Source organism: Sphaeramia orbicularis, chromosome 2 (genome assembly GCF_902148855.1).
Source record: "Sphaeramia orbicularis chromosome 2, fSphaOr1.1, whole genome shotgun sequence".
In the NCBI taxonomy this organism is placed as follows: Eukaryota; Metazoa; Chordata; class Actinopteri; order Kurtiformes; family Apogonidae; genus Sphaeramia; species Sphaeramia orbicularis.
Window position 1 is genome coordinate 27,160,277 of NC_043958.1, and position 72,089 is coordinate 27,232,365.

The 72,089-nt window shown below is 37.2% G+C and overlaps 1 protein-coding gene and 2 long non-coding RNA genes across 4 annotated transcripts; 2 read left to right on the top strand and 1 right to left on the bottom strand.

The window, feature by feature from the left end:
* The first annotated feature begins 732 nt into the window (after positions 1–732).
* LOC115431370 (uncharacterized) lies at positions 733–35,240 on the top strand. 2 transcript variants are annotated; one of them, XM_030151689.1, is made up of 10 exons: positions 733–874; positions 6,834–6,967; positions 12,141–12,342; positions 12,588–12,852; positions 16,906–16,947; positions 17,677–17,753; positions 17,851–18,045; positions 18,844–18,943; positions 27,666–29,096; positions 33,190–35,240. In XM_030151689.1, the coding sequence occupies exons 2-10, from the start codon at positions 6,876–6,878 to the stop codon at positions 33,195–33,197; spliced, it is 2,412 nt and encodes an 803-aa protein (XP_030007549.1). In that variant the 5' UTR covers positions 733–874; positions 6,834–6,875; the 3' UTR covers positions 33,198–35,240. The 2 variants fall into 2 exon arrangements, with proteins under 2 accessions (XP_030007549.1, XP_030007556.1); XM_030151696.1 differs by having other exon boundaries at positions 752–874; positions 6,837–6,967.
* LOC115431385 (uncharacterized) lies at positions 17,340–27,388 on the bottom strand. The gene is made up of 2 exons (XR_003937089.1): positions 27,338–27,388; positions 17,340–17,405 (listed from the first exon to the last, which is right to left on the bottom strand). It is a non-coding gene; the product is annotated as an uncharacterized LOC115431385 (long non-coding RNA).
* Positions 35,241–61,473: 26,233 nt separating the features above from the next.
* On the top strand, positions 61,474–64,288 carry LOC115434183 (uncharacterized). Its single transcript, XR_003937486.1, has 3 exons — positions 61,474–62,172; positions 62,472–62,610; positions 63,249–64,288. It is a non-coding gene; the product is annotated as an uncharacterized LOC115434183 (long non-coding RNA).
* The last annotated feature ends 7,801 nt before the right edge of the window (positions 64,289–72,089 follow it).

A 72,089-nucleotide genomic window follows, 5' to 3' on the forward strand; every position in this document is an offset into this window, starting at 1 on the left:
ATGGGCAAAAGTTTCAGAAACGGTATGGATAATAGTGTTAGGTATGATTATGACATCAATATATGTTTGGTTTCAAAACAACTGACGTAGTGCCTGCTGAGAAAAAACAACTAAATGTTCATTGTAAATTTTGCTTCCCCACCCTGTACATACATACATACATACATAAAGTAACAAGTGTGCAGTGAATGCAGTGAAGTCTGGGTTACTTACATTGATATTTGACTCCTTGTATTTTTTCCCTGCACAGTGAAAACCATCATCCACAAGCTGTAAAAAATAACAGCTTTATTTGGTTGATTTTCCATTTGACTGTGCCCTAAACTCTTATTTCATGTGGAGTTTCACATTCCCCTTTCACCATCAAGCTATTAATATTAAGAGTGGACTGATTTTGGAATAACATTCTCAGTATTAGCGCCTCTGGTTTATTCAGCAGCATAATAACAATAAGTGAAGCATGTCTGTAGGTTCTACAGTGGGATGGACTCTGACTGATCAGCAAAAACTGCAGATCCTATAGAGGATCAGAAGATTATACGGCTTAATGGCCATTTTACCAATTAAATTCTGTTGTTGTTTGATCATTTATGTGGTTAGGGTTGGGAATGAGCATAAGTTGCCATGTGCATGCCCATGCAGATACTTCCTCCACCACCTACCAACTTCCACTCCACCTGCAGCACCACACACACTGTACACACAGACACTGGTGATGTCACAGGACTGGGACGGACCTGTAGGTGTGGTAGGCTGTCTGCTTAACAGGGATTATAGGGTAAACAACCCTCTCTTCCTCTACCACTCTCCTCCTACCTCCTAAGCACTGAAGCCAAAGCTAGTGAGACGGAATGGGAAGATTCTACAGACACGGGTAAGTGTAAAATTCCACTATCCTCGCATATTTAAACAATCTGCTGTATTTAGATGTGTATCTGGTAGCATGGTGAGAGGCAGCCATGTAAAAACACTAATCCTTCTTACTCAACAAACAGAGTAAGCTTATTTGGAACTCAGCATTAACGCTGGAGCAACATGGCTGAAGAAGGACCAAGGCTGCATGGTCTTAATCTGTTTACATCAGACAAATGGGATGATTTTATGCTCACATTGTATAGCCTCCTGAGAAGCAAAAGTGCACTTTTGTTTTGTAGGGATATGACTTTCACAGCTTTATTAGAAAAATAAAGCAAAAAGATCAAATAAATGTGTCTGAAAAGTTGTTAAGGCATACTGTTTTCATCCAAGGCACTTGGTGAATACAAAAAAAAAACCTAAAATTGTAAATTCCTGAGGCTCAGAGGGGAAAAATAAACACAAAACCAAAAACACTGAAAAATGATTTGACTTTTGCAAGAAGGTGACATTGTTAAAAAGATAATGCAGATTATTTTTGTGCAGATAAGGTGGATGTATAGGCTACATGTGAAAATATGTTAATCCTCAATAGACCAGGATGACTGACTTACCCATTGCTATAAAATACCTGCAGAACAACTATTCATACCAAACTTTTTATCTCGTTTTAATATTCAGAGGGTCCATAATTTTTGCAAACAGACATATCTTTCTTTTCTAATTCAAATTCTTTTTCGGACAGTATGGTCAGTTAATTAAATATAAATATGTACAATTTTAAATGAAGGGCCTTAACTTGCTTAGCAAAGATTAGATGTAGAGAAAAAAAATCATCTGGAAGCTGTAAACAGTGACTTTCTTTGGTGTTCAGAGTAAAAACGTGATTTTTAGTTTTGATGTCTGTAAAATGTTCAATTATCGGACGTAAAAAGAGTTAAAATCTGGACTTTAAAAGAGTCATTTGAAACTTTGGGTTCTTCTAATGATGCAGACTGTTAGGAAATAATAGTAAAACAGAATAAATATAGGATATTCAGAGGTCTCACGTGTATATCAATAGTAAAGTCTTACATGTGCACTACTGTGCAAATGTACCTATCCAAAAAGAAAATAACAAAAGTAGACTGGATGTTAGATCACGTACTTACACTAAAGTTTTGTAGAATATATGTAAACTGCGGTGGCCCAGAGGTGCAGCAACCGAAAAAATTATCCACTATAAGGAAAAAAAGCAAACAGCCCAAAAATGATCCACCATAAGAAAAAAAAGACAACAGCCCAAAAAATTATCTACTATAAGAAAAACAAAGAGAAAAGCCCAAAAATTATCCACTACAAGGTAAAAAAGCAAACAGCCCAAAAAATTATCCACTATAAGAAAAAAAAAGAGAACAGCCCAAAAAATTATCCACTATAAGAAAAAAAAAGAGAACAGCCCAAAAAATTATCCACTATAAGGAAAAAAAAGCAAACAGCCCAAAAAATTATCCACTATAAGAAAAAAAGAAAGCAGCCCAAAAAATTATCCACTCTAAGATAAAAAGAGAACAGCTCAAAAAATTATCCACTATAAGGAAAAAAAAGAAAAAAAGACATCATCCACCTTTTCAATTAAGGGGGCGCTGTTTACACAAAGGGTCTCTTGCTTTAAAATTAAGGCCACCACAAAAAATAAAAGCATAGGCTGAAAATTTTTAAGGCCTTCAGCTAATGTGGCTAATGCTAAGGAAGCAACACACCGGAAGTGGAGGTCGGTACACTAGAAATAAAGTTATTTTAAAAATAAATAGTGGATAACTTTTTTGGGCTGTTGTCTTTTTTTCTTATAGTGGATAATTTTTGGGCTGTTGTCTTTTTTTTTCTTATAGTGGATAATTTTTTGGGCTGTTATCTTTTTTTTTCTTATAGTGGATAATTTTTTGGGCTAGTGGATAATTTTTTGGGGGCTGTTGTCTTTTTTTCTTATAGTGGATAATATTTTGGGCTGTTGTCTTTTTTTCTTATAGTGGATAATCTTTTGGGTTGTTGTCTTCTTTTCTTATAGTGGATAATTTTTTGGGCTGTTGTCTTTTTTTATAGTAAATAATTTTTTGGGCAAGTGAATAATTTTTTGGGCTGTTGTCTTTTTTTCTTAAAGTGGATAATTTTTTGGCTGTTGTCTTTTTTTTTCTTATAGTGGATAATTTTTTAGGCTGTTTTTTTCTTAGAGTGGATAATTATTTGGGCTAGTGGATAATTTTTTGGGCTTTTGTCTTTTTTTTCTTATAGTGGATAATTTTTTGGGCTGTTGTCTTTTTTTCTTATAGTGGATAATTTTTTGGGCTGTTGTCTTTTTTTTTCTTATAGTGGATAATTTTTTGGGCTGTTCTCTTTTTTTCTTATTGTGGATAATTTTTTGGGCTGTTTTCTTTTTTTTCCTATAGTGGATAATTTTTTGGGCTGTTTTCTTTTTTTTCCTATAGTGGATAATTTTTTGGGCTGTTGTGTTTTTTTTTTTTTTTCTTACAGTGAATAATATTTTGGTCTGTTGTCTTTTTTCTTATAGTGGATAATTTTTCGGGCAGTTGTCTTTGTTTCTTAAAGTGGATAATTTTTTGGGCTGTTTTCTTTTTTTTTCTTACAGTGAATAATATTTTGGTCTGTTGTCTTTTTTCTTATAGTGGATAATTTTTCGGGCAGTTGTCTTTGTTTCTTAAAGTGGATAATTTTTTGGGCTGTTGTCTCTTTTTTTTTTCTTACAGTGAATAATATTTTGGGCTGTTGTCTTTTCTCTTATAGTGGATAATTTTTGGGGCTAGTGGATAATTTTTCGGGCAGTTGTCTTTTTTTCTTATAGTGGATAATTTTTTGGGCTGTTGTCTCTTTTTTTTTCTTGCAGTGAATAATATTTTGGGCTGTTGTCTTTTCTCTTATAGTGGATAATTTTTCGGGCAGTTGTCTTTGTTTCTTAAAGTGGATAATTTTTTGGGCTGTTGTCTCTTTTTTTTTCTTACAGTGAATAATATTTTGGGCTGTTGTCTTTTTTCTTATAGTGGATAATTTTTCGGGCAGTTGTCTTTGTTTCTTAAAGTGGATAATTTTTTGGGCTGTTGTCTCTTTTTTTTTCTTACAGTGAATAATATTTTGGGCTGTTGTCTTTTCTCTTATAGTGGATAATTTTTGGGGCTAGTGGATAATTTTTCGGGCAGTTGTCTTTTTTTCTTATAGTGGATAATTTTTTGGCTGTTACACCTCCGGGCCACCGTACTAAACAAGTGCATATATAGACAGGTCTTGCGCGTCTTACCGTTATCAATCCGTTCCGTGTGCGCACATGTGTGACGCGCGCCCCGCCTGTCCACGGCGCGTGTGGCCGAGCGAACAGACGCAGCTGTGTGATCGACATGCTCCGGTGAACTCCGAGCTTAAAATACACGGAGGGCGTGGACTCCAATCACACCCTTTACAGAAGCTGTTGTTAAGTAGCGGTGAGGAGACACACGGGGTCAAAGGTGAATGCGCAGAGCTGCTAAATACCTGGAAGGAGCCCACGGGTGGCCTTAATTTACCTGGATGACTGAGTCAAGTCGTGGGTTTCCGCTGTTGATACTTTTTCAGGAGGAAGTTTCTTGTGTGGGGTGGAATCTTCGCAGGTACTGAGGCTAGAATAATATTTAGAATGGGAGTGGCACCTCATGAACGTGGATGTGAGTTGACATTTAGAAGTCTGCAAACATTGGCTTTTACAGTAACTTACTCTGAATACTGCTTTGAGCTGTTAAACATCCATTTCTTTTGTGTATGTATAGTTTTAACCCTTTCATGTATAGTGGGCAGTACAGTGGACAGCTATTCTACTGCTGTACTTTTGTATATTCATGGATTTTGTTGTTTTAGTTCCATATCAGCCAACACAGTGGACACTTACGTATCATCTCATAATACACTGCAGTTCATACTATTACTGTAACTTTGCTGTTCCGGATAAACCTGATCTGCACTAACACGTTTGAGTGTAAATCAAATGCTTGTGATTGTTGTTATTAGACTGCTTTTTTTTTAAACAAAATTTATTTTTTTTTGCATATTATCTCCATGAAGTGTGTAATGACTAGTATTAGAGTATGTTAAAATGTGAGAAAACATCAGATTAGCAGCATTAAAAAATGTTCTTTATTTCATAGATTTCACACAGTATATCAGTAAATACACATTTCTTTGCTTCAAAAATTAAACTCATGATGTCCAGCTGCAACTCCATGAAAAATAGGTTCACAAAAGAATTGTTTTTTTTTTATTGCCTAAAGAGGAATAAAAACACTTGTTTACGGCTCTCATAATTCATGCATGAAAGGGTTAAATCTGTCGCTGTGGTTTGCACTGGCCAAAGTAGGGCCATCACCTCTCATTCTTGAGATTTTTTTCGTCCAGCTGGCATATTTCACACTCAAACCAAAAGTAAGACAAAACAGCGAAGTGTAACTCTACCCTCATGACACATACAGGGGTTGGACAAAATAATGGAAACACCTTCACCTCAAGATGATAATGCCCCAATCCATACAGCTAGAATTGTTAAAGAATGGCATGAGGAACATTCTAATGAAGTTGAGCATCTCGTATGGCCGGCACAGTCCCCAGACCTCAACATTATTGAGCATTTATGGTCAGTTTTAGAGATTCAAGTAAGACGTCGATTTCCACCGCCATCGTCTCTAAAAGAGTTGGAGGGTATTCTAACTGAAGAATGGCTTAAAATTCCTTTGGAAACAATTCACAAGTTGTATGAATCAATACCTCGGAGAATTGAGGCTGTAATTGCCGCAAAAGGCGGACCTACACCATATTAAATTATATTTTGTTGATTTTTTTAAGGTGTTTCCATTATTTTGTCCAACCCCTGTACTTACAAAGGGATAAAATTGAATATTTCAGCATTTCCAGCTTGTATTTCTGGGGAAAAAAATAAGAACACATAACATTTGTATGATAAACTTGGGATATGTTGAGTTAAAGCCCCGAAATTTGCCTTTAGAATTACTAAAAACTACAAAAGCACTAAGACTGTATGATATCCTGAAAAAATGATCCACTGAGTTCCTCTTGTGTGTTGTTATTTTCTTTTTTATTCAACATACAAAGGGTTTTGAGCAAGAAAAATCCCTGACATGTATCATCATTTCACTTAAAATGTATCTGAAAAGCTTCATTATAAATCCACTTTAGCCTTGCCCCTTCTCGTTGCTTAACCCTGCAGACATTATTTCAGTGAAATGGGCTGCTTGGAATTTGTGTCTGTAGAAGTGTTATAAAAGCTGCTGTGAGTATGTGCTTGTGTTCCTTTTGAAAAGTGGGTTTGCTTTACTGTGTGTTTTAGGAGTCAGAACAGGGTGGAACAACAGCAAAAGACTAAGGGAGGAATTGAAGTTTGACAGGTTTTTACAAAATAAGGCACTCAGAATGTTCATCAGTAAGAGATTTGGGATGTTGAGCTGTGAACTGGAACACACTGAACAACATGTATTTGAATTTTGGACCAGTTGTTTTGGTTTTGTGGCTCTTCATTTTTTAGATCTGTCCAGCTGCTATTTAACACCTGGTTGAACTCCAAAAAGCAGTTACATGGTCAGAACTTGTTAAAAACACAGTGAAAAAATAAAGAAAATCATGACAACAGTGAAAACAAAAAATGACAAGGAAAATTATGTTAAAAAAAAAAAAGGTTTTTTTTGTTTTTTTTTTCTAGTGAGTTGGTCTCACTTACTGCTCTGTGTTGTACCCCCCCATTACCCAGGCAGTGGGGGGTGCACTGAGCATGCTCAGATGTCTATGGATAGAATAAGGTCTATTCTTTCAGCACATTTTGAAATTGTTCTTATTGAGCAAACGGCTGAATTTTTATGAATATTTAAAATAAATCATACATTCAGAACGCTCACCACACACACATCAAGGGCTAAAGGGTTAATAAAACTGACATATTTTCTGTGTCTCAGGAGGTTTTCTTGACGTGGCGGCAGATCTAGAAGACCCCTGAGATGGATGAGGAAGTAAATCCACTGGAGAGAGACCACTCAGTCTCTGTGGTTCTGCCAGGGGGGCTGGAGAAAAATGCAACCGTGCATGGAAGGTTTGTTGTTTTGCATGTTTATATTTATTATGCATCTAAGGCTGGGCCATATATATATATATATATATATATATATATATATATATATATATATATATATATATATTTATTTACACTACCAGGCAAAAGTTTGGACTCACTTGTTTTTTCTTTATTTTTATGTGTATTTACATTGTAGATTCTCACTGTAGGCATCAAAACTATGAATGAACACATATGGAATTATGTAGTTTAAAAAGATGTGACAAAACTCAAAGCATGTTTTATATTTTAGATTCTTCAAAATAGCCACATTTTGCTTTTACTACTGCTTTGTGCATACTTGGCATTCTCTCGACGAGCTTCATGAGGTAATCACCTGAAATGTTTTCCAAAAGTCTGGAAGGAGTTCCAAATGATACTGAGCACTTGTTGGCCATCTGTGGTCCATCTCATGTCATGTAAATAAGAAGGTGAGTCCAAACTTTTGCCTGGTAGTGTGTGTGTGTAAATATATATATATATATATATATATATATATATATATATATATATATATATATTTACAGGGTGGGGAAGCAAAATTTACAATATTTTGAGGCAGGGATTGAAAGACAGTGTATGACCAATTAGTTTATTGAAAGTCATGAGAATTTATTTGCCACAAGAAAATTTACATAATAGAAAATGTTTTTATTCTATGTGTCCTCCTTCTTTCTCAATAACTGCCTTCACACGCTTCCTGAAACTTGTGCAAGTGTTCCTCAAATATTGGGGTGACAACTTCTCCCATTCTTCTTTAATAGTATCTTCCAGACTTTCTCGTAATAGTTTTGCTCATAGTCATTCTCTTCTTTCCATTATAAACAGTCTTTATGGACACTCCAACTATTTTTGAAATCTCCTTTGGTGTGACGAGTGCATTCAGCAAATCACACACTCTTTGACGTTTGCTTTCCTGATTACTCATATGGGCAAAAGTTTCTGAAAAGGTATGGATAATAGTGTTAGGTATGATTATGACGTCAGTATATGTTTGGTTTCAAAACAATTGACGTAGTGCCTTCTGAGAAAACAACTAAATGTTCATTATAAATTTTGCTTCCCCACCCTGTATATGTGTATGTATGTATGTGTCTATATATATATATTAATGGCAATACTCATTAATTCAACCTTATTTTAACCTTATTTTAATCACTCATATTTTCAGTGACATAACATAATAAATAAAAACTAGAAGCACTCGGAGAGCGCAGACCTCCGCCAAGGCTGATCAGTGGCCCCCCCCGTGGGCCCCCCCGTGGGCCCCCCCCACCCCCGATCACCACCAAAATTTAATCATTTCTTCCTTATCCCATTTCCAACAAACCCTGAAAATTTCATCCAAATCTGTCGAGAAACTTTTGAGTTATGTTGCACAGTAATGAACAGTGCCCCCCCCCCCCCCCCCCCCCCCCCCCCCCGATAACCACCAAAATTTAATCATTTCTTCCTTATCCCATTTCCAACAAACCCTGAAAATTTCATCCAAATCTGTCCATAACTTTTGAGTTATGTTGCACACTAACGATCAGTGCCCCCCCCCCCCCCCCCCGTGGGCCCCCCCACCCCCGATCACCACCAAAATTTAATCATTTCTTCCTTATCCCATTTCCAACAAACCCTGAAAATTTCATCCAAATCTGTCCTTAACTTTTTGAGTTATGTTGCACACTAACGGACAGACAAACAAACAGACAGACAAACAAACAAACAAACCCTGGCAAAAACATAACCTCCTTGGCGGAGGTAATAAAAACGGGTACATTTGATATCTTAGTCTTATACTGACATATACTGTAGGTACTGTAGAACAGTGTTATGTCTAATGTATAGAATAGAAAGAAATGGAAAAACTAAACAAAACTTTGAGCATCAGACATTCACTTGACTGTGTTAAATAGTTAATATATTACCAGTTTAACCCTCAGCAACCAAACACACCTACTGATCTAAAATATTTAATACATTTTCAACCACTAATCCTATCAATACATGTAAATAATTCAGGTATTTTGTAGTTTCTCAGCTTTTCATCGACAGGAGATGTGTGTTTTTTGAATGCTAAGAGACTTCTTGGTGAACATGGAAACTGTTATTTTCTTATATTCTCTGACAGATGACAGTGGTTGTGGAGACTTGTTTTTGCATTTGATTGATATATTTTGCTGAAAAAGCTACTTTTGCATCAGTTTTCTCTGTTCTAATGTAAAAACCTTTAAACTGTATTGATATCTACAGGGGTTGGACAAAATAATGGAAACACCTAACATTTTGGCATCATAGAAGGTGTTTCCATCATTTTGTCCAACCCCTGTACGTGTTCAGTAAATTACAAAAAAAATACTGGAAAATGGCTGCTTTTCACTGAACGATGCAGAGGAGAAAGGCGTAAATATAGTGATAGTTGGAATGGTTTGATGCTGTGAAAAATTACCACAAAAAATAGTCTAATAATAGTCTTTTTCGAGTGGATAAAGAAACGTGTTGTTGTGTAAGGCTTGATAAATTAATGGAAACAGAAATAGGCCAAAGAATTACAACCCCACATCCAAAAAAAGTTGGGAAACTGTGTAAAATGTTTATTAAAATTAAAAATAGAATGCAATGATTTACACATTTCATAAACCAGTATTATCTTGTTATATAAGCAAAGAAGTCACTTCAAATATTTATACTAAGAAAATGTACCAGTTTAACGAAAAAAGGTCATTTTTAACTTGATTGTAGCAACACGTCTCAAATAAGTTTTGAAGGAAATAAAGGCTGGAAAATAGAAGCTGAGACATAAGACAAAAACAACGTATAAGATGCAAAGAGAGAAAAATATTACAAAAGATGTAACAACACAAAAACGCAGTTAAGGATGCAAACTTATCACAAGGTGTATGTTTGTTTCCTGTCTCAAATTTTGGAGATGCATCACTGCCAAAATTACATTATAGTGTGTGTTTTCTATGTTCTATTGTGAATAAATTATGTGTTTATGAGATTTTTCATATCATTGCATTCTGTTTTTATCATTTGTATTGGGTTTTACACAATGCACTGACTGTTTTTGAAGTGGGGTAACAGGATTTTACATTGAGATAAACATCATTATTGTGACATATATTTTTCTTTTTGTTTTTAAGGCTTGTTTTAATTATGTTCACAGTAAAAAAAACTTCAGTTCAGATTGAAGTCAATGCCATTATTGCACCACTTGTGAGTGTTTGCAGCATCAAATCAAGACATTAAAAGTAGCACTAGCTCACAAGAGCAGACACTGCATGTGTGTTTTTGTCATGCGTCTTCACATCATTTTCATCTTTCATTAGCACTTTTTTATCTGACACCTTTTATGGCATTTTTTACTTAATGCCTTGTCATTTGTATGTCTCTAACAATTTCAACTCTTTAGTTTCTTTTGCTTTGTCAGGACCAAAACTCTGCATGATAATTTGACATTCGCTGTGGCAATTATCAATACTAATAAGAAGACTTTTGTTTTAGGCCATATCATTAGCCTCATACCATAACTGCCTAAGTCATACAATATATATAGACAAAAGTGTTGGGACACATTGAATTCAGGTGTTTCTTTTCTAACAGGGGTCGGGGCTCCAAAATAATAATAATAATAATAATAATAATAATAATAATAATGATGATGATGATGATGATGATGATAATAATAATAATAATAATAATAATAATAATAATAATAATAATAATAATAATAATAATAACAAATGTCATAATATAGTTTTATATTGTGATAGATATCATATTGATTGTTAATACTGATGTTTATATCTCAAATCATCATGAACAGGACATCTTACAAGCTGTAGCCATGATGTGTCCCAATATTTTTGTCCATATTATTTAGAAACAATATTTCCCAAAAGTTTAGTGGGAGATTTTTCATTAAAGTGAGATGTGAAGAAAGTAGATGGTTAGATGGATATGACTTTATTGATCCAACCATGGGGAAATTTCACAGTTAACAGCAGCAACATACAACAAGCAAGTGAAAAGAAAAAGACAGGTTGAAAAAAAAAAAAACACAAACAAGAGAGAAATGAAATATAAAAGAAAATGAGAAATTTGGTATCTATGTAAATAGAGATTTAGAATTAAAAATTAGTTGTGGTAGAAAATTATTATTTACAGTCAGAGCATGAAACATATTTTTGAAATTTGGAGGTATATGTTGTGACAACTAAGTTATAGATAAGTTGATAGGAAGATAAGTTGTGACAACTTGCTTAAGTCTCAACATAGCTACACACACCCCCCTGTAACATGCCTGGTATCTTCCGTCTACACCACAGATGCAGTAATCCACTCACCCCAGTTGCTCAGTTAGTGGCAGTTTTTAAATACCCCCACATTCCCATGCCACAGTTGGTTCAGCACTGAAAGTGTAGAGGAAGCGTTTGAGCCACCACTCAGTCTTGACAAAGTACGGCAGTAAATCCTGTTAACGATGTCCGCTCGCTCATAACGATTCCACATCACACAACATCTCCGTTCTTTCGCTGGTCCATTTCATCCACCGCTCCACTGTATCAGAAGCCATGATGTGTCCCAACATTTTTGACCATATTAGTTTATAAATATCAATATTTCCTTTGAGTTTAATGGATTTTTTTCTTCCTAAGGGAGATGTGAAGAAAGTAGATAGATAGCTGTGGTAGAAAAATTATTTAGTCATAGCACGAAAAATATTTGATGAAATTGTCAGGAAATGTTGATGCTGGCACAAGGAACAAATGATTAAATTTTTGTGGTGATTTGGGGGGGGCTGATCTGCCTTGGTGGTGGTCTGCGCTCTCAGAGTGCTTTTTCTAGTTACTATATTAGCTACACAGATGGATCCGATCAGAGTTTACAGTGTTTTGTAAAAATAAAATATTATAGAAAGTATTTATTGCATCAAAGGATGTGTAACATAGTTTTGTCAGAAAACTACAGGTGTGAAAATAAATGTCCCAATAGTTTTGTCCATGTAGTGTATCACTTAGGTAATTATGCTATTAGGCTAACGATAAATTTCACCTGTTCTAACTTGTTCTATTCCACTTTTCATCTTTTCTTCCTCTTTTTAACCTGTTTCCTCTCACCTGTGTGCTGTTAATTTGACTGCATGTTCTCCCTTGTATAGTAAACCTGTGATGGACTTGCTGGTGACACTTTGTGCCAGTTACCACCTCAATCCTTCTGACTACACCGTCGAGGTCCTGTCACCCAATAAGAATAACATAAGCTTCAAACCAAACTCTCCCATCGGTTCGCTAGAAGCAGATAAGATAGTGCTGAAGCCCAAAGGAGCGGAGGAAAAACCTAAACAGCCCTACATGCCTGAGGTGAGAGTCCATCATTCACGTAGGGTCACGGGAAGTCTCAAATAAACAACAATGCATATCTTTGTTATGATGGAATGCATGACTGTTTAACTCAACTTTATAACCACATAATTAGAATTACACACAACTATACTTTTGCACACTTCTGTATATTTCTTAGTCATATTGATAATATATTGTCTTGTACATATTGTACAAAATGCTCCCTGGAATAATAAAGTAAATAAAGATGATGTTTTTTTTAGGCCACTGTACGTCTTCTAATCAACTACAATAAGTCCCACAAAGCTGTGGTGCGAGTAAATCCCAGAATCCCCCTGGAGTTCCTGCTGCCACAGGTCTGTGACAAGTGTGAGTTTAATGTAGAAACGACCATCTTGCTGACATACTCACACTCCAAAGAGCCGCTGGATATGACCAAAACTTTAAATGACTATGGGCTGAGGGAGGTGTTCGCCAAAGACACAGCGAGGAAGGAGCCTCAGCAGCGACCGTCGGTATCTGAATCGGGTATGTCCCATTTCATCAAACCTTTAGTTCTGTCCTCAGTGTGTCCTTCAAACTGAAAAATATGCAGAGCTTAATTATCGACTCATCTTCTGTTTATGAGCTTTTCCATGTATTTAGTGAATACACTACAGCTAACATTTATATTTCTGCTAAAAAGCTCAAACTTTTCTTTGTGTTCCCAGCAGGCTAAATGCTATATATAGATTTTATTTTTAGTACACATTAAATGATTGATTTATGCCCCATCCACACAACAGTAGATATAATAGGACTTGTAGTTCATGTGTAAATATATTATTTTAAACACTTTCTTATAGTGAGGATTTATAGTAACCCTAGTCAGGGTTGTCCATGTGGAAAATGCAATAAAATTAAATAAATGCAGTTGACACATAAACATAGGTCATATACAGTCCCCTCCAAAAGTATTGGAACACCAAGGCTAATTCCTTTTCTTTTGTTGTTCACTGAAGACATTTGGGTTTAAGATCAAAAGATGAATATGAGACAAGAGTAAAGAATTTCAGCTCTTATTTCCGGGTATTAATATTTAGATGTGTTAAACAACTTAGGACAGATCACCTTCACTTCCTGATGTTTTGGGGTTTTTCTTGACAGCTTTCACAATATTTCAGTCATCAACTGCTGTTGTTTTCCTTGGCCGACCTGTTTGATGTCTGTTGCGCAGAACACCAGTACCATCTTTTTTTTTTTTTTCCCAGAACAATCCAAATTGTTGTGCTGGCTATACCCAGTGTTTGTCCAGTCGCTCTGACAGCTTGTTCTTAGTTTCTCAGCTTCAAAATGGCTTGCTTTTCCCCATAGACAGCTCTCTCATCTTCATGTTGGTTTATCCTCTTTCACAAAAAATATAATCTTTATTGGTTAAAACCAAGACTAGTCAGGCAGAGCTATTCATTGTTTGAACAATCAATCTAAAGGGAACCACCTAGGCTACAAGAAACACCCATCAGTCACATGTTCCAATTTGCTCTCTTAAAATGGGTGGGATCAAACAAGGTGACATCGGAGCCCTAAAAAGACACTCATGACAGGCTTTGATGTTGCTGCTCCGGTGCCACGTGGTTCGTGGTTCGTGGTTCAAGCCTGAAAAGGTCCAAACAAACTAAGTGCTCCCATGTTGTTAAATGGGAGAAACAGCAGTGAGCATGGTAAATCTCAAAATAAAACCACACACAACCGTTGTGTCACTATCGTATGTACTGTTGTGTGTGTTATACTTCTAAGTAGTGGGGTTGACCACTGAAAGGACTGCGTTTATTACTTTGAAAACTTACATTTTGGGGGGACATGTAGGTGTTAGCTTGGATAGGCTACGTACATGAGTGGTGCTAACTTTACAAGTTCATTCATTCTGCAATTATACTGTAATCATAAGGAGATAGACAATTTACCATTTTTAAGTTTTACTGTTATAGGACTGGGGTACAAGCAGAAAACAGTTTATCTGTGAACACTGTGTCTGCCGAGCTCTGTTCTGATAACACACACAATATGACATTAACCACAGGGTAGCATACAGGCTAACTTAGCATGTTAGGGTTAGCGCGGATGCTAAACTCATTAAAAACTCAACATTATCAAACTCAACAGTATCTTTATAGAATGAGTCGGATCTGACAAACGCCAAGTGACAGAAGTTTCTCCTCCTTTAACTCATGAATAATAACTAATGAACTTTTATTGGCAGAACTCAGCTCTACAGCAACTCTCCTCCTAATTAGAGCATGACCTCAGCTGACAAACTGAACCCAACATCACCAGTTTCAGCAAAACAACTACAATGAAACCCACCAATAACAACATTTACTAATGTTACCTTATCGTAACAACTCAATCATTTGTGGTTATAGTGGTTAAATCTCAACAGCTGTCCAAGTCAGCTAGCGAACTATAGAGCCACAGATGACAATTGAACATAACAGTTGTTTAAGATATAAATTTGTACAAACTCAAACCAAAGACAACTGAATTTACAACATGAATGTCCATACAGGAAATACACTCGATCATTTGAAAGATGACGATATCTTATTAACTTACCCTGGAGTTGCTAGATCAGCTGCAATAGAAATTAATGTGTTCCGACGGTGTTACACTCAATGTTTGGAACTATTGACCACTCCATGACCCGGAAGAAGGTGCATATTTCTTTGACAACAGGAGTCTATGGAAGTGTCACTACTCTGATATATTGAGGACTCTGGGTGACATGTCCTAAGTCAGGGGTCACCAACCCTGGTCTTTGAGATCTACTGTCCTGCATGTTTTAGATGTTTCCCTCTTCCAGCACACCTGACGTTTCTTATCAGTCTTCTGCAGAGCTTGATGATAGGCTTATCATTTGAATCAGATGTGTTGGAAGAGGGATACATCTAAAACATGTGGGATAGTAGATCTTGAGGACCAGGGTTGGTGACCCCAGTCCTAAGTTGCTCAACTAGTCTAAATATATGTCCCGGGAAATAAAAGCTTAAATTCTGAACTCTTGTCTTATATTCATATTTTGATCTTAAACCCAAATGTCTTCAGTGAACAACATCCCACATGATGCACTTTACCAACACTATGACAGATGTTACCTCATTTAAAAGCTGAAAAAAAGCATTAAACTCCAAACAGATCACAGACAGAGATAGTTACTACTGTGACTTTCTGGTGTGTAGTCTTTCTCTTTACATAGAATAGAACTGAATAGCCTTTATTGTCATTACACTAGTTGTGCAATGAAATTGCAGGTGGTCTCTATCAATGTCTGTATAATAACACAAGACACAGACACATAAATAGCACATATTTCGATTGCATACTAATTAAAGATACACTGTATGAAAGGGTAAAATTAAAAAAGATATAAAAGTAGTATAAAAATTTGCAAATTTAACAGTGTAAACCCTGGAAAAATACATGTTTTACAGTCGGATACTTCAACAGTTTTATAACAAGCTACGACTTTCTTGACTTGTAAAATTATCTTTTAAACTGACAAACATCATGCATGTAAACAATGGTCTTATTCTTTACTATACTTTACTTTTGTGTGAAATGAGGCAATATCTAGAAGGGACAGGACTTGGCCTCTGTATGTTGGTATATGACCTGCAGTAGATAATGGTCAGCATGGACACAGTCAGGAGATGGACATGTTCTAGTGTTTTGTCAATATCTAATAAATAAAATATTTTAAAAAGTACTTTGACTACCAAATCAGTGCTTAAGGTAACCTAAGTTTATCACTTAATGTTGCATCTGCTGTGTCCAATATCATCCATTTGTAAAATGTTTGTACTGATTTGTTGGCACTTTTTCATTTAATAGAGATATTTTGTAGAACAAAGGACACGTGGACAGATTTTTTTTCCCAAGCAAATGGGAGGGAAAATGCCTGTTGAGAAAAATATCAGTATAAGTGTGGACAGGGCATTATGAGCACATGTGCATCCATATGTCAACCAATAGAGACCAGACACAAGAACTCCGTTTGGTCCTAGTGTAAATGAGGGGTGGCAAACTGGCCCCCCAAATTGTCCAATCCGGCATACGGGATGAATTTGCAAAGTGCAAAAATTATGCTGAAAATATTATGTTAACAGTCAAGGGGGTTCAGGGACTGTATACAACTCGATGTGATATCAACTAAAATAATAGCATAATAACCTATTAATAATGACAACTCTAACTTTTCTCCTTGGTTTAATGTGAAAAAAAGTAAAATTACATTATGGAAATAACATGAAGTGTCTTAAGTGTGCAATTTTAACAATATAATGCCTGTTGATAAATGTTTTCAGCATTTGTAGATTCATTGTAATTTCTGATATAATAATAATAATAATAATAATAATAATATTATTATTATTATTATTATTATTATTATTATTATTATTATTATTAAGTTTTATTTATAGGCGCCTTTCAGGACACTCAAGGTCACCGTACAAAGTTGTTAAAATAAATAACAATTAAAATTACACATATACATATATAATAATAGTAATAATAATAACAATAACATTATTGTCTCTTTAACAGCTGACACTCCGACCAAAGTCATCTCACCACCTCCAGTAGAAGGTACAGCAACACACCAGACGTGCACATGCTGTTTTTTTAATTGTTAGGCAATTATGCCATGAGGCTAACTCATACACAAACGGGCAAAAGTATGTGGATACACTGAATTCAGGTGATTCTTTTCTGACAGGGGTCTGGGCTACAAAACAATAATGACAAATCGGGGTGTCATAATATAGTTGTATATTGTGATAAATATCATTGCATCGGTTAGTTTGGTTTAAATTGTTATCTTTGCTTCTAAAAGGCCTCAAAGATGGTTTTTACTTAATTTCTCTCAACACTGACTTGTTTTTATCCATTACAATGATTTTAAATGTTCTACCTTCTAAATTTCTAAAATATTTTTTGTGCTATGACTAAATAATTTTTCTACCACAACTAACCATCTACTTTCTTCACATCTCCCTTAGGAAGAAAAATTTCCTATTAAACTCAAAGGAAATATTGTTTATAAACTAATATGGACAAAAATAATGGGACACATCATGGCTACAGCTGAAAGATGTCCTGTTCATGCTGATTTCACATAGAAACAACTACATACAAACTATATTATGACATTTGTCATGATTGTTTTGTAGCCCAGATCCCTTTTAGAAAAGAAAAACTGAATTCAGTGTGCCCTAATTCTTTTGTTCATTTGTGTATGAGTTAGGCAATTATGCTATGAGGCTAATGATATGTTCCTCCTGTGTATTTACTTATCATTAATTCTATAATATACAGAGCTGCCAAAGAAGGAGAAGACGACGACTAGAGGATTCCTCAGTTTATTCCGTAGACAAAAGAAAAAGTCTGAAATGGTATGTGTGAAGTGGATTTATTTGAATGGAGATGCTAAGAAATATGATTAAGATTTAGCAGTTACTATCAAAGCTGATTAAATTCTGTCTTTTACAGGATGGGGCAGTAAGTGCTCCAACATCTCCTGATCTCAACAAACAAACATCAGGTAGTCTTAACACACTGAGTGGACCGTCTTCCAATACCCTGCCAGCGGATATGCCAAAGAAGAGGCGGGCGCCCCAGCCTCCTATAGGGGCATCACAGAGCATCCCAAACAGCCTCGGCACCTGCCATTTAAGAACACCACAGGTAGGTCGGACCATCATTTTTTTTCTTTTTTTTTTTTGTCATTTTGGATGTGCCTGTACATGCGTGTTTGTCTTGAGTGTTTTTATTTGAATCCAGTGGGAAGCAAGGTGATGGTTTTTGTTTCTTTTTGCAGGAGCAGGTTTGCTTGTTTACATTTCTGTTGTAATATGGATTATTTGCCAGTGAAATGATTCAGAAAGTCCAGAAAAGCATTATGCAATTAAAACTTGTACAAATACCATCCAATTTTAAAAAACTGGACTGACAAATAACCATCCACAAAAGAGTGCCAGAAATATGTTCTAATTGTTTACGTTTTCAACATAAAATGGGATTTTATTAAATTTTTTTGTAAAAAACCCACCTATATCTAAAACAGTCCTCCTCTAAGTGTCTCCAAATTTGAGGCTTTTTACTAGCTTTTGCTGCTGTGATGCCAGGTGTGGATGCTTGGCAATTTGGCCAAAAGATGATATGATGATAGATGTAGAATCACAATTCATGATCAGAATAATAATTTTCTAACCTCTTTAGAGGTCTCTCTTTTTTTCTTTCTTTTCTTTATTTCTTTTGCTATAACAATGCAATATATCTGTACTTACGGACATAAGAGTATCATTGAATAAGAATACATTATGAATGTGTCACTTAAATAAATCTAAATGTAGCTCATTAATTTTTGCTGATGATAACCATGAGGGAAAGTACAACTGCTTTCATTTCTGGTGAAAAAAGTTAACATATTAGTAGAACATGACTGTGTAAAACGTGGGAATTAAACACATTTCATCTCTGCAGAGGTCTGCTGATTCTACATTGAGGAGTACGAAGAGGAGGGCTCCTCTTCCTCCTTGTGCAAACTCTCACCAGGAGCTGCAGGTTGACACTGAGGTTAAAGGTAATGTAATAACCTGTGAGTCACCTTTGACCTTCGTAACAGAGATTGCACTGACAAAGGGCCAGACCACAACGTTTAGAGGTTGATATCTAAACCAGTGAACAAATCTTAGAATAAAATAGGTGTTAAGTGTTTCCATTTAAAGGTGTAAATTAGAATCAATCTGATTGTTTAAGGATCAATGCAGAGTTAATGCCGCTGATGTTGTGTACAGCAATTCATTTTGCCATCTAGTGGTATCAGTCGAGGAAGCAGCTTAGCAAAAAGGACAAAAAGAGATGAAATATGCTGCTAGTGCAATCCCAATTGACCTCTTACAGTATTTCAGTGGAAATGAAACGGGTTTAAAGCAGGGTGAGTTCTTGTATCTGCCAAATCCTTACGGCTTCAGTCAGTGTCACATTAGGTCAAGAGAGATTGAAGTTAAATCAAGATTAAAATGTCAAAGCAACGAGCATCAAATGGGAGATTTAGGAGTGAAATCCACTGAAAAATGCAGCTTTTATCAGTCAGAACAATTTAACCCTGTTCAGGGCAATTAAAGTGACCCACAGCCTTGTTCATAGACCATATTGGCTTCAGTCTGTTCTCAGATAAATCCCTCTATTGTCCAAGCTTTCATTCCCCTGTATCAGTCTGTCTGATATGCTTTCCCTCCCTGGGTTCAGCTCCTTTTTATGGCACTCCTTTTTTCACTGACTTAAAAAGAGAGCTAACAGTTTTGTTTTTAGACATGGGTTATTAGCCATCTGTAATTATGAGAGAAGCATTTCACAGAGCCCTTGGGAGGCATTCATTTTTAGAAAAACAGAGTTTAAGTTTAGACCAGACTCTTTACTTTTTCTAATTATCTGCTAAACTGCCTTCAGCGGTGTCACTTCATTTCCTCTTTGTTTTCTTTTCGCGGTGATAGTACGACACTCTGCTGAGCTGGTATCGGTGCTTGGCTGGGAAAACAACTCCCAGCTCAGAATTGATGATCATTAAAAATACTCATGGTCTTGTCCTCCTACATGCACATACTGGAAACAGGAAATGTATATTTACATTTAAGACAGAACAGGCAGTGTAAGAGTGGCTGATTATGTTTATTAGGGACGTATGATTAAATAAGAACAGGAAAATAATTCTAATCAGTGTAGGTTTGATTTACTGCAATGTTAAGTTTTTGTGCATTTTTGACAGTATGCAGTCAATAGAACAGAAGCAGCATCACTGTATTGTTCACATTGCCTACGTTTGCATTTTTAATTTGTGGACTTTATTAATCCCAAACTGGGATATTACAAAATATAACACACAAGTAAGCAACATCTCGTTACAGGTTTTTTTTTGTTTGTTTTGTGTTTTGTTTTGGTTTTTTTGTAATTGTGTGTTACACTTGGAGTTGGAAAAAATAAAATGAAATTTAAAAAATCAGAAAAATTGTAATAAATTACCTTAATTTTCTGACTATGAACATTTATATATATATCTGTACTATATCTGTAATTGATAAGACTACACACCAGGAAGACACTGTAATGACGTCATAACTTTTCCCTGAAGTTGTCTCTGCATCTTTAACATAGCCAAAATCTTACATTAATATAATATTAGTAGCACGTTGACCCGTGGGGAACCACAGGTCATATTAATACCGATATCTAGGGACTGAAGTTCGTAAATGTGTCATTCCTGTGTTTATCTTCATTAACTTTTCTGTATTATGAAAGCCAAGTGGCCTCTGTGTGCGTACATGTATGTGTGTCCGGGGATTCACACAAAATCTGGAAAGAGCTCCCTGCTCTCTCTCTCTCTCACTGGACAAATGCGGTACAGCATACACAAATGCACAACAGCATACAAACTACCACATCTAGAACCCATGGATCCCCATGGGTCAGTGTGCTGGTTTATAAATTGATTTGAAGGGGTTTCAGTGGCACATGTTTTGTGATTAACATTAAGTATAACACATTTGTATACAGTGTGTTTTAGACCTATTGTAGGAGCTGAGCTGGAAATGACAAGATCAAAGAAAATTCATGGCATGTGTATGAACACCACTAAAATTATAATTTAAAAAAATTATGGATCAAAACTGCTAAAATGCAGATAACAGTCCTTCAGGGTTGATGCTCTTCTGCTTTCAAAGAACAAGGTGAAATATGCTCAAGTATCAGTTGCTATGGTGTTGATGAAGTATATCATGTACGATTAGAGATGCAGTCCACTGAGCCATTTAATACTACATTAGATGTTACTTTACTATATTTACCACAAAGCGCAACTTCACTTAAAATAAACATCATATGTGTAAACGGTGGAGCAATTGGGGATATAAAAAAATATTTATTTACTGCCCACCATTGAGCGCCGTTAAAAGGGGTGAGACTTTGCTTCTATATAGATCACGAGTGTGAAACATATGGCCTGCGGGCCAAAACCGGCCCACCAAGGGTTCAGTTCAGCCCGTGGGATGAATTTGTGAAATGCAAAAATTGCACTGAAGATATTAACAATCATTTTAGTTCAGGTTCTACGTACAGACCAATATGATCAGTAAAATACTATCATAAGAACTACAAATTCTTCTTCGTTTTAATGAAAAAAAGTAAAATTACACAAACATTTTCACATTTACAAACTATCCTTTTCACAAAAAATGTGAATATCCTGAACAAATGTGAACAATATGAAATTAAATTAAGAGAAGTCACTACAACTGTACCAATATTATGCTGTTACTAAATGTTTTGTGTATTTGTACTGTGATCTAGAAGTTGTACTGCACATGTGTAAACAAGAAAAGCACTCGGAGAGCGCAGACCTCTGCCAAGACAGATCTGTCACACACACACACACACCCCCGATCACCACCAAAATTTAATCAGTTGTTCCTTGTGCCAGTATCAACATTTCCTGAAAATTTCATGAAAATCCGTCCATAACTTTTTGAGTTATCTTGCTGACTAACAAACACACAAAGCAAAGTGATCACAATACCGCCTGGCAGAGGTAATGATAAACTGACACATACCACTGTTAAAATTTAACTTATTTTTCTTAAAAAAAAAAAACCAACAACGTACATATATATATATATATATATATATATATATATATATATATATATATATATATATATTTTTTTTTTTTTTTTTTTTTTTTTTTTTTTTTTTCATGGTTGTTCATGTAATTCATGTGCATTTTAAAGGATAGTTTGTAAACATTTCCATAATGTATTTTTACGTTTTTCACTCTAAAACATAGAGAAAAGTTTGGAGTTGACATTGTTTATGTATTATTATGTTATTATTTTACTGGTCTGATCCACTTCAGATTATATTGTGGCCCCTGAACTAAAATGAATTTGACATCCCTGGTATAGATAAAATGTAAATGCACTGTAGTGGGAATTATGTGTTGCGTTATATGCCCCATTACAGAAAGTAGCTTTCACTGAATTTATTCTAGAATAGGGCTGGGTATCATGGCCAATTTACTTAATCGATTCGATTTTGATTCATAAGGTTCTGAATCGATTAATTTCGATTTGATTCAACTCAGTATTAATTGATTGATTCAGATTCAGTTAGTGATACCAAAGTACAATTTTGAGTTGTAACTTGATTATTTGACTACTGCAGCCATGCAACACAGAATCAATACTGATATTAGAAAGGAAATAAATATGACATTTCAGCAGTAAATAGCTGAATCTGCTCTGAAATAATGAACAGAAACATGTCCATGTTTCTCCAGTGGCTCAGAACGGATTTCTTTGTCATCTTTATTCTGTTTTAGGGCTGGTGCTTCTAGCCATAAGGCACTTTACTATCACCCTGGGGCACTGACACCAATGTGGCCCCCTCTGAAACAGAATCATGTTGGGCCCTTGGTACAAGAAACTCACTGGAGGGGGCGGAGCTTTGTGATTTCCGCTTTACTATTCCTCTAACTCCGCCCTTAGCCACAGGTGGTCCAAGTTATTAGTGATGGGACTTTTGGCTCTTTGAAGGGAGCCGTTCAATCAGGAGTCGTTCACTGAAAAGAGCCATTCAAAAGACTGGCTCTTTTATGTTTTTTTCCATTATTTTGAAACACCAATGTTTTAATGACTAAATAGGCTACATGTGATGATTGACATTACATTTTAAAGGTGTTTAATTGGCGCAGCAGTAAAAATTATCTTACCGTAAAAAAGAATAGTTAGTTAAAATATGTGGCTAAATCCATGACATGAGATGTGACATTAGGCAAATGCTGGAATTTAACAAAAAACATCACAGTACATTATGTGGACTAGTCTGTAGCCTAAAAATGAAGAAGAAAATAAAAAATTTTCTGATGAAATAACATTTTATTCTCCTCAAAACAAGAACAATAAATGTGTGTAAACATACGGAAAAAATTGCACAAAACACAACAGAGATTAATCACTGCAATTATTTAAATACCTGAACTATAGTGCAATTCTCAGAACAAGAACAGTATGTTGGTAAACATACAGAAAAAATGCACAAAACACAAAAGCGATTTATCATTGCAATTACTTAAATACCTTAACAACTTTAGTGCATTTTCCCTCAGAACAAGAACAATAAATGTGTGTAAACATACGGAAAAAATTGAACTAAACACAACAGTGATTAATCACTGTTATTAATAAAAAAAAAAAAAGAATGGCTCTTTACAAAGACTTGGTTCCCATCGTTCATTTCAAAGAGCCGTTCAAAAGATTCGATTTGTTCATGAATGTCACATCACTACAAGTTATTAGCTCTAAAATGACTGGCTTCCGTGACCCGCGTCCGCCTGCCAGCTCTTCCACACTGGGTTCGAGTTTGAGGCAGGGAGGATCTCCCACAGAGGGGTTTTCCCCACCCTACCTCTGCGTTCCTCCTGCACCAGAACCGTCACGAGCACGACTCTTCTCTGCGAGGGGCTCGCGAGACGGAGCCGGCCGCATTTCCGCGTCGGCGGTTTCCGCTTCATTTACTCATGGTCCTGCTCTGGAAAATCGATCTCATCCACCATTAATCGATTATGCAAAATTAAAAAGAAATCGATTTTTTTTTTAACCCAGCCCTATTCTAGAAACAAACAGAATACTTATTATTTTCAGTGAGTAGCTCAGGTAGATGTTATTGTAACACAAGCTGAATTGTTGTTTGCCATTTCCCCCCAAAAAAAATAATAAATTCTAATAAAATTTGGATTCATTTGGATCCAAGCCCCTCAGTGTCTCTTCCTCTGCCTCTTCCTTTGCTTCAGTTTGACACTTGTTTGTAAAGTTTTGGAAACCGTCCGACTGAAGCCCCATTTTCTCTTCCTGCCTACAGACTCTGTGTTACCTGAAGGGGCTGGTTGAGGGCTGCTGCTGCTGCTTCTCCTTTCCCTCTCCTCCTTCTACCACCCTTAGTCCTCCTCCGTCCTCCTCCTGCGATGGCCTCTTCTTCCTCCCTCCTGTTTTAATGGGGTCTATGGATGTGTGTCACTGTCACTGTTGCCTGCTGCACTTTGTTCTGTTGAAGTTTTCTGCTCATTGTGCTTTTCCGTATTGGTGAAAGTTTTGTCTTTTTTTGTGTGTTCGTCATCACATTTTGTAAACTCTATGCCTTCTCTTCACACACTGGGTGCTCAAATGTAACTGGTACATTGGTAAGATGGTTGGGTACATTTACTACAGGTCAGAATTTTTAGGACTCTAATCCTTTTAAGGGTTATAATAGTCTCTGCTAATTTTGTTTATTGCCTTCTCATTGTCTTTTTTTTTTTTTTTTTTTGCTTTTAATGATGGCAATATACCGCTTCCTGCTGTGCTGCATTTTTTTACTCTCAGTAAATGTGCCAGAAATATATATATATAAAAAAGTTAAAGTTAAAGGTATAGTATGTAATATATACTCAAAAAAGAAGAGAAGAAGCAAATTAAACCTGGAAAGCTAATGTAAACATTTTCTATTGTTGCAGCTTTGGTCGTTTACTTACAAACCTTCTGTCTAAAAAGTACTGTTAGAAAGTACAGCTTGTTCTACATGTTCGGAAGTATTATTGGACAACATTTCACTGCAGTGGGGAGCATATTGCTGCTATTATGGTGGAAAAAGGGCACTGAACAAAGGAAAACTGACATTATATCCCTGAAAGTGAAGGACTTTGGATGTGTTTGAAAATTAAAAAAAAACAAATAAAAAAAAATTCCTCCTATCTAATTTTCTTTTCTTATTCATTATGATCTTGAATCAGCATGACTAACAAATATCAATAATATGATCTATGCAAGATGAGCATAAAGCTATAAATTATGTCTAAAAATCTGCTCACCCACATGTGGCCCTTCTTAAGTTACTTAAAAGTTAAATTTACTTATAAACATAATTATTTTAACCCATGTATACACTTTCTCTGGCCTGATTTGGCTGCATTGTTTCCTGCTGAAGATCTAGTTCACCACTGACAGTTTTATAATGTCTATGACTGAAGGAGCTGAAAATGAATTACAAGCTGCATTAAATTGAAGCTCAACATAAAGATATAACTGAATTAACTTGTTATTTTGCACCTACAGTCATGTGCATTTTGACCTGTTACTTTAAGGTCGTATCATATCAGCTTATCTTGTTTGTTTTCATGAACAGTCAGGTTAGCGGAGGTTGCTGCTGCAGTGAATTGTGGGTTGGCATTCTGTCCTCTCCTTTGGTAAAGGATGGTCCAGTGCATCCTCTGCTAGAAGAGACACTAAAGGAAACACTGACGCTCCTTTCCTTTGCATTTAGAGAAATCAAACCGCTCTTATCATGGGAGTTGGGACCCTTCCTACGCAAAAAAAAGGACGATTCAGATGCAAACTTTGCTTTAGACAAAATGGAGATGTTCTAAAAGTTTGTGTATTAACATAATTGTGACTTTTTAAAATGTTTTTCACCAAAGTTTTTAATGTTACATATCTTTCTTTCTCTACTATAGTTCTTTTTTCTGTCTTACAATTTGCTTGTGTTTTTTATTCAAATAAAATCATGACTACATAATTTAACTTTATTTCACTCTGTCTTTATCTACTGACTGAAATGAAGATGGTAAAATGAATGGATGGATGTTTTTTTCATGTGTTAATATATATTTGTTCTGGTTGATGAATATTGTTAGCCTCATAGCTTAATTGCCTAAGTCGTACACTGTAAGAACAAACCTTTAGAATCTACTCAATAAAAGTGAGGTAATAATTTGCACTCATTTTGGTTGAGTAGATTTTACCCCATATTTGGAGTAAAATGTGACTAAATTTAACAGCTATAACACACTGAAAGAAATGAGGTAAAATCCACCAAACATATCCCAATAGATTACACAACAAATTACTCATAAAAAGTGAGTAATATTAACTCTCAAATGTTAATAGGAATATGTTCATCTACTTAATTTAGGATAGGGAGTAGCAATCTAAATATTGATAGTATCGATACTAAGGTGTGTGTATTGGTATTGGATCGATACTTTTGTTGTAGTTTCTCTTCTACACCTCCAGCAAATTAATTGAATTTCATCTCTCACTCACTCACACAGTTTACTTGTAAATTTTATTTATTTATTTATTTATTTATTTATTTTTTATTGGTTTTTATTTATTTATTTTTATTTATTTATTGGAACACCATTACAGACAATAATGAAACAAAGAAGCAACTTAGCTCATGGTGCAAGAATATGCAACTCAGCAGAAATATTCATTCAACAAAAAAACTAATAAAAACAGTCAAACACACCATAACTGTGCTATATATAAAAAAACAACACTTCTTATCAACTCAGAACACTGTAAAACACATAAAAACTGTCCCAACTACTTTGTCCCAATGCATGCTGGGAAACTCCCCCCAGCTGCTCCTCACGTCACAATATTATGGGGTAGATTTCATTATATTATTTTAAGTAGCAATTGCTACTGTTAACAGTTAGGTAGACTGTAACCAGTCAGAACAGATTGCACTGGCTAACTATTACTGTTGATTAAAATGTAACTGATTTCAATAGTTTGTTTGTACCAACCCCCAAAACCCTTTTTCACAGTGTACACTAGGAAAAAAACAAATGGAATACCTTGAATTCAGTGGTTTCTTTTCTAACAGGGATCTGGGCTACAAAAGAGTAATGACAAATGTCAAAATATTGTTTTATTCATTCATCTTCCGAACTTGCTTTATCCTCACTAGGGTCGCCGGGGGGTGCTGGAGCCTATCCCAGCTACCAATGGACGGGGGGGTGGGGGGTGGACGAGGCACCCTGGACGAGTCTCTATATATATGTAATTATAGAATTAAAATAGAACCCTGTAATTTTTACTTTTCTGGGCTTGTAAAGATGCAACATAAAGAAATTTACAGATAGAGGAAGTCTATATATCCTCACCTATATGGACAAAAATATTGGGACGCATGATTGCTACAGCTGTAAGATGTCTTGTTCATGCTGATTTGAGATATAAGCATCAATATTAATAATCACTATAAAAGTATATGACGACATTTGTCATTGTTTTGTAGCCCAGACCCTTCTTAGAAAACAAACACCTGAATTCAGTGTTTCTCAATAGGACGATTATGCTAGTTAGGCAATTATGCTATGAGGCTAACTATATGGTAACCTGTTTCTATGCTGATTCTTACTTCCTTTGCTGAATCACGAGAAAGAAATGTTGTTCTAATGTTTTTTGTTTTTTTTTTTCCTGTGTCTCCAGTGACGGCACAGCCTCTGAACGCTCTGAAGGAACTGTCAGAGTGTGATGAGTCAGACTCTGTAAACCTATCATTATCCTCATCATCATCACCACATCCATCACATCCACAGTCATCTTCATCTTTCTCACATCCATCATTGGTTCATCTCCATCAAGTGGCTGATTCATACCTGCCCACAATCCGAGGGAAAGATTTATCTGACGCCCGCTGTGCTCTTGCCAAAGTACTGACATCCTCTCTCTCTGGGGGAACACTGGTCAAGCGTCTGAAGAACTCTGCCTCCTTCCCAAAAATGCACCATGGTTCCCCCTTTAGGTCAGTGACCGAGTGGTGTCCAGAAAATGGGGTTGTGAGGACAGAGTGTGATTCAGGTCTTAAAACTGGCCTCTTCACTGAGCATGAGTGGGAGGATCCTGTAGAGAGGAAAAGACTGACCACATTCAAGGTTGTTCCTTTAAAGACAAACATGTCCCACATCTTAGAAATCCCCCTGGATGTCCCAGAACAGTACCGGATATCAGCAGGAGATTCACCTGAGATACACCAATGCTCTCCTGAGACTGAGGATGCATGTTCTCCAGATAATTCAGTGACTGAAATATGTTTTCTCAATCCAGATCTACATTCTCAGGAGTCTCAGGCCTCAGTGTCCACTCCACCACCACTAGAATTGGACAGTCAGAGATGTCCACCTCTTTCTAAAGTTGAGGATGTTGTTGAAGCACCAAAGGAAGTGTCCAAGGTTGGGGACGTTGGAGAAACATCAAAGGAAGAGTATGAGGTCAGCAGTGTTCCTGAACCACCGGAGGAAGAGTATGAAGTTGGAGACGTTGTTGAAACACCCAAGGAAAAAGAAGAACCTGTAGAAGACACAGACGTGGGACCTGATTCACCATCTGGCCAAAGTCATGGGGAAGTTACCAGTGACTTAAATCCAGAGGACCATAAAATCCCCAGGTCACACTCTGAGAGTACAGACAAAGATAAATGTAACGCATCTGGTGATGAGAAAGTTGAAGAGGAACTGGCCCTAAAAGAAGAAGAAGAAGAAGAAGAGAGCTTTCCTCCCCCTCCACCACCTGTTTTCTTTACTGAAGATCAGATCAGATCTGAAATCATGGAGGAAGTGAGAGAAGTCAGTTCCACTTCCTCTCTCCCCTCCCCACAGATGTCAAGTCCCTTCTCCAATGGGAAAATCAGTGCATCTGGTGAGGACCACAAAAGTGAGCCGCCTTCAGATCTGCCTGATGAGACCTGTTCTAGACCTAAGCTTCTGGGCATGAGCGCAGGCCCATCTCGATTTGCACAGGCAGTGGCGTTGGCTGTTCAGAAGTCCCGCCTCCTGGGCCACGGAAAAGTTTCGGGCCCACAGGTCTCTGGTGGTTCACATAGTACTGTCCCATCAGCGCCCAGGTCCACATACCAGTATGGTGAGTGGCTTTAACTTGTTTGTTGTTGTTGTGCCACTTTATTGACTTATAATAACAGAATAAGTGACATAATATATTATCTAATACTTATACTTGACTATATCACAAAGCAAATACGATAATTTGTACATTTACATACAGTACACTGTATATTTAATGCACTTACTCACCCAGTCTGCCAAAATGGCCTTCTTGCTGCTTTTAAAAGAGATACTTAACACTGAAACGTTTTTTTTTTTTGCTGTAAACACAATAATATGACTCAATTTTAATGAAATTCATTGGTGAAATTGTATCAGTTATCAGGGAAAACTACCCATTGTGCCACTTCTTTTGTGAAAACCTTTTTCAGTTCTTTTCTCCCATTTCATGACAGTCATGCTTTTAATATTTATATCATTAAATTTGAATAAGAAATCCAAATTACTGCTTGTAATGAGAGATGTTCAGTCCACTCATCCTTGAATCAGATTCAACCAAATGACATTAATTGTCCATTGGGCCAAATTGATGCCATATTATCACTCTGACCTAAACTACTGTACATGAACAGAAGGAATGATTTTAGCCTCATAAAACTGCCTCGATCAGTTAATTTGGTTGTCGGTTTAGATCTGAAATAATGCTTGAAAACACCACAGTGACTCAACAACACAGGCTGAAAAAATATAGTCTTTGTCAGTTAACTCTGGTAGGTGGGAGAAGATTGTATGGCTGCTAGGTAAAGCAGTAAAAATATTCTAGATATAGGGTCTTAGAAATATTCTCAGGTGCCAAAACCAGGACAAAATTATGCAAAACCATATGAGGCTCTAAAAGGGTTTGTTTAAGTGTTGTTCAGGGACATCTATTGGTAGTGTTCTATTGGTCTGTATATTGATCTACAGAAGGCGTTTGACACCATAAATCACAGCCAGCTATTGAAGAAATTAGAGATGTATGGAATACGAGAGGTTGTTCTTTCTTGGCTGGAGAGTTATTTAGGTAATAGACACCAGTGTGTACAAATTAATGATACGATGTCAGCACTGAGAAGGATTACATACGGTGTACCACAAGGATCAGTGATTGGTCCAAAACTGTTTATTTTTTATATCAATGACATCTGCAATGTAACAGATTTCTTTAGATATGTAATATTAGCTGATGATACCAGTTTTGCTCTGGAAAGAATTTAAAGGAACTTCTGTGTAATGTAGAAATGGAGCTGGAAAATCTTAAGACTTGGTGTGATGTCAATAAATTATCTTTAAACATTAAGAAAACAAAATTTATGGTTTTTGGGAATTTAAATGCAAGTGATTGTAATGTTAAATTAAAAATGTGTAATGTTGATATTGAAAGAGTTTCTGAGACTAAATTCCTTGGAGTTGTCATTGATCAAAAGCTAACATGGAAACAACACATTGAATACATCAAAGGGAAAATCTCAAAATCACTTGCAATCCTGTATAAATCTAGAAATGTATTGAATTCCAAGGCCTTGCATTTAATCTATTACTCATTGATTGTTCCCTATATAACTTACTGTGTGGAATTGAGGGGATCCACCTTCAAAACCACCATAAATTCAATAATAAAACTGCAAAAAGGAGCTATACGTATTATCAATAAGGCTGATTATTATGCTCACACGGAGCCACTTTTTCTAAATTCTTATGTGATGAAATTTTATGATCTCTTTTATTATAAAATAATGCAAATTATGTTCAGAGCAAAATCAAAAATGCTCCCTGACCCAATACAGGGGTTCTTTTCAATTCAGGACATTCCATATAATCTCAGAGGTGTTTGCAAATTTACTGTACAAAAAGCTAAAAAAGGTATGAAAAGGAGATGTGTGTCCATTATTGGAGTTAAATTTTGGAATGATGCCAACAGAAATTTAAAAACATGTAATTCTTTTTTGGTTTTTAAGAAAATGGTTTGTAAAACTATTTTTGAAGCTTATAAATGCGATTAATTATCTGTTGTTGTTGTTTCTTTGGAGGTTGGTAGCCTAAAAAGTTGTAATATAGGATAGGCTTTGATAAGCAGTCTGCTTCTGCCTATACCTTTTCAGTCATTATTCAACACGATTCTTGATTTTGTGATTTTTTTCTTTCTTTTGCGTGAAATGTCAATACTGTGTACAATATTTGGTGTTGTCATGACTGAATAAACTACTACTAAACTAACTAAACTAAACTAAACATCCATATGACTGAGAATCACTAGTCCTGTCATCACATTTACACAGTGAATGATCACCTACAGCTTGATCATCCTCTTTCCAACTAGTTTTCAGAATCATGCAGTGGATGGAGAATTAAAGTTACTAGCGGCATTGTACCCGTGGTGCCATTGTATGATAGCGCCCTCCCGTGGTGCAACAGCGGCACTGCACTCGTACACCCTCCCGTGCTGCAACATTGGGACACGCGTTGGACAAACACGCACCGGACACAGAACGTCCATTATAATAGGATACTTAAATGGTTAATCAGTGGAGCATTATTGCCCATTAAACTTAACTTCCATCCCACTTTTTGCAATTCCACTATGTTGTAAATATGTATATAGTCTATATAGTTCTTATTTCTGTTATGATTATTTTATGTTATTTTTTGCACCATCTGGTTATGCATGAACACTTTTTTTTGCACTTAATTATGTTGCTGCCTTGACTGTTGAATCTCCCCATTGTGGGACCAATAAAATCTTATCTAATTCATTTGCTGCTACAAAATTTACAAACTTGTACTTCTATTTCATTTTTCTAAATAATGTTGATATTTACAGGTTTTTTTTGTAATTTCATTGATCACAGCTTCCTCTGCTGTTTTCTGATCCCTCCCACTCCATTACACAGCCTAGACAAAGATCATGAAGGGGGGAAATGTCTGACGTTCCACATCAACATATCGACCATTTTGACTAGACTTAAGGGCACTACATTATGCTGTAACTTATAGCTTAAACACACTTACACACTCAATACTAAGTGTAAATATGGATGCATATGACTTGAGTCGCAGTGCTGGTTATGTGACTGTTTGTGCAATATTCAGTATGGTGTGTGAAATAAACCTGCATAATGTTAAAATTTCATTAGTAAATTAAAAACATTCTGTACTTGATGAAAATTATATATCCACATAATGACACACAATGTCTCTGAATTCAATTATTATTAATGAATTAGTTTCAATAAAAAGTATGGTATAAAATGACCATATGGATATTTCTCTCTTCTTTTAAAGAAAATAGAATAATGCATTTTATATTTGGTTGAAAGCAAAAAGTACTTTTCTCCTTTTTATTCAACACATTTGTGCAAATTCTATAAAGTATGTATATGCGATTAATGTAAAATGTAAAGTAAGTAAAATGCTTAACTAAATGTAATGTGAAACCAAGTGCACAATATTCTATAACAGGATCATTTCTTGAATAGTAATGGCAAAACAATATAAATAAAAATAAAATACAACAAATAAACAAAACTATTCTACCGTCATGCTGCACAGAAAAGGATAAAAGCATACAGAGGAATGTAAATGCAACCAATGATGAAAAATATGGCTGGAAATGATGACTTGAAACATAATAAAATAAATGATTGAGGTTAATAAGGAACAATAGACATATTTGTATTGTCATGTTACACAAGTCTGTTGTTAAGTATGAATCTGTGTTTTATGCGGTCCTCAGTGGCCCTGTATTAAATGTCATTATGACTGAACACTGAATGGATGAAGACTTTGCAAAGCAAAAAATTAATATGTTACATAACATAAATTGTCTTAGTTAGCTCCATGTGTGACCTAAACATGTAACAACGTATGGGTTGTACATTCGTCCGTGAATCGAGATTGGCATGATTGGCTCATTACACCCGTGGTGGGGGGTGCACTGAGCCTGCTCAGATGTCTATGGGGAAGCACAAGGTCTATTTTCTCAGTACATTTTGAAAATGTTCCTATAGAGCAAACGGTTAAAGTTTTAGGAATATTTAAACAAATCATACATATACCTCACCACAGACACGTCAGGGGTTAAAGAGTTAACATTTCCAATAAGTGATGTAAACATTTATGTGTCTCTTCCTCAGGTGCCTGACTGCATTCCTCCTGCATATTTGATGGAAGTCCATGTTTAGGGTGGGGATTCGGAGTCAACCAAAGACATCAGACTGACCATGTAACATTGAATATTTTAACCAACCAAAGATCAGCCAACTGAGACCAATAACTGAACTTCATCCTTTTTATTTGACACAACAGAAGCCACTGAGTTTGTATAATTATTTTTATTTTAATTTGTGTGTTTTGTGATCCTCACATTTTTGCGCAGGCACCTTATTTTCTTACTTTATACATGATTTATGTGCATGTGTTGAACATGAACATTTTCTGTTGTATTTATGGCCAAATGTACAGGACATGAGTTGTTGAACTGACCATGTCCTGTTTTTTTCTTTTCTTCCTCTTAAACCTTTTCTGAAGATGTGCCAAGGCGGATATAAAGCTGACGTGAGAGATTTTTTTTTTTTTTTTTTTTTTTTTCATTTAATAGCAAAAAAATCTTGTAGTTATAAAAAGGCTTATTCTGTATTTATACCTGTTTTTCTTGACACCCTTTTCTTTCAGTTCTCATGCTTTCAAGCATTGATAATGCAGTCAAACTAATGTACTTTCAGACTGGTGTACTTTATGGACACCAGGTGGTGCAAGAGCACTGTTTTGTAAAATAGATGTCTTAATCATAACCATGTGTGAGGTCTGTTATATCGCCCGAATCCTGGCGGGTACCAAAAGTGACTAAATTTAGTATATTTTGAGAGTTAAAATATTTAATACATTTTCTTTGCACTCAGAAGTCATGCGTGGAAATCATTCAAAGCTTTATTCTAATGTTCAATTTCCCTTCAGTGTCTTTCCAACTTTGCTGAAGGCTGTCTGTCCAAGAATCCATATAATATTCAAGGACATTTCCAGAATAAAAACTACATGTAATATTAAAAGGGGACATGAGAATATCTTTTCTTTCGAGTAAGAAAATGTAAAAAAAAAAAAAAAAAAATCCTTCTTGGAAGCATCCCTTCCATGCCAAGCATTTCAACACCTTCCTGAGTAAACTCAGTCCACTTTGCTCACATGCGCACACTGTTATGTCTTTAACGGACCCATACCTCAGGGCAATACTGCATAGCTATACTTGGGTGCCAAAAGAATTCGTACCACTATATGTATTGATCCAGCCCTGGCCTTGGAGGAACAGCAAGGAGCGATGCGAGGTAGAGACCCAGCCAGAACTGCCTGTGGCTAAAGCTCCTTGTTTGCCAGGCCTGGACTGAGTGGGCTCGCTTCAAGACTTTATTTCTCTCTCTCTCTAACATTCCTTGCTCCACCTGAGAAACGAAGGGGAGAGAGAGTGGAGGACGGGTGCTGGTGGATGATGGGAGGTGACCGTTGACCCTGTCGTGTTTCCACGACGCTCCCCCCAGAGGGGGCGCCCAGCCCTCAAGGGCACAGCCGTGTCACACTGCCGTTGTCATGGAGAATGCCATTACCGCCCCTAAGGGAGAGAGCCACGTCTAACGTTTATATAAAAAAAAAAAAATATCTGTGGAAAAAGAAACACACATGCTGGAGAGAAGCTCTTTTCCAGCCCAAAGCAATGATATCCAAAGTAAGTGACAACTCTGGCATTATCCTTTTTTTGCAGTGAAAGGTTGAATTTCAGCCTGAGCATAGATGTTCAACTCCGTCTCATGATTATGCAGACACTGATGGCACAAAGGAAACCTGGATTTCTAACACAACACAACATGAAATGCTACTCTGTCATGTACATTTATGATCCAGCGTGTGACATAAGTTGCTATCAGCACCAATGAACCTTTAAACAAAACAGACATCTACATAAAAAAAAAAAAAATCTGTTGATTATTCGACTTGTCCTCTCTGGAGACGAGTGGAGAGAGGCTTTAACAAAACAGGGGGTTGTAAATCCAGGAGGACACTTCAGTCACATGAGCACATCTTGGTTCAAACAAATTAATGAGAAGACCGTGGTGTGAATGCAAGATCAGTCTGAGCACGAAACAGCTGAACAAACATGTATAGTTTCATTTCATAAAGCTCATATTCTAAGTGCAAACAGTGTAATTGCATATGTTGGACGTGAATCAACAAACTGCCCATTTGACCGGAAGATAAAGCTGTTTTTGCAGTAACAGATTAAGCATAATAATATGACACGGCCCTCATACTGTAGCCTACTGAGCGTACACACAAAAAGCACACATACACAGCTTAAATCAATAACACACTAGCTGGCCCACACAAACACCGGTAATGCACATTTATCATTTATTTATTCCTTCATCTCTTCATTCATCTCTATTTAGTTTTCCATCAGATGTATCTGCCTTGTGGTTTGAAGATGCCCACAAGCTGGTAGAAGTCGGAATCTGATTATAAAACAGTGAGTAGGCCTGAGGCGTGCATCGCTGGATCCACTGTGTCTGCATGTGTGTTAGGGGTGCACATGTGCAATGTAGACTACTAATATATGTGTGTTTACATGGCACCTCCATGCTTGGATAGAAATAATCAATAGATGAATCACCCAAAGCAGTGTTGTTCTCCCCAGGCAGTGTGTTGCAGCTTAATGCTATTCTTTCCATTCACCTTGGGAATGGCATCCATCAGGCCTCCCCCAAAGTGAGGTACGCTTGCCTAAAACATCACCAGTGCTTGAGGGGCTGCTTGGAAAGTGATGCAGGGAGAGCTCAGTTGACCTTTCACCTCCTCCATGTTTGCGCTCGCTTCCCTCCTCTTTGGCGGAACAGCAAATCACAGAGTTCCTGCCTCATTGGCATTGTCAGGCGCTTACAGTAGTGTTTCTCTGCATTGTGCTGGTGGTTAACTGGTTCAAATGTTATGGAAATGATATTTACCTCTTCTTTGATCCTGTAAACTCCAAACACTCAGGCCCTTTTTTTTCCTGGTTGAGGGAAGGACTTAGAGAGGCGCTATAAATATGTTCAAACAGGAAAAAATAGATATGTGATGCCTTGTTTTTTCGAAATATCCAAAAACTCAGCTCCACACTGTTAAAATCAATCAAATTCTGAATTCTCTATCGCAGCTAAAGCCTTTTAAATCATCTTCTACAGCTGCTTGTATGTTTACAAAGGACATACTGAAAGATTTTTTGACAGAAACCTCAAAGTCAAGCGGGCTTGATTCATGACGCTTGGCAGCACAATATAAAATAAGCAAGTAGGAACAAAAGCAGAAGCATCATTTGATGGCAGAATATACAGTGGACGGCCCCTGCTGCTCTGTGATAGATAGTGGACAAGCCCCTATCTCTGTCATTTTTCTTCATTCATTCTTTAGTGAATCCTGAGAGAGCGCGGGAGAGAAAGGAGGAAAAAATGCAGCTTTTCATTGTGATGAATGGTTGATGTCTCAGATTCAATGCAGTGACAAACTGACACAATCACGGCAGTTAATTTGTCACTGGTGGCTGTTTCTTTGATCAAAACAGACGCCTCTGCCCTCTGCCTCTATACAATAAAACAAATGAGTGCTTTAATGCAAAACAATGTAGACTCTCCCTCTGATCCTCCACCTTATGCTCTGACACATATAGTTTATCTTTGACTCGGTGGCTCGCATCTAATCACTCTAATGATCACACCAGTTGGCCGTAATCTCACTGAGAACTTGCTGTGATGCTGGTAATGAGACTTTGAATGACAATGCAGTGCTGATTTATCACCAAGAGGGGGCACAGTAACCCCTGGTTCAGATCTGTGACGTTACGATGTGCCACTGAAATGCATCAACTTTGATGGCATTATAGAAATATAAGCACAGGACGTCCACCTTTAGCTTTGATTCTTATGGAAAACATCCCAAACAGCTGCAGTGAATTCAACTATAGTGAAAGTGTTAAGTTTAGATACAATAATCCCCGATGGAAAACTTTACTGCACTTTTTGTGTAATTGTATAACATCTTAAAGCTCTTCCCTTCTATTTAACAGCTACTTGATCCAACTAGACTCACATTTATTGATATTTCCAAGCCTCTTGATGGAGCCGGAGCACTCAGCAGCACTCCTAAAAATACTAGAGTTTTTATTTTCCTCTCTTTTTTTCTGTCATCATTAATAATTCATCTCTTTTCTTCGATGCTAAAACAACAACAAACAGAACAACAGCTCAGATAATATATTCAGTCAAAAGCTCATTGTCTGGGGGAGGAGGAGAGGGGACAACGAAATGTGCACTGGAGTGAGACAAGAGAGCACCCCGACAGGGAGAGGCTCAATGTCACTCTGCAACGTGGCGGGAAGGAAGAAAAACAAACGCCAGAGGGGAAAAAATAAAAAAAAAAAAGAGAGGAAAATACAGTTTGTAAGTCATAAAAGCCCAATTAGAGGCATTAGAGTCCTCAAATGGAGGATTACAATGAATAATTTGTGTCTGCAATTTTTTCAGGCTGATTGTGCCATTAATGTGGGTGACAAAAAGGGATATATTTTTGAGAAGGGTTAGTGGAAAAGCTTTCAATGATGAAAAAAAGAAAACAATAATTCAAGGTTACATGTATACTGTGCCAGTTCTCTACCCGGGCTGTCCATTGACTCAGCCGCCTTACTTTAAATCTCTTCATTCCCCCGTCACCCCTTCATTTGGAGTAGCTCGACCTTGAATGTCTCTGGTGTGAACCAGTGCCCCAGCTTTCACATTACGCCAGAATGGATCCTGACTCATTCAATTTAGGCCCATCAAGAAAGCACAATACAAGGCAAATTAGCTGCCATTATTTAGACACTTTCATGCCCCCAATTTGGGGTTATATGACAATTAGTTACATTTGTCCTCCTGTCTTCATGCTTGTCTTGTTAACTGTAACATATAGCAGCAGGATTCGGGTATTGATGAGGGATTAACACAAGTAATTACTTCTATAATCCATTCCATTTTTGAAAGGTTTTATTGAAAAATAGTACAGTGAACAATTTAGATGTCATCTCACATGACAGCTGTTTAGGTACTCTGGAAAGGTTTCTGTACAGACTAAGATATGCTCTTGTAACTTTACAACCAAATTATAGTGTGATAAAAGTTACATAAATATTCCTCATAATGGAATTTCAGATGAATTTGCACCAGTTTGCTGTTTAAAGGGAATGGGAAGGACAATTAGGAGCAAAAAAACCCCACCAAAGTTGCATTGTATCTTATTAAGTAAAATCAACCTGCATGTTAAACACAGCTTATGAAAAATGAAGAAATCAGTGTTGTTGCAAAACTCAGTGTATTGTCCTTGCAAGTGCTGCAATCAAACTGATTAGCTTAAAGACAAAACCTTGTGCTGATTACCTGCCTCCTCTTCACTGGCTGTTGCTGTTTGCCTGACAGACTATTTAGATTCCTGCAGAAACACAGCCTGTAAGTTGATGCCATGATGCTCTATGAACAGAACTCTTTACACGGCATAAATTGATTCCTTTTTTATTTTAAGGTTGTTGTTTTTTTTATGGTGGAGGCTTTTGTTTGTCCATTTATTGCTTCAGATTTGCAGAATATGGTTTTTGTGAATATAATGTGCACACAGGCTGCATGTGGTTCATAAATGAGAATGTTAATGTTTAACCTTTATTAAAATGAGAGACGGAGGAAGACGTGAAGGAGATATATGAAAGAAGGACTCCTTTCAAGGCCAGCAGCAGAAAAGATGAGGCAGTTTACTTCCAAAGGGAAAAGATAAAAGACTATCTTTGAGCGCAGTTAATGACTTTTCTCACCTGAAGTCTGTGTTGACAACTGCTTCCTCAGTTTACCTCTTACCAGGCCAGAGCACTGACTGCCCAAACTCAACACCAGCCCAGTTTCTTCATTTCTCCTGCTGCTGCTGCGCTACAAAACATCCCTTCTTAAACAACGTTTCCAAACCGCATTTGTTCTTATCTTTTCGTTGTTGCGCTGCAGTACACAAACTGTAGGTTTACAGGTCTGGCTGTACTATGATGAATTTAAGGGGGAAGGTTCAGTGCTTGAAAGTGATGAACTAGAAAAAAAAAAAATGCTTTCAAATACTTAGAGGAAACATGTTTCGATGTGTATTTTTAAGAGTTTGTTGAAGAAATGCTGTCAGGGCATTGCTATTTAACAGGTGTTTCACACATCCTTCCAGTCTGCTTTATAGAGAGCCTTCAGGTAGCTTTAACCTCAGTGCCTTCAGACGTAGGGTAAACAAACACAAACCTTTTACACAGCAGGAATCTATTCTTACCTATTTATGATCTGCCGTTACACAAAAAATATTACTCACAAGATACGTAGAATTTAATGATATTCTTTGCTTTTTGTATATATTCTATAGTGCCTGTATATATCCTTATTTGTTGTACATATTTCTCTGTAGTATAGAGTTAGCTTTTTGTATATTTCAGTAATTTTAGTAGTACTTTAGTGGTATATGTATATTTAATATTTTATTCTGTAGCTTTTTGCACATGCCAACATTTTTTCAGTATTTTGTGTGATATTTTTATACAGTCTTTTTTTTAAGTGTTTTCTCTGCTAAAGAGAACAGAGCAGACAATAAAGATCTATTCTATTCTATTCTATTCTATTCTGTTCGATGCAGTATGTGAAAAAATACACATATGTGCAAAATAAGTAAATACAATGTGTAAGAGTAAAAGTCTATCACTGTCAAAAAGAAAGCAGCTAATCAAGTCCAGACTCAGTATTAAGAATATAATATAAAATGAATCAAATACAACCCCTTCTAAAGTCTTGTAAACACATATACATTTTTGTTTTCTAAAAGAGACTAAATAAAGAACACTTTACCTGTTAAAAAAAAACAAAACACTGAAATAAAAGAATGTGGCACCTTTCAATAGCTTTCATCTGACTAATAATTACATTGTTTTGATTTTACACAGGAAAAACACCTTCTCAACCTTGTCACACACAGCTGAGAAATAATTTTCACTTCTGCTACAATTGCTGAGCTCATGTTAAATGAAAAAAAGGGGAAAAAAAATAACAGTAATTGCAACATCACTGGCATCGTACCACTATGTTAGTGTACTCTGACACCACTGTAACACTGATTGAACACTGAATATTAACATGTAACATTTTATTTGGGCTGAATATAATTACTGGTACGGTCTGGTTACGTCATGATCTGCAATAAAGCACCAAATTAAAAAAAAAAAAAAAAAAAAAAAAGAAATGCAAAACCTTGCTTTTAGATGTCAAGTAATTACAAGTTTTCAGCACCTGAAGGAAAATCTTTATCATGTGCTCTTCATTCGTCAGTGTCAGTGAAAAGAAATGTTTTCCCAGGCAATTGAGTGATATATGTTAGAGCTATTGATTTTAACATCTACAAAAATAGCACCTGAGTGTGTGTCTGGAAGTGTATGTGTGTGTGTGTGTGTGTGTGTGTGTGAGGCTTAACACTGCAACTTTGTCTTGACTTTTCCTTCACAATCAGTTTTCAAGCCAATAACCGAAGTTACGCCCCGACACCAGAGAATGTGCTTTGAACTTACTTATAATTGCATGTTTTTAGGAAATTGTTAAGGAAAAAAGGGCTGCATACCTGGCTATCTGCCTTGGATATAATATGAATTCATGGTATGATACCTGGAGTTTATTAATTCAGGGCCGCAGAGACAGCTGAATAATGAAATTTAATGAAAATTTTAGATGGACTAAAAGTCAGAGTGCTTCTGTCATTAATTTTAAAAGCACACATACCATCAGGCTTCACACAGTAATGATAAATTCTTCCACTGGGCTTTATTTTATAGAGTTACTGTATTCTGAGCTGCATAGAAAGGACATTAGTTGTTCTGAATCAACTGGAATTCAAGGTTTTACTGTAGTAAATATGTCTGGGAAAATATGCATACTTACAGAAAATTTGTAGTATGCATAATTTTTCTGATTGCCAGGTTATGAAGTTGATTCATGCAGTAAAAGTAATAGTAGGTAATTAATGAATTTATCATTCCTTTTAGTCTGGTGATGCTACAAATAGGAAGCAATGTGTATATAGAATACCATTGTAAATGTAACACAAAAGCATAAACAGCATCCAACTAGGCACAGGTTGCCTTGCTGAATTTCAAATGAGTGATGCAACTCAGCAGATAGAGGTGAAGACAAAAGGTAGCTTAAGTCAGACTGTTCTCAATAAACCGTAGCGATAGCACAAACAACCATCTGAATTGTTCATTACTGCTGCCACTGCTGAGCTGCAGCACAGTTTCCCTTCACGCTCTGTCTGTGTGGGTATCTAAAGCTTTGGCATCATAAAGCAACAACTTTACAAAGCAATTTCTTCAAAGGGAACATTGGGTAATCTTTCCATGACCCATCGTTTCTTTTATTCCAACAAAAAAAAAAAATTTAAAAGCCTCAGACATGGAGGTATTTTTGTTGCACTATATCTGAATAGTCTTGCACTAATGTAAAGCTTTATTTCAGTGCCGTTGCACTAAAACCCAATTGGAAAACACAACAATAAATGTGGATAATGCAATTATTTTTTAGCTACCTATTTTATGATTTTTAATGCAGAGTGATATTCTCTGGGAAACAGCCTTCAACATTTTATCTTAAATGGGTCTATTTAAAAGAAATTCACATTCTGTACATAGCAGATGTCTTCACAGTTAATTGAGTTATTGCGTTCCTTTTAAACACTATAAATGAAGTTCATAGATAAGTTGAACATCAATAAACATGATGGAGAAACTATACTTAAGGGCAATCATAAGTGTTGATTATTTGCAACTTGCTGGCCTTCAGTCCTTTTTTACTGTCAGAGCTTAATGTTGTTGAAAAGGTAAAGGGGGGGGGTCTTAAAAAGTAAGGAAAAAGTGACCTTGTTACACCGCATCTCTAAGCACCTGTCTTTATTTGCGGTCTCCCTCCATCTCTCTTTGTGCGTTTCTTATTCCGTATTGAGCGGATACAATAGGTCCACTACCGACCAAAAAGGATGCTGGCAGGAGAGTAAATCCACTCAGATCCCTGTGGTTTGCTCATCCCGCCTCACGTCCCGTGGACTTGCCACTATACCTCCAGCCCAGCATGGGCTGCACTCAGCTGAGCGTGGTGCTATAGGACCGGCAGTGGAAGCCCTATGTACTTTGACCCCAGAGGAGATTGGATCCTCGGTCATGGTGGAACTTAACGCTGGCTGCCTCTGTGGCACCGCAGTACGACTCCTTACAGTGGGATAATGTGTTAGTTGCAGAGCAGGGAGATTCCAGGCTGCAATAAACCAGAAGGGGCTGATCCATACAAGACAGAGGATGATCTCTTTACTTTTAGAACTTAGTTTTGGTTAAGATTTTTACCTTTTTAAAGCACAACATGAGAGGATTTAATCTAAGATAAATGGAGGTGGCAAATACACACACAACTTATTCATTCACAAAATACAATCAAAGTATGTGAGTAAAAAGTATGGTGTGCAAACATAACTTAATCCCATGTTATATTAACATAATACAAAGATTTATCAGACTTTTTGTCGGCAGCCCAGAGCCCTTTATCTCTTAAACTTATAAGTTTTGAAAGCAGAAACTACAAAATGTAAGGAGGATTTAATAATTACAATAACACTCTTTCTACAAGTAGAAGTATAAATAGTCTCATAAAGATAATTCTGGTAAAAGTAGAAGCACTGATTTGACTTATTTACTTGTGTGGGACTGAAAAAGTGTAGAAATAAAATGCAATGTGTGCAAATTTAAATGAATGTCATATTAATATAATGTGAAGACTTAAATGACTCAGATTAATATAAGTATATAGAAAATAATGAAAGAGAACCATGCAACAAGGTGTAAATCAGTCTTGAGTATCAGCAGTAGGATACAGAGATTGTGACATCTTTTCTCTCTGGTCCAGTCTTCATTTTTCCTTCAGAATACTATACTTTGGAAGCAAAATGCAAAACTGTGAGGATGCAATTAACCCTCAAAGACCTAAACAGCTAAAAGCATCTACTGATCTTCAGTGTTTAATAACTTTTTAACCTCTAATCCTATAAATACATTTACAGGCAAAATGCAGTTTCTCAGGTTTTCATCGTCATCAGATAAGACCCATTTGAACATTCAGAAGCTCCACAGTGAACATGGAAACACTCATATTCTAAAATGGCAGTGGCTCCAATTTATTTTATTGAAAAATTCCCATTTTCTTCAGTTTTTCTGTTCTGTTTTAATAACCTTTGAATTCACTCTGAGCTTTCACAAACCTCTACATGATCAATAAATTAAATATAGGAAAATATTTGGTTCTCACTGTAAAATGTAGAGGATAATATGATAACAGGGGATAAATAACTTAAGAAACGTCCGATGAGGAGAAAAAATAATGTGGAAGTAGTCATAAATGTAGTACTAAGACTTGATGGGTTAAAAAAAAAAAAAAAACAGAGGTGGTGAATTGACACAAGCTGAAGTTCCTACAGTAGAAATGCAGATACTTGTGTAAAAAGAAGACAGTAAGAGACTCTGAAAAGTATTACATTACATCCTTTATATCATTTTCATTTTGTTTCATTTATTGTGGCTTTGTGTTATCTAGGTTTAAGATGCAAAATAAAAATAATCAGTGTTTTTCCGCGAATGCGTTAAACCTAAAATTAAAAATTAAAAAACAGTGCACCTGTACCTTCTGAGGAGCAGAGGTCACAGGTATTTGTGTTTAAATGTTGGGAATAATAGGGAAAGTTGTCAGAAAATAAAGTACATATAATTGTATTACATCTTTACTTATTGTCTCTGAAAATTAATAGTTTGACTCTTTCTTTGTCATGTTCTTGATTTATTTCACCATCAGTCACGCAGGATTATTGTTTAAAGTCATCTGTCAAATGTAGCCCTGATGATGTTTTCTTTAAAAAATAAATAAAAATTAGCCCATCAACTTAGTGTACATTTGGCAGCAAAAAGGTAGCCTTATATTTTTTTTTTTTTTTTGTGCAGATACAGTATAACACCGACTCTTTTGAAGGTGTTTCTCTATGGAGTGTCAAAGCTGTCAAATGATGTTGTCACATAAACATGTCAGTGCGAGATCCAATATCTAGCCCCCGTCCAGTCCCTGTCAGAGCAACGTTTCCTCCGTTAAATCCTCTCCTTGCCTGCACAGTATGACTCTTCATAAACAAACAAACATGAGACAAAAGGCAGCCGAATTCTTACATGTCGAAATGCAACTCTTTGAAAGCCAAAAAAGAAGGAGTGGGTGTAACAACCAGCAACTGTCTTACACTTAACTACCCATAGCTTTTGAATTGCATTAGAATACATGAGGACTCCTAGACAGCGAGGTGCTCTCCCCTGGTTCCTAATGTATGACTATTTTATATGGACAGGAGAGGGGGGTGAGGGGGAGCTGTCTGTGGGGGTGATTGACACAGGCCCACATTAGGAGCAGCTTTTGGAAATAGGTCCGTAGAGACTTGGCGGATTGGGTCTGCTGAAGGAACGGTGTCTCCATGAGGAGCCGTGCCTTCTTAACCCCACTCATTGGTATGCCGAAATGCGGGTAGCGAGCCGTGCTCCGAACGGCACAGCCCTCCAGACTGCCCCCCCCCCCAACACACCGCTACGCAGACACAATCCCACCGAGGACCCGTGACGATATGCAGCGTGGAATACTGAATCAAAATAGACTCCAATTAATAATCACATAGTTAGTTCATTTTTAGGCTCCCTGTGTGCACAATGTGGCCTGCAGGAGAGCTCATTCTTCTAGAAGTTTCTGCAGGGAAAGTTTCAGTGTAACACACCGCGGCACACATGCTAACACATGCAGAAAGCTTCAAATATGTCACATTTCAAGTCAGTAGAAATATGATGGCACGGGCCCCCGAGTCCGATCCCTCCCACATGTGACAAAACACAGGCAAAGTAAAATGTATAAATTTGGTTTCAGATCTCACTTCTGGTCTGTGGAATTAGAGGAATAACATGTCAGCATTGAGACATATTCTGCTGTCAGATAAGAAGACAGAATATCACTTTACCCTATTGTGACTTTGAACTATATGACGGTAAGCAGACAGATTGTTTTTGTCACAGAACTAACTGACCTTGAACCTAACTGTTCTCGTTTCAAACTCTTCCTCCGTACATCTAAAAATATTCCCATCAGAAGCAAACTGATAGAATTTACAAGACCTAATGTCATTGCAAAGAAATATTACCACAAACATACACTACATATTTTTGTCTTTATCATTCGAAGGGAGTTATCATTTAGCAAGGTTTGAGGTCCAAGGTGAGACAGGACTATTTGAGTATGCCTAATGAAAGGCAATATAAAAGGTGCCTCTTGTGTTGTTTGAAATCAGCTTGTTTTGTTTTTTGGCTACGTTACATGTGCTGGCACTAATTATACAAGCTAGGTAGTCCTCGCACATTCAAAAAAGAAAACTCGACCATTTTTGACATGTTCATTTAAAGTTACTAATCAGATGTAAATATGCAAAGCAGGTCCCGTTGGGATTTCTTTGATATGCAAATGGTAAGTGCAAACAAAGGTGGGGGAGATGAAGGTTTTTTTTTTTTTTTGTGAAAATAAAAAAAAAAAAAATCCCGGAGATGGTATTGTCATGACATTCCACTGAAAAGAAAAATGTAAGATACCGGCATTAATGGCACTTTGTAAGACCAAGGCCTTCTGCAGGAAAACAACACGCACTCAGATCCTGTATTTCACCACAGCCAAATCTTTGACTCCTATTCATATATCAAACGTGCCGTCCGATATGAATCTAGTCCTATTTGCCATTCGCCTGCATCAGAACATGTAAACAGGCATGACAGTGCCCCCCCCCCCACACACACACCTCCCCCCTCCTATCATAACACCAACTTACTGGCCAGTTATCTGTTTGATGGGATGTAAAGGGAAGGTCAGTGTTTCCATAATTCACTCCAGAACCATAAATCACATTATATGATCTTCTCTGCACAGGCAGCTGGCCTGTGCTGTTCACTCTGAATGTACAAAATGATCAGTTCACCGCTGTATAATATAGTACTTACAGGCTATTAAAGACTTTTTTTTTACTCTTTGACCACCTGTATGTTCAGATTAATCATTAAAAACCTCACAAGCCATAAATGCAATCACCATTTCCTTTAAGTTAGCACAATATTAGCGATTCCATGCTCTGATCTGCAGCTGACAAAAGTCCCTTTGTGGTCAGTGGTGGGAAGCAATGGAGGGAAACTGACTTTTATTGACACAAGGCTGTCAGAATGGAGACGGCACCACTGTTCATTTCCAATTTCAGCCAACAGATTGGAATCCGCAGCTGAGCTCTCCAGTGTCTCAAGCACCATTTTCTGAACCTATGGTGTGGAAAACATGATTTAATTCCTGTTCAATGCTTTTCATCAGATTCTCCATCTCTCCAAATCGTCTTTGTGTGGCATCATATTGAAGGAGTAATTGTGCATCTCTGTAGATGGTGGAGTGCAACATCCTCTGGTAAAGCTGGGGGGAAAATTATAGCAAGACGGCTGAACTTATAAATATGAGCAAAGTTAATGTTTAGTTATTTTAGCATCTCTGCATCACATTTACCCTTTAGTTTTATACTTATTTGTCAGAGCTTGTTCCATTAACAACAGATACTTCAGTTTCACTCAAATGCTGTCATTTATCAAAACACCAAGTTGTTCCAGTAGAATTATTAATAAAATTATCTATCGCTCAACAAAATGCTGAAGTGTGAGTGCATGAATTTGTCTGCAAGTATAAATATATCTCAATTAAAAATCAAAACAAGAAACAGACTGACTATAGTTGGATGATGAAGCAGTCCATAACTAAAGCTTCTCTAAAGTCAAAGCCAGAAAATAAAAAGTGCAGCCAAAGTCTGCAAGTTTAGAAATGATTATTATACGACACTCACAAGTCATATATATGTGACTGTATTTCATCACCTGAAATCTTGTTACAGATTTGTGAAACTATCATTGTACATGAAGTATCTACTTTACAAATTTAATATAGAAATAAGTTGTATTTCAATGAACAATGTCTAAAAAAAGAAAATATTTTCAATAACAGGTCACATAAAGGGCGTCTAAAAATCATGACTTTTTTTTTATTATTTCAAGAAAACCACAGGGATATGTGCATGCACCATGCATGATAAAGAAGCTTTACATTTCAAATATATAGGTGTTTCCTATAAAAACTTCAGTACAGTTGTTAAAATAAAATATAAAACCCCTCCATTTGTTAACAATGCCCGATTTCCATTTCTCTTAAATATGTTTTTTTAATTACAGTGTTTGTTGTTTCATGATAAAGAGCAATAAACATTGATAATCAGATGAAAGAAAAGATCCTTCTAGTGGAATGTTCCTATTTTATTGGACAGTAGCTGAAAATAAACCTAATGTTAGCATGTCCCACCTAGCCATGACCCAGGGGTGTCTTGGCTAAATCAGTGAAGGGAGGGGCTCTTGGTTCTGGTGAACAGGTTGTTTGAAAAGGACCAATCAAGCAAAATGTGCCCGATGGGCTGAAAACATGGCTTTAATGGGGAAGTGAATCCTACAATGGGATTCACATTTTGATGACCACCTTTTAACAGAAATGACCGAAAGATCCAGTTTCATGGGAACTTCTTTACTGTACATCTACATCTCTGTCTTTTTTTTTTTTTTTTTTTTTTTTAATTGAGATTTTTTTGTATAGCTTGCATCTGTTGCTGAAATACAAGCTGGAAGCAATTAATATCCCAGGAACATAATATCAAAAGGTCAAGTTTTGGGGCTGTTATACTGAATTTCTACAGAAAATTATAGTTGTAGTAGTAGTGACTTCTAGATTACCTAATGTAATTTAAGCATGACTTTATACATTTGATCTGGGTAATATCACTGCAATAAATACTGTAAATCCGCAGCTTAAAGTAGATCCTATCAAATGCATTCTTATAGAATACCCAGACGTATTTGTGAACAACCCCCCCCCCCCCCCCCCCCCAAAAAAAAAAAAAAAAAAAAAAATCATATAAATAGTCATCATGGTAAAACAAAATGAAAGAAATGCAGCACCGTCTTTATTCTTCACATACTTTTATGATTACTCCATGTAAAATCCTCTGTAAAATCCTCTTATCTTAGCCTACATGTCTTGTGGTAATTTTCTTTTTACTGGAAGTGACCTGGGGCCCACAGTCACACCAGTGCACACAACTGCAACTAATGAAAAGTGACTGCAAACCAATGCCTGGATATGTAATCAATATTTTAATTGCATCTTTAGGGAAAGTACAAGTGGGATTCCTTTAGCGATAATGTATATATATATATATATATATATTTTTTTTTTTTTTTTTTTAAAGATGTCCTGCTTGTCTTTTTTTTCACTTTTATGTAAGATCATTGCACATACAGTACATTGTTCATGGGTTTAACATGTACACTTCACTGACTGATCTTACAAAAAGGACAACCATGAACCTTAAAAAATGACTCGAATTTCTCATTAAAAGGACGCAAAACTGTAAATTGTTGAGGTGAAATGTTAATGCTCAAACACCTCAGTGAATACACCTGTAAATTAGCTTAAAATCCCTTGTTTGTAAGAATTTGTTGCTGCAGCTCAGGCTGGTTTTTTAGTTGTGATGGGGAAAAAAAAGAGACTACAATGAAGTGAAACCTGTATTATTCCAAGGGTGAGGGCATTTGATTTTTAAGAAACTGCTTTTCACATTGTGTTTTAATGGCATTGCAGAAATGTTAATATCTCAGTTATGTAGTGGGATTTAGTGCCAATATATAATGATTCCTTCAGGACTAGGAGATTTGTTACACCGGAGACAGACTCTACAGAAATATCCGTCACTGTATGTTTTCCTACTTGTTGACAGGCTATTGTGACACAGCCAGTGTAGGAAGTATGGAGGGAAAAATAGAGAGAGGGATTTATTATCCTGTATTGAAGTTCAGCCCAAAAGAGCTAGCATTTCACAGGAGCTGCACGCTGACCTTTCCGACAGCCAAAAATGTCATTGAAGGTTTAAGGCAAAGAAATCCAGTCGTATTTAACCAAGCCTTCAAAATCTTTGACATTTCTTCTGATGTTGCCACAGGATGGCACCCTGAAGACTAAGAGCTGGCCTTCTTGTAGAGAGCTATGGCTTTCTACACATGGAATCAGCCCTTGTGCAAACACCAGTCACTGGTATGAAAAGAGAGGATTTAGAGATATGGCATTGGAGCTGATAAAAGATATGATTCGTTTCTTTTTTAAAGCTTGTCTTTGTTTTCTTTTTTCCTCGCATGAATGGGTTACTAATTAGGAGAGGGACACAGGGTCATGTTGCAGAGTCGAAAGCAGCTTCATATTATTTCATAAGATTATAAAGGTGAATAAAGATCCTTAAGATGGTACATCAGTCTTTATTATACTTAAATATCACTTAGTTATTAAATTTTTTTCTCTCGCTTTCTTTGCAGTTTGCCCCTCCTACAATTAAGTCACACATAATACCCACCCGTACACACACTAGACTGAATCAGCGTGGTGTCAGCCCGCATCTTCCCTGCCACTCAGTAAATTGGAAGGAGAGCTTCTCCGCAGTCAGGCAGAACTAAACTAGGAAGTGCTAAAGCTGGAGGCAGAAACAAGGGACAAGGATGGGGTGGTGGAAGAGGAGGAGGGAGGCGCTTGTGAAAGAGAACAGAGGGGTGGAGGTAGGGGAGGGTCGTTTGTGTGTGTCTGTTGTTGGGGTTAGGTGCAGAGGAGGAAGGGGGGTGCACTCTCAACACCACTGGATACCACCGCGGTGGTCCCTCAGTGATTCACATTCCCCTAATCCCAGTTGGCAGCCTCATGGACAAGCACACTCACCCCACACACACACACACAAACAAATGCACTCACACACAAACACACAGAGGGACTTGCACTGCACCCCCACACTCCTCTAACTCGCTCACTCTTTTAGAAAGTGGACACAATAGTGTGGATGGGTCCGGCTTTAGATGAGGCACAGCCACAGATAGAAATCTTTACACTTGCATAGTCATCTCAGGGGATTGACATCACCTCCAGGAAAGAGGCCGGACCACTGTGAATATCAGAGGGGCAAGGAAAACACAGATTTACAGAGGAGGATTTGTGATGTAAATACTTTTTTTTGTAGCCTATGAACAAATGAACTTGAAAATTTCTGAATTATTATATACTTCCATGATGCAATGCACAGCTTTTAGAGCAACTTAACCCAAACCAAACCCTGACATCTGTCCCACTGAGCCTCCACCTGTGAAAAAAACCTATCCCTCTCCTGCCGGCTGATATTTGAGGACAGGTTTTGTCACGATCCATTACACAGTGAGCTACCTCACCTGACACCGAAGAGCAGCCAATCGGAGAAAGTCAGTTCATTTTTCTCCCCTCCTTGTTTGTCAATTAAAGTACTGCCTGCTTGTTCAACAGCTTAACCTCGTTCTTTAAAAGGCGGTCTTCACATATAAAAACTATGCAAAGTCAAGTAGTCAGTCATTACGGGGTATGTTTCAAACAGTGCTTATTTCCTTTTCATGATGGGCTTGAGAGGACATCGGCTCGTCTGAAGACACAAAACCTACAGAAAATGCAAGGCCACATGTGTGGTAGATTAAATAAATTAGTAGACTAAAGAAAGAGATGCGTGGATTAAAGATACAAAACAGAGTCATATGTAATATGTAATACAAACACTTGAGTGGTGATGTAAAGAAAAAACTTTAAAGAAACACTTGAGAAAACTCGTGTATTTGCTTGAAATGGGACTTTGTGTGTGTTTTTATTTATCAAAAGTGATGTGACATTTGAAGAAGAAGCAGCTTCAGATCTACACAGACACAGATACACACACAAACACACACACTGACACACACCTGTGTCTTTGGCTCCCTGCCAGGAGTTGTGACATGCAGACAGACTATAGTTTTGTCCATCTGGCTTTGCTTTCACATTTCACTTTTCTTAACATTTACATGTGCATCTTTATTCACTCTCACTCTCAAACCTGTGTGATTGTATTCAAAGCCTGGCGGCGGCTGAGCTCATTCTTTGAATCTTGAACAGCAAGTGTAAATAGAAACATCACATGGAAATTCCATTGGCTTAGATGCAAGCTTTATGATTTGATTTTATGTGCATATGAGTGTTGTATTGCTTTTTTGCATCCATGTCTGGTGTCCTTTCACAGAAACAATAGCAGTTACCTTTTGCTATGCACTGTTCACGGCCAGTCATTTAGAGAAAGGGGAGAAAGATTTTCTATATGAATTAATTACAAATGCTTGGAAATGTCAAGTATAGATAAAGCTTAATACCCTGTCTCCTCCCTTCTGCAACAGAGAAGCTTTTAAATGGCTCTCTGCCAGCCCCTATCTGCCAAACGACACCAAGGTTACTGGGAGAAGCTGAAATATTCATAATATATGCAAAACCACCGCTGTCCATGGACAGTGTTCATTGGAATTCAAGAGCGAGCTTCAAACCTTTGACAACTGCTTAAGTAATTAGTTGCTGGGAGAGCGACACCCCCCACCACACACACACCCTCCCTCTGCATAGCTGCTAAAACTGGCAAGTAAATATTAGAGCATTTTATCTTTTGCAGTTTGATAGCATAATTGAACATGTTAAGGAAAGGTTGTTCAATTCCATTTCATCTAAATTCATCTAAAGATGGTGGGATATGAAATAATCCACTGAGCAAACCTACTAAAAGGAGGTTTTCTCTGCTGGTTTGAAGACAGCGTCACATTTCTGCCCTTTTTAACAAACAGTTTCTAGAGGCTTTACTAATTGCTTCACGAGTATGTGTTTTAAATTTAAAATAAAAAAAAGCTTCATGTGAGTAAAGTATTTCTGCAAATCCCAAATCAGCGTTTAAGATTTTACAAGACAGGAAACACAGGCTTTTAAGTTATGTAATGCTCAGTTTGGGCTTTAAAAAAGGTGCCTCATGCCTAATTCTGTTGTATTTGACTTACAGATTTTGGCCAATGTATTATTAATAGCAGACAACAAAGCACAGCATGTTTTGTGTTGAAACAATAGCAGGATCTAATGTCGAACACCGGCTTGTGCTGCTTCTGCGCTCTATCTTCACTCGCCCCTCTGCAACTGTTAGTCACTGGTCAGTCTGCGTCAAGGCTGGGAGCTGCCGTACAATGAGAATCATGCCCGAATTGGAGCGGAGCCAAAGCCCATTCAGAGCAACTCCCCGTGCCTAACGCATTACCCCGGCTTATTAATCTGAAGAGACTGTGTTTTTGTGTTTACTAAGCATGATTCGATTCTAATTAAAGTGAAATAATTATACTTCAAAGAGACCGGGGACGCAGGATAACTGTTCAAAGACAAGAGCACCTCTTCTCACAGGGAGAATTGCTTGCCACAACAATGCAGGACACCAAAATTAATCAAATGCATTGCACAAGTTGTCGTTTTATTACACATGCAGAAGAGTTAAATCAGAGGGAATTCCACATTTATGGTGCTACATATTAATTAGCATTTGTGAATGGCTGCAAATCATAACAAAATAATTTGATTTCATAAGCATCCCATGGAGTTATACATAATTTAGATGTGTATAAATGATGGAGAAGTATTCAGTACAGCACATGTCCTCTTTAATTGCTAATTATGATCATGGTCTTTGAATTTGTTGATGTATTTATATAATAAACATGACATTTAATGGTCCTGTGGTCATCAGCATGGTGACTGGAATAACCAAATACTAAAAAAAAAGCCCAAACAGAAGCACAGTAAGTGGGTAGTATTAACATGTAAGTCTGACTTTAAGCCTTGGTTCAGCAGCCATGGATGGTGAGAACAATTGGACCACCCCTTTTTACGAGCACAAGTGTCCTTGTCCTTGGTAAGGCGAAGGTCGATGTGTTTCCCCCTCTCTCTCCCGCTGTGGTGCTTCCACCGGCCATTCATTTGGGCCTGTGATGGCTCTAATAACATCTCCATCACATTAAACCGAACCAGGCTGAGGAGATGTTAATACTCCCCTGCACTTGCTGCCGGGAAATTGGTCATGTATTACAACAAGTGCTTTTTAAGAGCCTCTGTGGCCAAGTCTATGGAAACGGCAGATATTCATGGCTGCCTGCATGTGAAGCTCTTAACACAGTGGATTTTCAAGTTGTGACAGTTCAAGGGAAGCAGAGCTGTTAACATATTCAGAATGGTCCTGTAGCAAGGCCGTTACTCCAATTCCTCTTTGCATCTCCACTGCTCAGCTGACAAGGTTGCTTGTGATTTTTTTAAAAGGCAGAGATTAGAGAGGAATGCTGCAAACATTCAGCTCAAAAGCATGGCCTACTAAAAGGATAATACTGAATTAATTCACCTGGTGAAGGCAAATTGGGCCATTACAGATAGATAGATAGATAGATAGATAGATAGATAGATAGATAGATAGATAGATAGATAGATAGATAGATAGATAGATAGATAGATAGATAGATAGATAGATAGATAGATAGATAGATAGAGCTCAGCTTCCTGTCACATTCGGTCACCGTGGTGAAGGAGCGATTGATGGCACCCATTGGCTACAGAAGATGTATACATCATGTTGGTCCAGGGCTGCTGCATCCAGATGGACCCAGGCCATCCATTGTCTGTCAGGGACACAGCTGTCTGAGAAGCGCTGTCCTCTCCGTCTCCTTTCTTACAGCCATAACAAGGCTTTCACCCGCCACATAGGATGATGTCGTCCATAGGGCAGGGAAGGGCTTTTTTTTTTTTTTTTTCAGAACAAAGGGATCACAATAAGCTTAAGATTGTACATATCATAGCCTGGAAATTGTTCTATAAAGGGGTACTCTAATTTAATTACTTAGTATTAACTGTTAATTTGAATGGAGTAAAATCTAATCCAAGTATCACAATATTAAAGCTATAACATCTTTTGCCTCATATCATAATTGCCCAAGTCATATTTTTGGCTTAATTGTGATAACTGCATAACTTTATTCTCGTTACACTGCTGCTTTATTTGTTGTGATTAGCTATGACCTGAAAAAAATATGACTAAAGGAATTATGTGAGGTTTGTGAGGTATGTGAGGTATGACAATAGATGACATTTCTGCATTTAAAATGTGTTAATTGTTATGACTGTCTATGGTATTATATTGATACATAGTTGGAGCATTCAGATTGTTATGATGCAATGTATGCATCACTAAAAATAGTAAACCAATTCTGTTAAATTCACATGCATGTAAAAACAACAACTCTACTCAAGGGTGTCCTCAAGCAAAATTTTTTGTTATTATTTTTTCAGCTATAGACTAAAAAGATAAACACCATGAGAGCACTTCTGAGTTGAAACCAAAGTATGTTGATCTCCCATTTGCGGCTTCAGTGTATGTCATAAATCCCACCCCTTCTATGTTATTTTGCCGTACTAAAACCTAAAACTACATATACACTAAGCTTTTCTTAAAGGTGATCTCAAGTAGATTTGTGTTCAACTCACCTTCTTTTTCATCCATTTATTTTTGACAAGTTATTTGGTGTTTAAAAATGGTTGATTGACAGCTGTAAAGACAAATCTTGGTTGAAAATCCATCACACACAGTTGAATGCCACAACTATAAACTGTGTAATGTAGGCAGCATAGTAGATCCTGTGGCTGCTGAATTTAACTTCATTTTTATTCAGAGGGTGGAAATGGCATTCTGATATCCGTTAAAATTCTGAAAAGGATTGAACTGTTGGTAATTTTGAGAAGAGCTGAAGTGGTTTAAGAGCATTTGGCAGAAAAAAAAGAGAAAAGAACAGTTTTTGTGCATGTACATTTTTGGCTCAAGGGTCTCCAGAGTGTAGTAAATCAGAGGGATAATAAGGGTTAATAAGTGTACTGGTGGTCCATCTTTAGGTCATTCCTTTATGAATAAGATTTTCAGACTGTAGTTAGTAACTTACACTAACAAGACCATAAAATGAGATGTAACACAAATGTTTGATGTTTATAATGATCTTTAAACTAGCATTTAGCATTAGCTCCTCCATGACCCCTCACGCTCCTGCAGCTCAACCCCTTTTGTCCATATATGGTCACTTGTAACATCAAAATGCAAATTGCCAATGTCAGTGTAGCAGTTCAGCGACCAATGGGTGATGTTACACCAACATTGTCCACCTCTAATGTACAATCCATGATGATGAGGATAACATCGTTGCAGCAGGAAGGCATCATTTTTAATGTACTGGGATGTTTTTTCCACAACTGACAAAATTGTTACAAAGATCACTGTTTTTCAACTGGAATCCACAAAAAAAGAATTAGAAACAATGATAGCTCAATATTAACTGAATCGCCATTGGTACTACATGGAAAATATACATGTATCAGACATGTAACATCATATTTTGAGGTAAAATGTGTGCAAGACATAACAAGGAGATTTGCACAGGGTAAAGTTTCCCATAAGTTACTGTACTAAACATAAAATAAAAAAAATAAAAAAATTAGGATTTATGTTAAGGTCATCACAATAAGATGTAAGGATGCATGCACATCCATTCCTGGTCACATCAGCACAGAAATTCAGAATGTGAAGGAGTCATTAATATTAAGCGACACAGATTAAGAAAATGATCATACATTTGTTAGTACTGATCATACATCATTTTTTTGCAATGTGATTACGTCAAAACTCAAAGTCATTTGTTGCTTCCTTTAGGCTGAAAAGATTTGTTGTTCCATGTTTGAAGTGATGGGGCCCAAGAATTTGAAGTGAGTATATTGTAAAGAGATGAAAAATACAGCGACATATTTTGTTATTATTATTTCTGCTTTTCACAGAATCTATAAAACTGGCAAAGTGCTGGAATGCGTATTTTGTCTCACAAGGACATGGTGCAGTTGAAGCATCTTTATTGGTTTTTACAAGTACCTTTCTTCATACCAGATAAAAAAAAAAAGAAATGAATGGGAAAAATGTTTACAGGTCTGTGTGTAGTGGTGTAAACGGTGTATATGTGTCCTTAATGAAAGCAGAAGCAGGTGTGATAGCAGCGCACACACACATTCCAGCCAACCAGCCAGCCAGTTCATCTCTTCCCCCTGTGGTGTGAGGTGGGACTAGGGAAGCATGGAGTTATTCACTGTCTGCCTACTTGGGTCTAATAGTCTGGCACAGCGTGACTGACGCTGCCCCTCTCAGCCGTGATTGAGTGTATTGATCCTGAGCCGCTGCCGCCGGCATACTCCCTGGACACCAGGCGGGAGAAGATCAACAATCAGATCCTTCACTGGGGGAAAAAGCCCTCCTCATCTGCCTTAATCATCCGATCGATGATTAGTGCGCCGGCCCACTCATGTCTTTTTCTCCCTGACAAAGACATCTCAGTCTCTGCTCACCGTTTGTTTTTCCATCCTCACTTCCTTCTTTTTACTTCATCCTGCTCTGCGTGCTTCCTTTCTAGTGTGTGTTTGCGTGTGTGTGTGTGTGTGTGTGTGTATGAGGCAGACTGACATATTCTTCAGCAGCGAGGCCTTCTGCTGACCATCCATTTTTTTGAGTGAAAGTGAGGAAGACGGGGGAAGAACTTGATTAGGAGGCGAAGAGACGAGAGGGACGGGGAGACAGAGGCAGGGAGGAAGACGTACAGCACACAAAAGCCTGGGGGATGTAATGGAATCTGACAATAGGAACTGTTGAATCACCAGCTGCTTTTTGGGGTTGGGATGCCTCCAACCTTCTTCACTCGCCCCATAACCCCTCCCTGCTGTCACCAGGAGCCAATCCCGCATCTCTCCATCCTCCTTTCGGCGTTGATTGGGCAGCAAATTGCTCCCATCACCTGGCATTAGTCCAAGTCTCACCAGTCAAAGCTTTTAATCTGATCATTATCCCGGTGCTAAGCGGCAGCACCACAGCTTCTGTTTGCTGGAGCAAGATATTGTGGCTGATTGAGCGAGGCAGATGGCTGTAGAATTTCAGCTTCATTGCTGTCGAACCATTTAAAAGTGTGGCTTATCTGAGCCGGTACAGGATCATATGACCTCTCCCTGAGTGTTGTCTCTGTGTGGGTTTCTTATTCTTTCTTCTATCTTCATGAGTTTCTTTTTTCTTCCTCTTTAAATCAAGTTGCCTGCACTCCCAAGGATAGCCCTGTAAATAGATTAAGTATCTGCACACCCTTATAAAACACAAAGGCAAACAGCAGTTATTTTTGCCATTCAGCAAATTTTGACCATTTCACCATCTCCCTCTCTCCTGACAACATGTCCTTCATTCCTTAATGCAGACTGTTTCTGCAACATGGTCACCATACCTCTCACTCAACATATTTTTCAAAGAGTTTATTTTTTCCCTTTCAGCTCGCACAAATGGAACAAGGCCCTATTCTGTGTGAAGTATCTGCTGAAAGCTTGTAGCAACTGTTCACGTCTATCCAAGGGTGGCAAAAGTAGCTGAGGGTAAGGATACCATTTGTCCTGAAAGCCATGGAGAGAGACAGCGGGAGACAGAGAGAAAGAGAAAGAGTTGGAATACTGAAGTGGAGCCGCTTTCTGTGAGCCATCCACTTCACGTCCTCAAGCAACCTACTCATCGAATTTTGAGTTTTGTCACATTTCAGTAAAACTTTCAAGGCTGGTGCTCCCTGCCCACCAGCGACACAGAGTTCAGTGCTGCAATATCTGCCAAACAGCTCCTTCAGCCGACTGCAGAAAGTTGTTTTCGGGATCTGTATCTGTTTGGCTTTGTGTGTGAATGCATATCGAAACACCTATATAATGCATAGTATCCACTAATGAGCTCTTCCATTGGATGATGAGTACAAGAGAGTCTAGCACATGATTACCACAGCCCTTCATCGCACACCAGGAAAATACCCGCCAACGGCTTGTAAGTGCTCATTTTCAATTACCTTCTATTAGGAATTCCAGCATCTACTGCCCCTCGTAGAGAACCCACTCAGAACACACTGCTGCCCACCCACTAACCTACACACACACACTCAATCTAGCACCCAAATAGGCCAAGAGCCTGCAAAACATGCCAGCCGCTGAAACAATGCGTGATGTAAGTTTTGAGAGCGTCGAGAGGCACTTCACGCAGAGAATCAGCCTGCACTGTCTCTCGAGATGTGAAAGGGGGGGAAGACGCAGAGACAAAATGACTGTTTTTAGAAGATCCACTTCTTCCTGATGAAGCAAAATCAATCTCCTAGTGTGGAAATGGCTCTTGTGGAAACAGAGGATAACCAACACTAGAAATGGGTAGTTATTGTTGAAGTGGAAGTCTCTAACTTGCAAATAGCTTCTCAAATCTGTGTGGAGGGCTTTTCTTTAATGTAACTGCTGAGTGTTCCCTCAAAGAAATTAGAAAGCAGGAGAATTACAGAGGTATATTACAAGTGGAGAAGCTAATCACAACAAGCAGAAACAAAGCACTCGTGTTTTGTTTTATGGTAATTGAACAAGTCGATGGTTTCGTTGGCTGTGGCTCAAACTTGCAGCAAACACAGAAGAAGTGGCAGAACGATGGACGGAGATGGATCCCCCTGTAAGTGACTAATGTGTGACATCAGTCTTCACTAATACCTAAATGACCTGACGTGAGACAACTGCCGTGTTGTTTAACTTCCCAATTCTAGAGGAGTTGATGGAGGGCATTGATTGTTGTGTCGTTCCCATGACAAACAGGCAGCAGGGGAACCAATTAGTTGCAACGGCTTTTAACATTCCCCTCAAACCAGGAGGAAATGCAGAGGTTTGCGTTAGGGTTTGGTGGAGTGTGCCAGTGGCTTAATTATAAAGAAATGTTGTTTTCCCAAGGCCAACACATGCAGGCATATTACTAATTCATCCTGCTAGCGTGAATACATTGAGCTGGCCACGCGGACTGTTTTGGGTAGGAACATCACTACATTTTCTTGTACTGATGTGTCATATTTTCAGCCCACTTTTGGAATGTAATAAGTTACAGCTGCAGATGAACATTTTAACTATTCTAAGTATTTCATCAAATTATAAGTATTTGATTTCTTTTATGATAAATGCTCTAAACTTGACAATAAAGCTGCAAAGTTCTAAACACCTAAACACACTGATAGCTGTTTAACATGAGTCCATTTCTTTGTCTTTTTTGGAAATGTTCAATTTTCTCCACTGAAAGGAATAGATAGGTGAAGTCTTGCCACTTACTATGCCCTGTAGAGCTTATTTCAGAAAAAAAATATGGAAAAAAATTGCAGTGTAGGCAAAGGAGAGAGAAATGTATTTTTTTCCCCTTTTTTAGATATTAGAATGTTTGTCAGTTTAAAGTGTATATTTACTAGTCAAAGAAATAGTAATTTGTTATAAAACTGTTGTATGAAATTGTAAAAATGTGTTTTAAAAAATCTAAACTAATGAAACGCATAAAAATAAATAAATAAACCTGAAAGTTCTAAAGTGGTGTTATCATAACTTCCTCTCTCTACAATCTGTTCAGAGTCGCTGAAGATATCTCCGCAGCTTCAACATGATCAGACTGGAGGGATTTTTGCTTCTTGTAATAATTTTTCACTTCAGTCTTGAAGAGCTGGTGCCAAGGTAACCACTGCATTGGTGGTGGTGATGTGTATCATGTGCCACAAGAGATGTAACTACTGAGATGTTCAACACAGCTAGTTACTTCACTGTTTTTACAACAAACTGTGACCTTCTTGACTTCTATTCTATTTTAAGCATCATGTGTAAATGGCGGCACAACATACAGTAGTGGCCAAAATTATAAGAACAGCTGACAGATCTGAAAATACTGGCATTTTTTGCCTCCAAAATATGATTTCATATCATTAATGAAAGTTCTTTGGCTGATCTGAGCACAACAAATGTCAGATGAGTGAGTCCTACTGTCTTCATCCACTTTAAACTTGAATATTTACTTAATGATCAGGGTAGGCCTTGTACATTCAAGAGTGGAACCTGTTGAATATGCCAAGTCTACTTATAATTTTGGCCACTACTGTAAGTCAGAGTTGAAGTCCAGCCTCTTCCACTGTGATTCTCTAGTCCTAACTTCAGAATAGATATTAAGACTGGTCAGTGGTGAGAGAGAAATAATTCTCTGATCCTGACAGGAATGTTGCAGTTTATGGTAAGGATGGTAAAGTTGTTTTGTGTGAAATAGCTTGGTTTACTGCATATCTCACCATATGTGATGCAAAAAGTATTAAAAGGAGAGAAAATCTCTTCAAATCTGATCATGTTGAGGCTGCAGAGTCATCTTCAGTGACTGAATAGACTGGGGAGAGAGAAAGTTATGGTGGTGTCACCTATGTGACTTTCAGGCATGTCTACTTCAATGTACTCAAACTGTGACTTTCTGGAATTTCTTTTAAAATGACTTAATTCATGTAAATAAGAAAATGGTTTGAATCAGCTATATAAAACCTCCTGCAATACAGATATATAAAATTTTTCAATTTTATTTGTAGAGCCCTGTATTACAAGTTTGCCTCACAGGGCTTTACAGAATTAGTTGGATATGAAATATATAAATAAATAAATATATATTTTTATTTAATTTTTTTCTGAAATGAGGTCCCATGGGCACAACAGGAAGGGGTGGGGCTTCAGTTTTGTATTCCTCCCTTGGCCTGATCAGTTGGAGAAAAGTGCACTGAAGAGGTGGTGCAAGTGTAACAATTAAAAACAGCCCAATGAATGAAGCTTTTACACTGATCATCACACCTGGCCCATGTTGTCCACATGTATTGGAAAAGAAGGTGTTACTGCATAGAGAAAAGACCCAAAAATCTAAATCAATGCGATGTTCTACATATGAGATATATTTATATGTAAAGCATTCTCCAAAAGTAAAGGAAAGCGGTTTGTTTTTAAATTCCATAATAGTGCACGCTGTGTAAATGATTGATGAAATGACTCGATTTGTTATGATTAAAGTGAAGTAGTTACAGAAATCTGCCAAGTGCTGCAGGAATGTTGAAAAATTAATTCATCCACTTCTCTGTAGGATTATAGCAAGTTGTAGGTATATTTGTGCAGAAGCCATGAAACCCTTCAGGTCACCAATCTGACACGTGAGTAAAGTTCATCACACTTACAGACACTTTAGTACCACTACTGATGCACTAGACTCCCTTATGTTTAAACTTTAATGCATGTGTTGATGCACAATTGACTTAGAATTAAAACTGATATGACATTATTTTTTTATACCTATATTTTCTTAACCAGATTGCTTCTCTTTGACTCCACAAGACATGTTTCTGTATGTGAAGTTTGATTTTTAGTGATTGCTGTACTGTAGTAATGGTACCTTTTTTTGGTGGAAAAAAATCCATTTGCTCTTTGGTTCTGAGTGACTGATAGCTTAAAATTGTCTGTCTGTCAAACTCCACTGCCAACATAACATCACATCACCTCACCCATGTTTGGCACTCTTTCAGGTTTATAAAAATAAAGACACACTATGGGCCAACACAAATGACCAAGAAATGTAAAGTGCATCACTATTAGCTGTCTATCCTCTAACAAATCATCCACCGTTGCTGCTGCTGCTGGACTTCAATGTGTAAATGGTTCACCACATATGGCAGCTGCAAGCTTTTGGCCAACTTGTTGAATATGATGGATAGTGAAAAGGCCTTCAGGCTGCATGCTCATGACTTGGCCCGCCCTATCCCATACTTTATTCCCTTCTTTTCCTCTTTGTTTCTTCCTCTCTGGCTTCCTCGCTTATTGATTATCAGAATTTCCTCACAATTCTCGGATATATTAGCTCCTCTTCTCAGCGTGTCTTTGCTGCTCTGACTTTTGGAGGTTCTCCAACACTCTCCAAACAGGTCTGATCCTTAACAAAGGTGAGGGTCTGGAGCTCGTTGTGTTCCAGCACAGCAGAGGGGAACGGAGAGAGGTCTGTGTTCCTGGCACACGATTCCTTCAGCACGCTGTCACGTCTCTTCAACTCTCCCCTTCTCTGATGTTACCTGACAGGTGTGTGTGTGTGTGTGTGTGTGTGTTGTTTCATGCATTCTGCAGATTGGGAGGAGGAGGAAGAAGGATGAAGGAGGAGGAGGGAGGAGGAGGAGGACAAACAACAGGATATGGATAGGGTCGAAGTGGAGAGGGCGCAAGGGAAAGGAGACTAGGAAGAGAAGAGGTGGGAGGTAATAAAGTAGGAGACAAGGGTAGCAAGGGTGTATATGTGCACTGTGGATCTATGTGTGTCTTTAAGTATGTGGGCATCTGTGTGTGTCTATCGATTTGTGTATTTGTGTGTGTGCCATGGACAGGAGGTGTGTGATGGCAGTGCCTTCAGGCTCCTCCAGGCGTAAGAATCAGTGAGCAGGTGGAGCGCACCGGCAGCGCTGTCTTCTGACGAGTCCCCGCCGTCTCCTGTTTTGTCAGGACCCCTGGAGCGAAGACCGGGAAGTATGTTTGTGTGTGTGCATGTGTGTGTCTGTGTGTGGACTGGATGGGATGCACTGTGATCATTAGGATTCACAATGGATTTGACAGCGGGGCTCTGGAGCAGTGGACACAGCATATGCCCAGGGAGATAACTGGTTGGCTGGCTGGTTATCTTACTGGATGACTGGTCCTCTAAGTTCGTCCACTTTGCTAATAAAACCAGATCCCTTAATTCAAACAGACTTCCCTGGCTTTGAGGCCCTCTGTGCAGCTGGCTGTCTGTGTTGCATCAGGCTGGACCACTACTCTGAATTATTTGTTTACTCTCAAAGTTGTGATTAATTTTGCAACAGTCTTGCCTCTGTTCCAGTGAATTGAAAGCGACAGAGAGCGAACATGCTGTATATTTTGTAATGTGGATATTTGGGAGGGCTGCTACAGAATACAACTTGTCTGTAGTAATAATTCAAAGACAAATAGCACGTCTGTTTCACTGCATTCATGATTTGCTCTCACATGCAAGCTTTTTTGACTTTGGTGTAGCTGAGGGAGAGTTGAATGTGTATGTGTGTGTGTGACTATCCTAAGTGTGTAAGTGGCTCAGGTGGTAAAGAAAGGACGTCCTAATAATAGCCCCCTGTCTCCTCACTGGTCCACAGGCTGTAGCCGTATCGATTCTGCCTCTCCATCTCCTGCGTTGCCCGGCATCGTTATAGAGCAGATACCGAGGGTTTTAGCTGGAAATCTTGTGCAGCGCAGAGCAGCGATTTCTCCAACCCAAGCTGGATCAAGCTGAGCACCCTGGGGGTAGGCAGCAGTGGTTTTTAATTGTTTGTAGTGTTAGTTGGCCACGCTGGAGGCGAGCTCTCCAGGGACAGGCCTCCAGCCTGGGTCCTGACCTCAGTGTGTGCACACAAACACCAGTGACAAAGTGAACACGCAGCCTCACACAGGTACACTGAAGCAACAGTGCCTGGGTGCACTCAAATGCAGCTACACGCACATACTGTATGTACAAGGGATCTATGAGAGGAGAAGCATATATGATATGTCCATATGCAGAAAAGACCTCAATACAGCGCAGAAATCAAACCTCACATAAACTTTTTTTTTTCTCTTACTTTTTTTCCCAAGTGCCAAACCTTCTTGGGTTTACAGTAAAGTTGTAACATTCACCTAATATTGCAATTTTTTTTCCTTGCAACAACTTAAAACATTTTGCCTTGTCTTTAATTTATGTTGTTTTTTTTTTTCATTGATTTATCCAGGAAGGTCCCATTTAGATGCAAGTCAAAATGGCAGCAACTTACACATTCACATACAAAATAATTTTACATATAAAACACACCAAGAATGTAAAAGGAACAGAAGCCAAAGAATAGTATAAGAAAAATAAAATTAAGGCCAAGAAGGTAAGAAAGAGGAAAGTAGACTGTACCAGTGATATCCATCGATTATATAAAGCAGCAACAAGTTTCTTCCAAAACAGTTTGTAAAATACAATTAAAGGTATTTTGAGAAATGTGACGTTGTGTAATTTGTTTTATGCAGTTTTACCAAGCTTTGAGTTCATCATGGTAGTATTTAGGAGAAATAATGCAGTTGATCTTGTGCCGTTGTTAGTGAAATAGAATAATAGACAGCAGGTGCAAGTCAGTAGTCGGTAGTTTACCTGACAATGCCTTCAAAGAAATATATTTTAAAAATAACTGCATTGGCTACTAAAAATGTTGATTATTAGAATCAAAATCTCAAGGATTTTTTTTTTTTTTTAAATCATCTAACTATAAGACATTAACATAAATAACGATATTTCACAAAATATTATAATTCTCATCATTAATTTATGTGCAATACAACTTCATACCCATCAGTTCTGAGTTCATTAAATTTATACATTTGTTTCATTATTAGTTATAATACTTCATCATTTCATATGTGTTTTTACATGCTTATGTCTGGGAGAATTTTAACTTCCTACCTGCTATTGCTAATAGTGGGACAGATTTCCACGTGATGCTAACATGTAGAGAATAAAGCTGAGCATTTTCCTGCTATGATAGTTTTTAATGAGAAACTATTATTAAAAAAGAAGCAGTTTCCTATTTCCTTTCTATATATTTGAAGGAGTCTGGAAAATTACTATATATCCTAATAATTGGAATAAAATACTCCATAAAATTGGAAATATTTTACATATTTTTTATGCATGACTAATTGAATAACTCCACCGTTCCATGTTATTTCTATAGCTTAGGGAATGTCTGTATACATGCACAATACACCCAGTGTTATTTTTGCTTAAGTGCCTTTTAAATCATCTGTGACACTATAATCATTCGTAACAGTGAGAACCCAAATGGATTTTCATGAAGAAAATCTAAAATCTTCCTTGCACTTCACTTTTTTTTCCCTCCATCTACAGAAAGTGGTTGTTTTATCCTCTGATCTGCAGTACATTAAAGTAATACTGTGGGTTTGAAAAACCATTAGATGGCCTTTTGCGGGGCAGCAGGTCTCTTTTAAAAGCACAATGAACCTCGGTACAGATCAGGTTAGAAACTTAGTTAAAGGCACAATAACACATAGTCTCAAATTAGTCTTAAATGGTGTTAGCCCTCAAATAAGACCATTGACTCCTGACCTATGCTGCTGCAGTCCAATTACACCTACGACTTTTTCATGTTTTCAGTGAGACAGTGGGTTCTTTTGCATTCGAGAGTTTAGATATTCCCGTGCTTTAGCATTGCCGCCTGCCTGTCTCTCTGTCCGTCATGCCGTCTGTCTGTCAGGGTGGCAGGTCTTGTTGAATAGAGAGTGGGTCATCTCCCTGACAGAGCTCAACTAGTAGTTATGGCAGCCTCGCCACGGCTGGCTGGCTCCATGCAGTCACCAGGAGACAGGGGATCATCAAGTCTGTCCTGTTGCTAAACCGCACACACGCACACATTAGAAACACACACCATGCTCCTGGAACAACAGAGTTGTAAGATCATTATGACAAGCAGGGGTATTTGTCAGATTTAACCTTATTTGCTTTGCACAGATTAATATATTTAAATACACTTAGCAGAGATAGGCCTGTTATCTGCCAAATTGCTGCAGATAATGCACAAAGTATCTCTTTTTAGCTGCATTTTTGTGTTATTTTATCATATTTGAACTAAAGTACAATCTAATTTCCCTTCTTACTCTCATTTTTACAATTGTCTGTACCTGTGAGCTTTTTCAGATGAAATAAATGTGTTATACTTTGCTCTAATGTGTTGGAAACGGACTATTAATTTATTTATTAGCATTTACAGTTCAATGTGAAAACTGACAATGTATTGCTCAGATGTTACTGAATTGGAATTTATTTAACTGATTTGACATTTTCAGCATAATATGTAGCATCTCAGGAGTCAAATTAACCCTTTTATGCGTAGTGGTCACTCCAGTGGACAGTTATTCTACAGCTGTTCTCTTGTATATTCATGGATTTTGTTGTTTTAGTACCATATCAGCCAACACAGTGGACACTCATGCACCATTCCATACACTGACATTCACACCATTACAGTAACTTTGTTCTTCTAAATAAACCTGATCTGCACTAACATGTTTGAGTGTAAATCAATTGCTTGTTATTTTTAATAGACTGTAATTAACCATTTTTCTTAAAAAATGTTTTTTGGTTTTTTTTTTGCATATTATCTCCATAAAGTGAGTAATAACTAATATTAGAGTATGTTAAAATATGATAAAATATCAGATTAGCAGCATTAAAAAAATTTATTTCATACTTTTCACACAGTGTATCAGTAAATACATGTTTCTTTGCTTCGAAAATTAAAAGTACAATGTCCAGCTGGGTGAATATTTTTGCAGCTCCATGAAAAATAGGTTCATAAAAAATTTTTCAATCGCATTGTTTTTTTCAGGCCTAAAGAGGAATAAAAATACTCAGGAAAAATATCTTGATTAGGGTCAAAAAACAGTATTCAAAATCTCTCTGAAGGGACATTTTAGAGACAATTTGACCCATATTTTTACTTTTAAACTCAGTTTTGCTTTATTTGGACCATAAGGGATTATCCAAAACAAGGAGCTACTTTATATTGAAATAAATGTTGGAATGACAATCAATTAAAGTTCGCTCTCTGATGGGACATTACTGTGTTTTGACCCATTGAGGTCCTCATAATTCATGCATGAAAGGGTTAAAATGACTTGGCCTGTGTTCTGGATTTTGTTGACTTCTGTACCTACTTATATCTTGTCATATATCCTAAAATTGAGCGAAATTCATAATTTATTGACTGTTTACTGACTGTGATGTTTCATTTGGTCAACCATCAGTGGTGTCACATCAGCTTTACTGAGTTAACATTAATGATTAATGTTACTTCCGGCAATTTCATTAGAATGAAATAGCATAATGTGAACAGTAAAAAAAAGTTATTTCATTTAGTTGTGTCTTAGCAAAATGCTTTGAGTTCAGTTATGCAGTGCATATATGTGAACATTAAAACTACTGCACTTCCTCTGTAATTGTTGTGATTTTTGTGACAGTTTTGTGTTGGGGCTATTATTGAATTTGCACCAGTCTGCAAACATACACCAGTGTGCGAATTTTTAGGCCATCAGTAGGTTTGTTGATTTTACAAGATTATAATGACATACTATAACATGTATATGTATTTCTCAGGCTCTGCAACACACAAGAATAAAGATGTAATATTAGTACAATAAAGTTTATAATTTTTGGAGACAAATGTCCAAATATTACAAGAATAAAGCCATATATAATTCTACAAGAAAAATGTCTTTTTTAGCTAAAAAATAAACAGGGCAGTCAAAATTATCCAGTGAATCCCGGGAGTGCCATTCTGTAAATATTATTACAACTTCACTTAAGTCTAAATGACAGAGTATGTGGTTATTTCCATAACCTATACCAAGGTATACATTAAGAAGATGACCTCTGTTCATCATTTTAACAAAAGCATCAGACTGTCCTCCTGATAATTCGCTCTTTTTATGAGTTTATTCTCATAAAATTACAACTTTTTTCTCATAATATTATGCCTTTATTCTTGAAATAATCTTACTTTACTCTCAAAATATCACAGTTTTTTTATTCTGAATCGCACAGATCCTGTTTTGTAGTAACAAGATACAACTGAAATGTATAGGAAATATGGTGACAGCATTAAAAACAATCATGTGTCCAGGATTTATGGTGATCTCCTTTTGCATTTAACATCTTGAACTCTGTTTGAAATTTACTGCAGTGATCTGGTTTCATTCAACACATCAAATGTTTCTTATCGTTCTGGCAAATTTAACAGACTTCACATTAAATATTAACTATTACTTGTAGAAGCCATTTACTATATTGTTTTTAATACTGTGCACTATATTGCCCTGCATTTTCTTGTTGTATCTTAATTCTCAAAGACCTCAACAGCAATAACTAAAAGCATCTACTGATCTAAAAGATGTAGTAACTTGGGAACCACAAATCCTATCAATACATATAAATAATACAGGTAAAATGCAGTTTCTCAGCTTTTCATTGTCATAAGATATAAACTGTTTGGATGTTAAGAGGCTCTGTAGCGAATGTGAAAACATCATGTTCTGCAACACTGATTCACCAATAAAACCCACTTAGTTTGACAATGACAGTGGTAATAGATGGGTGTTTTTATATACAGTTAATGATAAATTTTGCTGAAAAAGTCCATTTTTCTTCAGTTGCCTCTGTTTTGATATAAAAAAAATCTTTGAATTTACTCTGAGCTTTTAGAAACATCTTCATGATCATCAAATTGAATAAGGGATAATACCTGACTTTAACTAAAATTGCAAAATTCAATGGATAGTATTATAAAAAACTGTTGATAACTCACTTATGAAAGGTGAAATGAAAGAAAAATTAATTTAAAAACTGCCACTGAAATAAAAGAGAGTGAGAACAAGATAGGATACTATATGTAATGCTCTAAAATAGACGTAATAAAATGTAGCGTAAGACTTCACTTGCAAATGTCCGCTATCATCTCCTTGACTCATAATAATAGGTATTGTATCATTGCTGAAAAAAAACATCCCTCATACTGAGTAATATTTTGAGCTTTGAGAGCTCTTACTGATCTATTTAAGAGAAAAAAACTGCACCAGTGAACGTCCAAGTTATTCCACAAAGCCAACAGTGTTTTAATCTTCCTCGCCACTTAATGTCCCATTTAAATGTTCTGCAGCCTTCAAATATGAATCATGAATATCTGCACCCGGGGGTTGGCCAGCACAGTCTATTAGAATACATCACTACCCTACCAGGGGACCACTTTGTGCATCCCTCTAAAATGTATCATATCTCCACTGTAGAGAGGGAGACATGACTTCATGTGTCTTGTGATGTAAGTATTATTACAATTCATGAAATTCAAACACTTATGGCAGGGCCATTAATTTGAACCATAAGCCGTTGGGGAGAGATTTACAGTGGAGTTAAGGGCGATCACACCATTAAAGACTTGGAAGGAAGACAGAGGGAGACTGTGAGAGATAACTGGTTTGAGCTGGAGTGCGGCAACAGTAGCTTTTTGAATTTCTTTATGTATAAGTGCAGCAATTAATATTTCTGTTTCTGGCTCTCGGGTCAAATTCACAAACATTTCCTTCAGAATTAGAGGGGGAATAGTGGAGTTCTGAAGGTTCACCAGTTAAAACATAACCCCTGCCTTCTGCCTTGGCTCCTTCTCAGTCTACATACAAAGTGCTGAATTTTGCATGAGCGCCTGAGCGTATAGCAACTGGAACCCTATAGCGTTGTTTACTGATACTTCCTTGAGGCGTCTCAGTCCGCGCAGCCCATTCTGATAAGAGTGTGAGCAGCTGAGACCTGTCTCCCGTCGGTGCTGTGTGATGGTCTTGTTATACAGCAGAGCATGAAGAAACAACGGGCAGAGGTCAGGACATGCAGACGTACTTCTCTGCTTCAAAATGACCAATCAGGATGTCTGCTCCCAGCCAATGTTCATTTCTCAGAAAGAACCGGTACAAATTGACATGTGACTCGCAGCAGAAATAGACTGGGTAGTCCTTCATGCTGTAAGTGCGAGAAAACATATTTTCCTGTCCACAAAAATCAATAAGGGGATTTAATGAAGTATGGAACGAGAAATAGAAACTTATAAATTATTTTTATTTAATGAAAGATCTGACAAGGGATTGTGATTTGATGTTACTTGATGTGACAGGTCAGTACAAAAACACAAATGGTTTCGTGTCAGCTGGAACATAACATGAAGATTCAAAGCATCTTTTCAGTTTTATTTTCACCTCAGCTGCCCATAATCTTCTGACTTGCTCAGGATCTGTGTTTGCTATCATTTGTCACATGACCATATTGTTATGGGTTCAAACTGAAATTTGCAATGGCTCAGTGCACTCCAACAGCACAGTTTTCCATCTCCGCTCTCCCTTAGCCCACTTTCATTATCCTCAAGGTATTCAAGGAATAATGGCTTCTAGGGCCAGAAACCTACTGGCCATTTCAAGTTCTTTGGACAGACCTCCGTAGTAATTGTTCTGGTGCTGCATGTGAGTGTTTGGAGAGATGGGATGCAATCATGAAAAGATTTGTACAGCAGCTCACACCCCTCCAATCCTGTTATGCTGTACATCTGGTCTAAACCTGATTTCAGGATAAAATATATAATGTGATCCCTGTGCTGCTCCTTTGAGGACTTAAATACTCATTTTGAATTGCTTGCTTTAAAATTGGTTTGACAGAAGAAAGTAAAAAAGCCAAAAACTAAAAGAAAGGTTTATTTTAAGTGTAGCCTTGAATCTCACATGTTCTTCTACTCATTCATTCATTCCACGTACTTTCAGTCAGTAAAGTGCAAATACATAGTTTGTTCTGGTGCAGAAAAACAACTTTCATGACAGTTTAGCAGTGATACCTAGTGTCAACAAGTCAAAATGCATGCTTAAATCAGATTCTTGTGTTACAGCGCTAAGTAGTGCTTTTCTGTGTAAACATCTCCTGAGAACCAGGCCGTCATTTTTCCGCGGAGCTGCTGTAGTGTAACTTCAGCTCCATTGAACATCACCCTTCACTGGGTTTGAGGTATCTGATTGAGTCCATCCATGTGAAGCACTATTGAATCAAAAGAGTAAACCTCAAGGACACGGTCCACCACACACACATCTACTGTGCGGACGCACACAGAGAGAGAAAAATGTTCACATGTACAAATGACAGCACACACAAAAACTGTGTCATAAAGGTGTGTACACAAACCTTGATTTACACTTTTAATGATTGTTAGAATAACAAAAGATACAGATGTGGGTTTGAAATGAAAACTGCTTTAAATTAACATTCACTGCCTGATGATGATGCATTAAATAAATGTGCAGAAGGAAAAATTCAATAAGCATTTTATCATCACAGTTTATTTCATTTAACTCAGAAGCTGTAATGGAGTTGAGCAGCCAATGATTTATCATTTAATCCCAGCATGTGTAATCTGTTCCTCCACAACCCTGGTGAGATGTTTTCCTCATAATTACACCATTCCTGATTGTCAGCCGTTGATTCACATTAGTGGTAGAAAGGCAAATTCTCGCTCAGAGGGAGATTTGTCTCATTTCAAAGAGCCAACAGTGAGAGATGCAGAGAGCTGCTGAGAGATGGACTGGTCAGCAACAATAACCCTGCACTCACCGCTGCAGGAGACAATGCTGGACTACTGTAGGCTCGGCTACACCTCTCAAGTGGTTAATTAAATGAGTCCAAGCACAGAGCTACCACACAACGCTTGGTTTACCATAAACAATGTGATTAAAGCGGCCATGGGCCAGCCAGAATGCAGAGTTGGAAAAAAAAATAATTCAGATCACCATGGAGATGTGTGAGAAAAAGAGGTCTGAATACAGATAGGGATGTCATTATTACTTTTTTATTCATTATTTTCATAATGACTGTCATTATGCACATGCTCTGATTGAATTCCATTTTGTTAGTCAGGTTTGTGGCGAGCAGAATAATTATCACTTAAGTGATATTAAGATTCACGCTGAACATTTTCATGGTCAGACCCTCTGCATGTTTGGCAAAAGGACTTGTTCAGCTTTGATTATAAAAGAAAATTAAAAAAAAAAAAAAAAGAAAGAAAAGAAAAGAAATAGGGATGTTTTTGAAACGACAGTTAAAAACATTTCTTTTCTCAGTATTTAGAAAATGGACAGTAATATTACAGACCATTTTATATAGTGTTTAACAGCTGTTATTACTAGTGTCATGGACATTACGTGACCATCACACACAACAGTACTTTTGAGGCTAAATATTCTGAATATCATCATATTATTGATATTTAGAATCAACTCACTCACTTCAACTCATAGATAAAGCTGATCAATACAGCTGATTACATCATGGAAAATGTTGTCATCAGCAGGCTAATTCATGTGCAAGACAGCAGATAATGAGAGTTTTT

Excerpts from the sequence above, each read along its gene's own strand:
- LOC115431370 (XM_030151689.1), top strand. The coding sequence starts at position 6,876 with ATGGATGAGGAAGTAAATCCACTGGAGAGAGACCACTCAGTCTCTGTG. Across the intron at positions 6,968-12,140 it reads AATGCAACCGTGCATGGAAG|TAAACCTGTGATGGACTTGC; the intron begins GTTTGTTGTTTT and ends TCCCTTGTATAG. Across the intron at positions 12,853-16,905 it reads ACCGTCGGTATCTGAATCGG|CTGACACTCCGACCAAAGTC; the intron begins GTATGTCCCATT and ends TCTCTTTAACAG.